The sequence below is a fragment of the Hoplias malabaricus genome, chromosome 12 (genome assembly GCF_029633855.1).
Source record: "Hoplias malabaricus isolate fHopMal1 chromosome 12, fHopMal1.hap1, whole genome shotgun sequence".
NCBI classification, from domain to species: domain Eukaryota; kingdom Metazoa; phylum Chordata; class Actinopteri; order Characiformes; family Erythrinidae; genus Hoplias; species Hoplias malabaricus.
Window position 1 is genome coordinate 30,497,322 of NC_089811.1, and position 60,948 is coordinate 30,558,269.

The window sequence follows — 60,948 nt, forward strand, 5'->3', positions numbered from 1 at the left end:
GATGTTAATCAAAATTTTATTTCATCTGGTATTTTGCTTGTTTTAGCTAAGAACAAAAACCCACATATTAAATGGATATACACATTTATGCAGCCAGGACTCAGCTGGCTTCTCTATCTGTAATTTTTATTCTTTATAATGTATGTATTTGATTCTTTGACTTTGTTGGTTGCAACCCCCAATTAATCTTGAAAAGTGTCATGATTTATCATTCACAAAAAACATGAATGCTAATTTACAGAAGCATGTAGATTTTTCTATCCACTGTACCTTCCCTACTGTGCATCTCCCTTAACTAACCTGAGGAGAAATGGCTGGGAAATAACCTTGTCAAGTGTCCAGTACCTTGAACTGAATACTGCATTAAATGATGTAGATCTAAGTTAATGGTATTATCTTGCTTAACGTTTTTGTTTACATATTACCATGTTAAAAATGATTATAGTGTGTGTTATGCAGAATATTTCTAATGGGGTTGACATTATTCATTTGCATTTTAGCTGTAAAGCCACTGTCAGTGATTTATCTCCGTTTATTAATAGAAATTTGTTTTTGAGTGTATGAATACGTCACAGCAAATTCACCAGTGTTAGTTCAACACTATCAGTGTTAAATTAACACTGAGTGTACTGATGGCTGTTAAATTCATGTTAACAGTAATAGTGTTGATTTAACACGGGTGAATTTGTTGAACACACTGTCAAATAAAACATGTTTTTTATTTTAACATTTTATTCATAATTATTATTAGTATAACTGATAAGGCCTTGATGAGGAAATAATACTTGTTTTTGAGCAACATGATGTGCCGTTGTGGGTGAAAGAGAACGAGAGAATTAGACTACAGAGTGCCTTTTATGTGCTGTATGAAAACTGGAATTTTTAGTAACATCTTTATGAAAGAGAGAGAGAGAGAGAGAGAGAGAGAGAGAGAGAGAGAGAGAGAGAGAGAGAGAGAGAGAGAGAGTGAGTGAGGGAGAGAGAGAATGAGTGTGTGTGAGAGAGTGAGAGAGTGAGTGAGTGAGAGGGAGAGAGAGAGAGAGAGAGAGAGAGAGAGAGAGAGAGAGAGAGAGAGAGAGAGAATGAGTGTGTGAGAGAGGGAGAGAGAGAGAGAGAGAGAGTGAGTGAGGGAGAGAGAGAATGAGTGTGTGTGAGAGAGTGAGAGAGTGAGTGAGTGAGAGGGAGAGAGAGAATTAGTGTGTGTGTGTGAGAGAGAGAGAGAATTAGTGTGTGTGTGTGTGTGAGAGAGAGAGAGAGAGAGAGAGAGAGAGAAATACTACAAATAGAGAGATAAAGTCCGAGTGAAATCAAACTTCCCACAAAGATGTTAAGTCTGAAATATTGAAATATTTGATGTTTTCTTGATTCTTCGTAAAATCGCTAAACGATATTTTCTTTTCTTTCGAAGATTTGTGTATTAATCAAGGTATTTCGTCTTTGTCATTATCCAAGCGCGTCTGGGGTCCGCTGGTGCTCGTGCGCCTGCGTCACTGAGAAGCTGGAGCGATCCAGAGCGCGTGCTGCCTCCGGTACAGACACCACCACCTCCTCCTCCTGCGCACACTCTACACACGAACACAGCCAGCTCTTACCCGGAGAACACACACCTGTGAGTACTGGCTCCATTAATACTTTTACTATGGGGTTATTTTACAGAGCGTTACTTTAACTAAGTTTATAAAGCAGCGTCCAGTGCGTTCCAGTGCAAGGCTCTAAACTTAGGACTAGAATACTCGGTCCCTTCAGGCTCAGAATATCGGTGAACTTGGGGAATAACACTAGTTTCTGTTTCTCGCTGCTTCTGCTTTATTTTCTTTGTAAATACTATACACGGGAACGTTGTAGGAAAGCAGTTGATGAGATCAAAGTGGCTGTTTGGTGCGGTTGCCTGATTGCACAGGATTGTCAGGGATTTAAACGCACCCTGGGTGCAGGTAAACTGAACCTAAACATCTCTCTGGGCTCTATTGCCAGAGACAGCACTCTCACTCCTTCACTGTTTGGGCAAAATAATGGCTGCGTAATTCCACATTAGACCTGTTTATTAATGTAGTAGTAGTAGTAATTGTGTTTTAACCACTTGTGCTTAGGCTTTGCAATATAGCACATATTCAACTGAGAATACATCAACACACTTAGAGAATTCCAGAGCCATTTAGGTATGCATTGCACAAATCTACATCAAACCGTACAGAAACTGCATAAGTAACATCACACATGGCATAAATTATGCATAGGAGACAGTAGTGAAACAGGAAAATGCCTTCTCTTTCTATGTTACTGAAATGGAAATTATTTAAAAATTCTTGCTCCTGACAGGTCACGTGGCTCACCATGTGACCAGCAGTAATGGGCTTCCAGCAACCTGCAACAAATATCCCTCCAGTATCACCTTCAAGACAAACATAATGAGAAACTGAAGCCCTACTTGTGGAAACTGAACAGAGTTGGCCTTTAAATCTGCCAATACCTAATGAAATCAAATATGTTAATGAAGTCAATTAAATCCAAATGATCTTATGAATAAATTAAATCTTAGAATACATTAAAGGTATGTGGTATGGCAAATCAACCTGGAACTTTCTAAACGTAACGTGCTGAGCTATAACTACATAATGTGCTGTTGTTTTTTTTTATCTATGTACAGAGTTAATACTTCTCAACGTATGATTTTTCTTTCATGTTTTAAACTGATTAGGGTGTTATGAATATTAGCCGATCTCTTCTTCATTAATTCAAATGCTATTCCTCATAATGCTTATTTCTGTAATTTTTAAAAAAAATGACTGATGTGAGCTTGATATTTGTCATAATGACAAAGTGTCTGGGGCTGTGTCAAACATGGGTTTAAGCCTACTGCAGTATGAGAGGACTGTCCTATGTAATATAGTGTTACTGTAGGCCTGTATAATATAGGTTTTGTATTATGAGTTAGAAGCTTTTTTTCAGTGCAATAATATCATTCAGTCATGACATCTTTCAGATATGTAGATTGAGCATTTGTTAGCTTGGTGACCAAGGGCACATTTACCCCGTTCAAAATATTCTAAATGATATCTAGTATTTTTACCTCAACATTATTGTTGAAAGTGTGTGTTAATGGACCTAATTTGGTTGTTTGTCTTTGTCCCATACTTAAACAGTTGAGGCCAATAACATATGGTGGGGTATATTTAGCAGCACTGATCAAATCAGTCCAACCCAGTTTTTACATCATGGGATTTACTCTGTTGACTACAAGACAGTCATAATTATTTAAAACTCTAGGTTGGTTATTGAGCAATGAAAATAGATTCCAAATGTTTAATTTCTTATATCAGATATATATACACTGAGTTACTTTATTAGGAATTCTTTCTTGTACCTATTATACACTTGTGATTGGTATATGTACCTTATAGTGTTACTTTCTACATTTATAATTATTGAATGCATAGCCCATGTTTTACAGCAAAATCAGCACCGCTACATTGTACCTCCACCATAGGACAACCATTAAGATCATATTATTTGTGTGGCAGGCCACACTCAACTTAGAAATGACATTAAAATGGCAGTGGCTTTGTGATGTGTGTGTCCAGCTGGTATGAATGTTCACAGCGGTCTGACAGGAGTTTTTAACCACAGTCAAGACCAGCTGGCCCCATTGTTGATGCACTACACAGTACTGTGTAAATGTCAGAGACCAGAATCTTGCTATTTAACCCAGACAAAATCATTAGCCATTAACAATTTTTTTCTTTTCTATATATATATTTTGCTATACTATATTCCCAAAAGTATTCACTTATCTGCCTTTGCACTCATCTGAACTTGAGTGACATCCCGTTCTTAATCCTTATGTTTTAATGTGTCTGCCTACCATTTGCTGCTATAACAGGTTCAACTCTTATGGGAAGACTTTTCATAAGGCTTAGGAGTGTGTTTATGGGAATTTTTTACCATTCTTCCAGAAGTACCATTACCATTCTTCCAAAGGTGTTCTGTTGGATTCAGATTTAGACTTTGTACAGCAATATACCAAACTCACTCATCCATATCTTTATGAACCTTGCTTTGTGCACTGGGGCACAGTCATATTGGAACAGAAAGGGGCCATCCCCAAACTATTCCAGCAAAGTTGGGAGCATGAAATTGTCCAAAATCTCTTGGTATGCTGAAGCACTAAGAGTTCTTTTCACCTTTTCACTGGAACTAATGGGCCGATCCCAACTCCTGGAATGCATCACAACACCATGATCCCCCCTCCACCAATTTACACTTGGCACAATGCAGTCAGACAAGTACCATTTTCCTGGCAAACCACCAAATTCATCCACCCAAATTCGTCCATGGAACTGGCAGACAGAGATGCGTGATTCACTCCAGAGAACATGTCTCAGCTGCTAGAGTCCAGAGTCCAGTGGTGGCGTACTTTACACTATTGCATCCAATGTTTTGCATTGCGCTTGGTGATGTAAGGTTTGGATGTAGCAGCTCTGCCATGGAAACCCTTTTCATGATGCTTTCTATGCACTGTTCTTGAGCTAATCTGAAGGCCACGTGAATTTTGGAGTTCTGTAGTGATTGACTCTGTAGAAAGTTGGTGACTTTTGTGCACTATGCGCTTCAGCATCCGCTGACCCCGCTCTGTCATTTTATGTGGCATACCAATTCGCGCCTGGGTCACTGTCATTCCCAGTCATTTGCACTTTGTTATAATACCACTGACAGTTGACTGTGGAATATTTAGTAGCGAGGAAATTTCATGACTGGAATTGTTGCACAGGTGGCATCTTTTCATGGTACCACACTGGAATTCACTGAGCTCCTGAGAGAGACCCATTTTTTCACATATTTTTGTAGAAGCAGTCTGCATGACTAGGTGCTTGGTTTTATACACTTGTGGCCATGGAAGTATTTGGAACACCTGAATCCAATGATTTGGATGAATACTTTTTGCAATATAGCATATGTCTTAGAATATTAAATATATAAATGATCCAGTTGCATAAGAGGAAGGGAATTAAGTGAAAAAACAAGACATCCAATATTTTTAAAAGGTACAATGACAGGAACCGGTAGGCCACTAAAACCATCAGATAAGAATGATTTAAAACGTTCCTCAACCCTTACTTCTGATTTGTATGAATTCATAGATGTTTGTCAGTTTTCACTGTGAAAATATTGCCCAACCAAGTGGGTGTGAAAGGATGTGTAGCTGCCAAAAAATTTATACTGAAAAGGAATGCTGTAGAAGGAAACAAGAAAATTGAAAATTGGAAACAAGAAAACCATGCACTGTCCTTCACAGAGCCTCAGCATCAATATGTGTTTGGGATTACTCAGAGAAGCAGAAAAATATCGAAAACAGATCTTTTGAGGTCTGGAGAAGTATGTGAGATTTTAAAGGAATGTGACAGTTGACACACTAAATACATATTTTTAACACTGAAATTGAGAATGCAGTGTAATTTCTGTTATATATTATATTCTGTTATATATGTTATATATATATTCTGTTATATAAAATATATTTTAGTTGTTCTTCCTGGTAGAGAAACATCAATAATTTGTGCTTAATGGAGGCTTCGACTGGAAATTAATTGATAAAAGGTGGCATCAGTTATTTGCACAGTACCATAATTGAGCCCTTGCAACAAAGAACCATATATTTGGCATTATTTTGTAATAAAAAACCTTTTATGTGTGAAATAACATTGTGTGATGCCCTCTGTTTGCAACAGAAAATTTGCTACGGTATTCATTTATTCATTGACCCTCTGTAACCACTTATCTAGTTCAGGGTTGTGGTGGATCAGGAGTCTACCTGGAATCATTGGGCGCAAGGTGGGAACACTCCCTAGAGGGTGCGCCAGTCCCTGTTATACTTATGTTACCATTTCTACCACTGCTGTGCTAAGAATGATCCTGCACATGTATGTCTGAGCAGAAGTGGTCCTGTGGTGGTCCATTTTCACTGATGGATGAAATAGAAAAAATGAAAAAATTGGAAAATCTTTTTAGCAAATAATTTAAAGACTAAGCAATGACTGAATAAAGACTTAAGATTTTAAGTGACAAACATCACTACCTTACCATAAAAACCATGCTACTCTTAAAGAACTTATCATTTCAAAAACTAAGATGTCACTTAATGCCTCACATGTTAAAAATGAGAAAATTGTCAGGGGTGCTGACACACATATCGCATGCTTCCACTGTCAATCTGGGCTATCAGGGTAACTTATGGTGCAAATGCAACCAACCTATTCAGCTGATTTTAACTTATAAATCTTACAGTTTATTCTTTTGGATTTTTTTGGGATTTCTATTTAGAACCTGTAGGCTTTTTTGTTAGATATGTTTCCAAGACTAAACAATTTTTTCAAAGGATCATAATGATGGTAGGCACACAATTAAGATAGCACAGACTAGGATAACAGAAAGCACAATCCCTGCTGCCTGCTTTGCATTACAAGCAAACAGCTCCATCTCATATCCTATTGTACCATTACAATCCCAGTCTTGCAACACACAAAACAAGAGGACACATGTTTGCATGTAAAAAGGAATTATTACATCAGAGTTATGCTGTCAGGAATATACACAAGACCCAAGCATCTCTTAGCAGTTTAATTACACTGAAAAGCAGTAAGACTCAATTCAAGTTATCTCTGATTTAATAGCTTCAATGGAAGAATATAAATGTAACTGAGGTTTTTAAAACAACACATAAAGACAGTTTTAAAACTGTGTTTGCATAGTCTGTTTATTTGTCTTCCATCTCAGATCCCAGCTGTTCTAAAAGAGCTGGGTTTAATGACACCAACCAATATCTTAAAGCAGTTGGGCATTTTGGTCAATGTCCTTTTCTTATTAATGGAATTTAGCACCAGCATCAGACAGTAAACTGAATGCCTGCTGTAATTGGTTCCTGTCCTAATTGACTGGCACATCAGATTTGCACAATTCATATTTTCCACACACTTAGCTATTCTTATCATTAGTACACAGTCTGTGCAGCATTTATGAACAGTTAGGTGCCTTATTCACATACTAACCATGGGAACCCATTCATACCTTCTGCCTGTCTTACCAATGCATTGTTACAGGTTTTAAATCTGTATATACTTCAAATGTTGATGGCTAGGTTTCATTTAGTTGAAATATTCGTATGGCATAGCTGCAAAAATCATCTATTGACACTTATTAAATATGATTCCAGTTCATTTATCTGGCAATATTTAAATGAACACAGTCACTAGTGTATAGAGGAAATCAGCAAAAATATGTATTCTGACATAATATCATAAAGATAGGGTAGGTGATTTTGTAGAAACCAGTCAGTGTGGGTGGCGTTGGAAAAAACTACCACTAAAAAGTCTCAGCTCATTCTTTCAGCTCTCCTTCTAAAGCCACCATCCCCAAATTCACACGTGAATGTATACACAGATATTAGTAAATGCAGAAAAAGCGCTTCAGGGAGAATCATTTTTATCGTACCTTTGTTGTACACACACACAACACACACACACACATATATGTCTTATATAATGTGCAGTATATAATATAAATACCATATATAAGATAAATACCACCAACCATCACTTGCTTAAACTGCAGTGCAGATTACAAACGAGATAATTAGCTGATGGTGTTACAAAGAAACAGCTATTCTGGCTACATAACTATGACAGTTAACTTTCTCACACACACACACACACACACATACACATATGATGTAATTACCTGTCTAGGCAGCAAGGAGTAATGATTGTTTATTTGAGCTCAGCCTATGTCTGGCTTCAGCTGGGATTTACTACATAGAAAGCTAGGAAGCAAGCTAATGTATTAGACAAAAAAAGCTTTAAAAGGTCATGATGTCATCATCATGGGTCAAAAGGATGTATTCCTTTTCCAGGCAGGATTGCAAACTTAGGCATCAGTCATAGTGGTGCAATGACTACCATTTTAGATAGATCCTTGAATTAATCTTGAATCCTGAACAAGACAGGAAAATGTATTTAACTCCAATATATTAATATGCAAAATATGCCCCTCCATCAAACAAACAAACAAACAAACAAACACACACACACACACACCTTTCTTTGGTAACTTCTACCTGGCAGGATGCCAGCAGCAGAGCTGTTATTTCACATAGCCAATATAAATAATTATCCTTTCAGATTTCTGCAATCACCTAGTTAAAATTGCAGCACTCAAGTAGCCAAACACTTTACAGCATTCAAATAGCCAATTGGATTGCTGGATTCTGTTTTATTAGATTTCTTTAGAGATAAAATTACATTTAATTTAAGGCACTATTATCAAGATATTTGAGAAAAACACTATACTATAAAGTCGGAGATGAGAACAATGAAAATAAGTTCATATTCTATTAAATGTATAGGCTCTATATCAGCATCAGTGACTCTTCATCTGCTCTAAAGCAAATTAACTTTGAACAACATTTTCAGCTTGATGCCTGCTGCCCAGGGGTCTCCTTTGAAAAACCGCGAGCAATTGCCTGGATTCCTTGCATCCTGGCTTTGCTTCTGGTAATTATTTACGCTTGAAGTGTTTTTTTTTTTTGTGTGTGTGTGTGTGTGTGTGAGAGAGAGAGAGAGAGAGAGAGAGAGAGAGAGAGAGAGAGAGAGAGAGAGAGAGAGAGATTGAAATTTCATTTGGTTTAATAAATCAATATAAATGCAAGAATAATGCAAATGCAACATATAGGGATATTATAGAAGTACTGAATAAAAAGAAGTCCAGGGGGTGGTAAATCTGAACAATGTATTATTGGTAGAGCAAAAATATTGAATATAATGTTTATAAATAACTTTTTTAATTTCTTAACCAATTAAAAACTTCATTAAAATATTTTACAGAGCTCTACCAAGTACAACTGTTTTGGAAATGTAAACAAAAAACTAGTTGCATATATACATACATAAATACATCTTCTTTTTCGCTTTTCCATTTCAGGGTCACGGTGAGTTGCATATATTTGAATAATTAAAATGATTATGATCTCTGTGTTAGAAAATCTATTATGGTCTTACGTGCCTAATCCAAGCTTAAATTGTTATAATTAAAGGTGATATCTACGACTGTGGAGAAATGCTGTTTTTGCTGGTTTGTTTATGTTCAGAAGTTCTGTGTCCTTTAAGGTGGAATGGTATGTTTGAGTAAAAAACAACTGTTGTCTATAAGTGGCTGAAGTTTAATTGTATTCACTGTTTGAATTACCACAGAATCTTATTTGCAACTCGAGTTGTTTTGTTTTGTCGCACCTTTGGTAAGGCAGTTAGCCTTCTCCCCAATTTGGAAATATTTTCATCAAGGGATTTAAAACAGCAAAAATAAGTCAATATTACCCACATAATGAGCAGGAATAGAGCAATATCTTGATATCAGTTCACATTTTTTAATATTTGGAGTTCTGTCTGTTGTCTAAAAAACTCCAGATACCTTACTAACACAAGGGTTTTGTAAACACATTACACTGGTTTTGAGCATGCAAACATACTGGAGAGCTATTAAATGGTAAGCAAACATCCTCAGAATTTTATAAAAAGTTTTTTTTTTATTAAAATCTTGAACGTTTAAAGCACTGGACCATTCAAGACAGGTAACCTTATTGAAGTGTTTTCAGTACCTCTTAACGTAATATCTTAAGTATATTTCCTTTACTACTGATGCCTGTTTATCTTGATTTCTAGTATTACTCTCTTAGCTTCATAGCAAAATAGAGGTGTCATATCACCAAGCCGGTACTAGCAGTGACTCTGCCTCTTCCTGTTTTATTTCTGCACTAGTTTCACACTCATTTCTTCCTCATATTTTACCATTTCCACACACCTCGTTTCTTGACTCTGTACATTTCATATATACATCGATCAGCCAAATATTAAAATGGCCTCTATTTCTCTAAATGTATTGTATACGTTATCCGCTTCACTTCCCATATAGGTGCAGAGTGTTATCCATCTGTTGCTCTGCATGCTTTGTTAGTCTCCTTTCACCTTGTCTTTCAATGGTCAGGACCACCACAAAACATGTATTTATTGAGTGGTGGATCATTCTCAGGGATGCAGTGACACTGAGTTGGTGTTGTGTTAGTGTGTGTTGTGCTGTCACTGTCCACCAGTCTAATAATAACTGCCCCGTAGTGGCCCTGACCATTGAAGAACAAGGTGAAAGTGGACAAAACAGAGCAAAATATTATCTGCGCTCTGTATTTGTAGAACTGCAAGGTGTCATTTCAGTTTCACCTCAATTTTCTGTCATACTTTTATTAGTACTCATTGTGCAAAAGGAAGTATGCATCAAGAGCATGCCTCCAGTGTTCATGTCTAATTAGAATATATTAGTATGCATAAGGTTTCCTTTAACATATTTTAATCACATTTTAGCCTACAAAATGGTACCTTCCTTTGCTCAGGAATGGTTAAGATTATAGTATATCCAAGCCAGTCAAGACATATTTCACTAATGAAAATGGTAAATTAAGTATGTACGTTGTACAAAGGAGAGTAGAGATACCACTACGATATGTGGTATTACCGTCCTAAATAAATTAATTATCCTAATTTTTGTGCTACACTCCTGTCACCTGGAACATGCCTGAACTGTTTGTTTTGAGGCTGCTCCATGGCTTTAATAGCTGGATGATAGATAGCTAGATGAGATCTTAAATTCGAATTTCCCCATTTCACAATGACCTTCCTGCCACAGATTTTGCATATTGCCTCAACTATATTGGCTGGCTCTCCCTTTTCATTTGGTTTAAAGCCAAAATGCTCCCAAACTGGTGAAGCTGCATTTGGTTTTGTGGCTAGGTTTGCTGCAGTTGTGTCAACTTTATAAAATGAAGTTCAGCTGCAGCACTTCAGATGCCAACAGCCGGGATAAATTACACTTTGAACCTTTATTTAACAATTAAAATTTTTTTTTTTTTAACATTCATTGCACACCATAAAATGTTAAACAAGAAATTCCATGCAAAAAAAGGTAAAACATTTGCTTGCCATTTGCTATTACAGTATTTTAGTTATTGCGACAACTCTAGTGAGATTAGTGTGTATGGTTGTTTATTATATCTGATGTCTGAAGAAAGATTGCAATCACCCTCCAACCCAAGCGATTTTATTCTAAAAGTATCTCAGTATTATACTGTGATTAAATGCTCCTAATTTAACACTGAATAAAAAGAACCCTAAGCCCATAAGCCCATAAGAAGTCCAGCATGGTTTCTTGGCCTCATTTGAAGAAAATGGGTACCCCACAGGCTGCTATAAAGAAAATAAGATATCCTGGGTTTACCTGTAATTTGCTTGAGGAAAGATACATATTTTTCTTGTTTGAAGTGTAATGCTATAACCTTGCCTTGGTAACAGTAACAATGTATAATATTATTACATATGTCAAAACCAGTGTATTTAAAATATTAGGCAATGTTTAATTATTATTTTTATGTTATTTTTTATATAGTCTAAATTATAATTTCCCATGGAACTAAACAAGATTAAGGCCAGGGGTGGGCTTTACCAACAGGCATTTGCCTGCTATTTTCACACATCACAGACCCTTACATTTCACTTGTATTGCAATGTGACTCCAGCATAAAGCATAGCTATTTGTTATATTTGTTATAACTATTTGTTATATATATATATATATATATATATATATATATATATATATATATATGTGTGTGTGTGTGTGTGGCACTAAAAACAAGTCTCTCAAGCAAGCGTATTCTGGAAAAAGCCCTAAAGGCCCCATAAGCACAATATCCTTTTTTTCTCTGAGATTTTCAGTATTTTAGAAAACAGTACTACTGAATGAATGAATTAATCAATTACACAATTAACTCCAGTTACTCTGTGAGATTTTGCATAGCTGAGACATCTTTTTTCACCTTTTTCTTTAGCTTACAAAAACAACAGAGCAGTGCCAATAGTCCTTATTAAACAAAAAATTATAGCATCATAAGTTGATGAGCATTTTTATTGATATTAATATTGCATTGACATTTGTTAGTTATATGAAGCCATAATTTCATCTGTATAGTTTTAAATAATAAAAACAAGTTTTATTATTAGTGCACTCTCAGAAAAACTGCCACTGTGGTGGAAACTTCAATGATACATTTAGGGAAATAAATGTACCATATTCTATAATAATTGTTTATTTTTAAGTTGTGTTGATTTCATGAACCCCATTCAATCTCCAGGACTATTTAGTTGTTTTATTTTACATGAAAGTCTACAAATATACACCTCTCCTTTTGAAGAGGAGAATGTAATGTACCTTCACGGAACACAACTGGACTTTAATATCACTGTTGTAATTTTTTAATGGTACATTTACACTGTTTGTAGTTTTAGTCAGTAATAATGTGGCTAAGTCCAAATGTGTTGTGTGTTGTTAATGGAGATTTATTTCTGGGATTTGCACTTTTTTAACCCTACAAACAAACCCCATTCCCAAAAAAGTTGTGACACTGCAAAATGTAAATAGTATCCAAACACAATGATGTGCAAATCATATAAAACCTTGAAAATAATACAAAGGCAGAGAAATTTCTGCATTTTTGACTAATAATTGAATTGAATAACATATTCCAAAAAAATTTAAGACAGGGGCATGTTTACCACTGTTACCTAATCTTTTCATTTAACAACCCTGTAAATGATTGAGAACTGAGGAGACCAATTGTTATAATTTTGAAAGTGAAATGTTTACCCATTCTTGCTTGTTTTAGGATTTCAGCTGCTCAACTGCTTGGAGTCTTAATAATAGTGTTTCTCATTTCATAATATGCCAAATGTATTTCAGTGGGTGACAGATCAGATCTAGTTTCGCACCCGGACATTTACTAAGTAGCCATGCTGTTGTAATTCAGAATGTGGATTGGCCTTGTCTAGCAGAAATAAGAAAGATGTTGTCTGGATGTTTCTACAAAACCTGTTGATATAATTCATTAACAGTTTATTATCATTAACAGTTTCTTCACAGATACACCCATGTCACATGCACTAACACAACCCATATCATACAGTTGCAGATGAATACTGGCTTTTGAACAGGCTTTTTGGATCCTTTTTATATATGGTTTCTTATACACATTTGTGGTAGTGATCATCTGTGGTTTTGGGAAGTGTTTCTGAGTCCATGCACTGCCACAGCCAACCAATACAGATTTTGAGCTTTGTTGCTTACATTCAAAGATTTATCTGGATTCCCTGAAGCATTTAATAATAGTATGTGCCATACAAGGTGAAATCTCAGAGTTCTTAACTATTTTATAAGAAACATTGTCCTTGAACTGTTGCACAATTTGTTCAGGCAGTTTTTCACAGAAGTGAACATTGCCTGATCTTTACTTTTGAGATGCTTTACTTGTTTGAGATGCTCTTTTTAAACCCAATCATATCACTGACTTGTTACCAATAAACCTAATGGGTTCCTTGTAGTTTTACACCACTTTATCATTCATTTGTTGCCTCATCCCAATTTTTTGGAATGTGCTGCTGAAATCAAATTCAGAATGAGCAAATATTTTTCAAAATATCAAAAAAGCTTCTGTTATAACATCTGGAATACTGTCTTTGTACTGTTTCAATTAAATATAGGGATTAAATGATTTGCACATTATTGCATTTTATTTTTATTCACATTAGGCAAAGCATCCGAGTTTTTTATGGAAATGGGGTTTGAATATTGTAATTTTAAAAGCAAATGCTTCCTGAAAAAGTATTAGAGAACATGCTGTGTTATCCTGGGTAATTATTGATTACCAGGCCCTAAGATGGTAGATAAGAGTTGTGATACAGTGTTCACAAATGAAGATCATTGGCCAGATGTATGTTATGAGTTAGTCTAACCCTTTTATTTGCACATTGACAGATGTTTCCTGGGTTGGAGTATTAATGATAAACTGATTTAATATTTTATCCCTTACATGAGCCTCTCTTCATTACAGACAAAAAGTCATCACTATGACAACCATTCCCATCAAACCAGTGGAATTGCAGGGATGAAGGTGGTGGGCTTTAGAGCAATAAGGGTTTATCACAGATGCTCCCACCTTTTACCCTTTTACCATTTAGATCTATCCCTGAATAAAGCAGCTCTCAGCTTCATACAGACTTCATTGGACATGTGAATATATTTTGCAACCACAAATCATTTATAAACAAGATCTGCTTCAAGATGCTCAACGTTTTATTAAAATAAAAGCAGAGACAAGATATTGGTAAAGGACTATAATGTCAATCCTAATCCTGTCTATTCTGCAACTGTCAGTACAATTTGCTTGTATCTCCATTTTTTTTTTTATGTGTATAATTTTTATATAATGTTTTCATTTTTTTATACTGTCTTCTAGATGAGGAATTTAATGATAATATGAATTGAAAGTTGAACCAATAGAAATGCTCCAAACAACTTTGAACAAATTCTTATTGCATTGTAAGTTAATAAGTCCTGAAAGTTACTACTATTGTTTTGTTTGAATAGCAGCAATATGATTATTGATAACAATAGTGTCTTAATGGCTTTAAATTCCAATGTATTTAAATAACACCATCTTGGCTTAGAGACACAACACAGATGCAAATTTCTTCCTAATTTTCTGAAAAGGACAGTATTCTTCAAGGACTAAGTAATCTCAGGATCAAGTGGCATGGGTTCATCAGTACTAATTGCTTTTAAGGAAACCCTCAGATTTCTCTTTAGGACTGGACTTTAGACATTATGTTAGAGAATGGAGGATCCATTTTCACTTGGTCTCTTGTTGAAGCTCCTCTCTGCAACTCTCAACATGACAGCTTCAACTCAGGAACCAGATTTAGGGACAGCAGCCACAATCACAACACATCCACAAGGAAATGATTCATTAGTAGCATCCCTCTGCTGGAATTGACATGCCAGGCAAAAATGATGGCCAAATATACTTTTCAGATACAGTGAGCACTGTGAACCCCTGTAGTTTGAAATGGAGGGAACACTGGGTGGTGTTCTGCTGGCAGAGACTGATTAGGTGAGACCTACCCCTAAATTGACTGCCCGAAGGTACAAGTGCTCAAATTCCAAACACCAGAACTGGGAGAGAAGCTGTTTCTGCAGTGTGATGGAGGAGAATGCCACTGCACAGAAGATTTACAATTTTCCAAGCATTAAGGTGTGAGGTTTCATCTGGCAAAGAAATAAGACTGCCTGGATTTATTCCTGGAGGGAATACAGTATATTTTCCAAAGTTTGTTGACACTTGCATTTCTTCTGAAATCAAGGGTATCCATTTGGAATTTGTCAACATTTGCTGCAGTAACAGCTAATAGTTTTCTAGGAAGGGTTCACACTAGATGTTGGAACATTGCTGTGAGGATTTGATATCATTCTTTTACAAGGTCAGGTAGTGAAGATTGACAATTAATTCTAGATCACAAACATCATTCTAACTCATCCAGTGGTCTTGGATGGAGTTCCATCTCTCCAGAGAATGCAGTTCAATATAATTGCAGTATACTTGCAATGCTTAATACACTTCTAGCTGACACTGGGCATTATATATATGAGGATCATGTGTGACTTCTCCAAAACAATGTATTTCATGCAATAATTCACTGCATTTTCCTGAATTCTACACAGCCATTTCACTTTAAAGTAGCCAAATGTATTAATTTTATGGACATTTGAATACTTTTAGACATATAGTGTGATGTGACACATATTAACTATATATTAATTTGTACATGCATAAGTTATTGCGTTCTCCCCGTGTCTGCGTGGGTTTCCTCCGGGTGCTCCAGTTTCCTCCCACTGTCCAAAAACACACGTTGGTAGGTGGATTGGCGACTCAAAAGTGTCCGTAGGTGTGAGTGTGTGTGTTGCCCTGTGAAGGACTGGCGACCCCTCCTGGGTGTATTCCTGCCTTGCGCCCAATGATTCCAGGTAGGCTCTGGACCCACCGTGACCCTGAACTGGAAAAGGGTTACAGATAATGAATGGATGGATGGATAAGTTATTGCATTTTTATGTATGTAGATAAAAGATGTAGATTAAATATGTAGATACCAACATTCTGGAAGGATCATATGTGAGTTATGAGTTGTATGAGGTACTGGGAACACTGAATGCTAATCAGGTCTGGCTAGTACTTTGCTGTGTCCTTGTCAATTGGGAGCGTGAGCTATTAAGCCAAGCTTGATGGTGGACTTTTCATGGCAACTAGAAAAACATGCAGTTCCTCTGTTTTGCTTGAATGGCTTACATTAACTGAGTGATGACTTAGTCAAAGAGTGTGTTATGGGGGACAGAATGAGCAGAAAGTGACAGTGTTTCACAGCTGTAAAGCTCATTGGGTCCAGTTGGACGATTGTGTTGTGTGCATGATGGAGCTACATACATAATGGTTCTGTACTGATGATTTGCCACACACAGGCATGAAAAACTCTCACTCAGAGTATTGGAAAATGGAACAGTTCAAAACACATTTTCACAGCCAGTGTCAGCCTATCAAGAAAAAAAAAAAAAAAAAAAAAAAAAAAGAGTGTGGATTTTTTTTTAGATTCTAACAGAGTTGACAGTGGCACTTTTATCACACAAACTGTGCTTAAGAGAACAGGCCAAGGCAGATGTCTAGATGTCTTAACCACAGCAATTGTGCCTTAAAAGACTCAAATTATGTTCTGTAATTTCTGCAGTAGTTTTTATTATCACACTGTAATATTCCTTTCCTAAGCAGCCCTGCAGACCTAATCTGACCTTCGTCTCCACAGCATTAACAACCTGTCACTTCATGATCTACACTCCTCAGATGCTGACCTTTGGGCAATTGAAGGCATGTATCACCATGGTTGATTCCCATCAACACAAAGACACAGTGATGTATTGTTCCAGTGACGCAACTGCACAGGACCAGGCAAATGAATGAACGCCACTTCCACAGGTAATCTTCTCCTGTAAAATTCCTAAAAAAATAAGTCGGCATTAAGAAAAAATAAGAATCTGCGTGATTTAATCAAACAACAAACTGTCTGAAATCTTGTGTATTACATTAACTGAACAAATTAATATTGTAGACCAGTCACTTCCCAGTGAGAGAAAGTAAAAGAAATTATGTCATGTAGTGCACGTCTTGCAGTAATTAAAAGCACCAGTGCATACATCTGTGGAAAATATATTGACGGCTTTTGTGAGACCAGGATTTCTTATATTAATAAAGCTGTAGTTCATTTACAGTTTCACATACAGTTTGACAATCTTCTTGTCAGAAGTTAGCTGCTTGTGTTTTTCACTGGAACTACTAATACAACTTTAAATGATTAGCCTTAATTTAATTTTGTGGAAAACACTTTATTGAAGAGCAGGATCCCATTATTAACACTAGAGATTAAGGCATTCTAGTTAATTGACATTTTGTATATATTTAGGCTTACTAAAGCATGCATCAGTTGTCATATCACTGGATGAAGTGAAATACAAATGTAACCTTAATAACTAGTGTTGCTATGTAAAATGAAATATAGCCTCATGAATGTTGCCTTTCAGCTCACCCTGAAGTCTGAGCATTTTTTTTTTTTTTTTGGCATTAGCATCTTAGCTTCTGGGAAATGTTCACCCAAACACCTAGATGCCAAATGCATCTTTGCTGACTGCCAATGGGTTAGACCTAAAAAAAATTTGAATAGTGACCAAGACACAAAGAATCTGTATCTGTAATTTTTTGTGCACTTACTTGTTTAGTTACTGAGATTTACATATTGCTACAAAGTAAAACACAAAATATTCTATATGCTTTAAAGTTTCTTAGAGCACATTTTATGATTTGCATTTTCAGCAATAAAAGTGGAACTTATTTCACTTAGAAAACTCAGTCTTGCCAATCAATAGTGTGCCTCAATGTTAATGCTTTTACAAATGTTTTTACCCTTGACTTGTGCTCTACATTCTATGGCAGGCATGGATTCAAACTGCACAGATGGTGTTGGCCCTGCAGATGGACTAGGTAAAAGCTCTCCAGGAATGATCATCCTCTCCCTCACTCTGTCTGTGCTGGCTGTGCTGACTACTGCCATCAACTCTTTGGTCATCACTGCCATCATCGTCACACGCAAGCTGCACCACCCAGCCAATTACCTTATCTGTTCTCTGGCAGTGACGGACCTGCTGGTGGCCATTTTGGTCATGCCGTTCAGCATTGTGTACATTGTGAAGGAGACCTGGGTCATGGGTCAGGTTATGTGCAACATCTGGCTGAGTGTGGACATCACCTGCTGCACATGCTCTATCCTGCACTTGGCTGCCATCGCTGTGGACCGATATCGAGCTATCACGGACGCTGTGGAATACTCCAGGAAGAGGACGTCAGTGAGGGCAGCGATCATGATCACTGTGGTGTGGCTGCTCTCCATCCTCATCTCATTGCCTCCACTGCTCTGGAGGCAACACAGAGACAACTTAGATGACCAGTGCCTCATAAAGCACGATCACATTGCTTTCACACTTTACTCCACCTTCGGGGCCTTCTACATCCCTCTCATACTGATCCTTATCCTTTACTACAAGATATACCGGGCAGCTAAAATTCTTTACCACAAAAGAGGGACCAGTCGGCTCAACAAGACCGAAATGAACGGACACATGATCCCCAAATGCTCTGACAGGGAACAGCAAAGCCCAGATGCACTCAGTCCCCCAGAGAAATCTTTGTCTGAGCCCTCCACAGAGGGTGACCGGGTACGCATCACTGCCAAGAGCCCAACTGTCCGATCTCGCAAAGAAAAGTCCATGAGAAAACAGCGGATATCAGGCTCACGGGAGAGAAAGGCAGCAACAACTCTGGGCCTCATTCTTGGTGCATTTGTCATCTGTTGGCTGCCCTTCTTCATCCAGGAAGTCATAGTCAACATTTGCTCCGGATGTAGCCCCTCCAGCGAGTTAGCCAACTTTCTGACCTGGCTTGGATACCTTAACTCCCTCATCAACCCCCTCATTTACACTATCTTTAATGAGGACTTCAAGAAAGCCTTTCAAAAGCTGGTAAAGTGCCAGAATTATGTCTGATATGCAAAGTGGAATATTGTAGGACACCACCTGGAATGCATTAATTGGAAAACATGAATATAAGAGAGTGCAAGTGCAAAGAAAACAGACTAGATGATTTAGGACGATATAATGCTTGAAGATGCCAAAACCACTACCTCTGTATAAAGGTATGTGTGTGTGTGGACAGCTTACAGCATAATTAATATTGAGATGCTCCTAATATCAATAATATACGGTAGTAACAAAACTTGTAAAGCTGGTGTATGAAAACACTTCATCTAATTGGGTAATGTACAATTGTACATTCTGAATATGTCTGTATTTTCACATCTTTATTTTAGTGAAGGATGCCTAGAAAATAAACATGCTATAGTCTTTTTTTCATTCAAAGCAATTTTTTACACAATTGGCTTACATCCCAGTGAGGACCTTGATGACACCACTGGGATTATAGTGTTTAATTATCTTACAGCATACTGTTGAGCTTTGCATCTCTTTTACAACCTGAATTCCAATGAAGTTGGGACGTTGTGTAAAACATAAATTAATACAGAATACGGTGATTTGCAAATCCTTTTCAATCCTATACTCAACTGAATACACTACAAAGAAAAGGTATTTAATGTTCAAACAGATAAACTTTGCAAATATTCCATCATTTTGAATTTGAGGCCTACAACACATTCCTAAAGAGTTGGGACAGGGGCAACAAAAGACTGGGAAAGTTGAGGAATGCTCAAAAAACACATATTTGGAATATGCCACAGGTGAAAAGGTTAATTGGAAACAGGTGAGTGTCATGACTAGGTATAAAGGGATCATCCCTGAAAGATGGGGTGAGGTTCACCACTTTGTGAACAACTGCATGAGCAAATTGTCCAACAGTTCAAGAACAATGTTTCTCAACGTACAATTGCAAGGAATTTACGGATTTCATCATCTACAGTCCATAATATCATCAAAAGATTCAGAGAATCTGGAGAAATCTCTGCAAGTAAGCGACAAGGCCGAAAACCAACATTGAATGCCTATGACCTCCGATCTCTCAGGCGTGAAAAGCCATATATCAACAACACCCAAAAACGCAGCTGGCTTCTCTGGGCCCAAGCTCATCTGAGATGGACTGACACAAAGTGGAAAAGTGTCCTATGGTCTGACATGTCTACATTTCAAATTGTTTTTGGAAATCATGGACGTTGTGTCCTCCAGGCCAAAGAGGAAAAGGACTGTCTGGGTTGTTATCAGTGCAAAGTTCAAAAGCCAGCATCATTGATGGTAGTTGGGTTTTTTTCAGCATTATAAAAAATGATATAATGGTACATACAGGTTTTGGAGCAACATATGCTGCCATCCAAGCAACTTCTTTTTCAGGCATGTCCCTTATTATTTCAGCAACACAATGCCAAGCCACATTCTGCACATTTTACAACAGCATGGCTTTGTAGTAAAAGAGTGCGTGTACTAGACACTGCCTGCAGTCCACACCTGTCTCCCACTAAAAATGTGTGGTGCATTTTGGAGTGCAAAATACAATGACGGAGACCCCAGACTGTTGAGCAACTGAAGTTGTACATCAAGCAAGAATGGGAGAGAATTCCACCTACAAAGCTTCAACAATTGTCCTCAGTTCCCAAACGCTTATTGAGTGTTGTTAAAAGAAAAGGTGATGTAACGCAGTGGTAAACATGCCCCTGTCCCAACTCTTTTGGAATGTGTTGCAGGCTTCAAATTCAAAATGAGTGAATATTTGCAAAAAGCTATAAAGTTTATCCATTTGAACATTAAATATCTTGTCTTTGTAGTGTATTCAAGTTAATACAGGTTGAAAAGGATTTGCAAATCATCGTATTCTGTTTTTATTTGTTTCACACAACGTCCCAACTTGATTGGAATTGGGGTTGCAATGTTGTTATTATTATATTCATTCATTTTCTTTTCCGCTTCTCCATTTCAGGGTCGCGGTTGTTATTAATATATAATTTGTTAATAATTCAGGAGAATGGACCAAGATAAATGCTTCCAAAGAAAATGATCTGTTTTTAATATTCTAATTATCTCACTGGGACCTGAATGGTATACAACAAAAAAATGTCTAATCCCAATAACCAGCCATTTTTTCATTTACGACAGAATGCATTTGCAGTGAGATTGCACAAAAATACAGGTCTTTAAATTAAGTCAAGTTCAACAGTGCCACCATCTGTGTATAAAGGGAACTGCAGTACAAGTCAAGTTCAACACATGTCCACAGACAGACACCTCTTGAAATGAGTGACTCCAGCTCTATTAAGTGAAAGGTTGTGCCCAGAGTTTGTATAGTCACCATAAACATCACGGACTGGGATGCTCAGAAACAGCTGTACATGAGCCTAAAATCCCGGGGCACAGACAAGGATCAACCAGAAGGGTATGATGAATCCACACAATAACTTTGTGATGAGAAACTGTGGTGTCTGAGATTGAGAAATAATCCAACATCCATGCATGCCCTCAACAATGTTCTTGTGGCTGAATGCATTCAAATCCTCACAGAAATGTTCCAGGATTTATGCTGTTAATTTCAGAAAAAAAAATCAGTGTGTCCACAATTTCTTGGCCATAATGCACACTTTAACATCTTTTAAAAAACATGACAAATCATCTGTCCATAACAGTTGGAATTTTAAGAATATTTGATGAGACATGAACAAAGACAAATAATATTGACACAGTGACATGTATCTACAGATCAGAGCCAAAAACAATGTGCAGGTATGCTTTATTAAATTTGCATATTCTTCATGTATTCATCACATAATATTGCTCAAGAATCAGTTTAGTTCCATGCAACACACCAAGTGCTGTACCGGGAATTGCCATGATTTAATTCTCTATAATAATTTAAAAATAATAAGAGGTGAGTTTGTTATGGATCTCACTATTTCACTAGCATTTCAAACTGCACCCAGTATATTAAAACTATAAAAGATTATGTGAGTATTTCAGTTTTAAAATGTACCAAATTCATTACTGTATTTTCCTGAATTAAATAGGAGGGGGAGTTGACGGATGAGGTGATGAATTTAATGTCATGCTGGGGTGAAAAAAGGCACTGGCCGATATAGAGTCAGTAAATTATTTCATGCTCTGTGTCTGGCTTTTGCATACTGCATGCAAAACATCTCTCAATACATGCCTATTAATGCTCAAGATTATGAAATGATGATGTCCATGAGTATAAAAGCTCAAAAGAAAGTAATGTAGACAAATCACATAATAAAATATTATATAAGCCTTGACATCCACATTTTAATTGAAAAACAGGGCATGGGCTTCTTTCACCTCTGAGGCACTGCAGCCCACATAAAGCTAGCAATGATGAGTCAGTGAAAGGCTCCTGTTGTTTATATACTTTTACCCACAATAAACTATCTGAGTGGGTAAAAATACTGTAGTCTGATATACAAAATGTACATTTATTTTCACAGCAATAGTAAATTGTGTATTTATTTTCAATTAATAAGGTAATATTTAATAAATTAAATAAATAAGATGTACAATAAGAATAAATATAATCAATTATTTTCCCTACTCACTTTAACACAATTAAAGAATATTTTACCATAAAGAAGTGCAAATTCTAGCATGATTACTTGGAAAACTAGTGGTAGAAAAACTTTTTAGAAATATTCGTGGCTATGGCTACAACTTCAGCTTGCACTTTGGGATGTGGAACAACTACCAGAAGAGATATAGATGCATAGTTGACTTCTTGGATGGAAGGTGAGTCTCTGGTGTTCATCCAAAAAAAGATGGCTGCAGTCTTAGCTGAGAATATCCTCGCTCTGGTGTAGTTACTAAAGACATTATAAACTGACCAGAGCTCAGTGTCCTAAAGCATATGACGATGATATTTGCTTAGTCTGTGCTGTTGGTGGACCAGTCATAAGGCATGTAACTCACTGTAACATTTCCTGCAGACAGAAGGCTTTTCAGAATTGACTTCTTCTGTGACGTACCCATGTGGTCCATAACCCAGTTCAAAAGCTAGAAGTAAGATACAATTTATTAAATGAGAACTTCTACAGATTTATATTAGCATGTATGTGTGTACTGTTATAGCAGAGGTTAAAAGAAAAGAACAAACTGAATCATGCTTTTGAAAAAGCATACCTTTTCATCAGTGCCACCGAAGTCTGCCTTATACCATTTAAAGATCTGACTGAGTTTCACCTCTCCTTTCTTTGGATCCAATATGCAGCCATCGTCATTCTCCAGAAAAGCCTCAGCTGCAGTGCGCAACTGACTGTCAATACCCTGTGGATAAGCATTCAGTTTCAAAGATACAAATACTCATAATTTTTTTAAAAAACAACTCAGGTTTCATTTTACATTTCCAACTCACAGACATAAGTAGGCTGTTCACCTGTGGGTTGTAAGCTTTAATTGGAGGGCAGCCCTTCCCACCAAAATTCAGTGCAAAATGAATTAGAGGCTCTGCATTAGGAAGAGCAACCTAATCAGGTAACAGAAAACAAAAGATATGAGCCACATGCAGGCACGACACTTAAAGCAGTGGTTACTCCTGGAGATCTACCTTGCTGCAGTGTTTAATTCCAGCTTCAAGCTTTGTCTAATGCACCTTTAAAGAGGGATTTTCCTGTGTTCCTTTAGTAAAGGCTGTTACTTACAAAGAGAGTCAAAACAAATCAGAAACCTTTCAATACCTAAATGGTTCTCTGCATGGCATGGTGCTCTTCTCTGTGATCGACAACCAGTTGCATAAAAATAAATAAATAAATAAATAAATAACTTTTATAAAAGGTATTCAGCAATAAATAACTGTTAATATCACCTAAGAAACACAGCTCTGCTCCTAAAGAACTTCACAATGAAGCAATATTAAAGGCAAAAATAAAAGGGATGTTAGTCTGATAGAATTTTTTTTTCACATCTACAAAAAAATTAAATGCCCATCTGCCTGACGTCACTTTTATTTTTGCCTTTAGTAGGTTTATAAATAAACGCATCTTCCTGAATATTGATTCCTTGTAAAGTTTTGGCTAGGTGACTCATGATACTAGATTCTTGACTGCACAAATTTCTCATTTATTTTGCATTGTGCCCTGTGAAGGACTGGCGTCCCCTTCAGGGTGTATTCCCGCCTTGCGCCCAATGATTCCAGGTAGGCTCTGGACCCCCCGCGACCCTAAATTGGATTAGCGGTTACAGATAATGGATGGATGGATTTTGCATTGTATGAAATAAAAAAATTTAACTAGTGTTAAAACTGTATCGCAATGGAAAGAATGTAAGACAACTACACAAGGTCACCTGAAGTCGAGGGTCATTCTTTGAGAAGGGCTTCAGGAGTTGTGCGGCCCCTTTTCTGTTACCTCGCAACACTCCATTATGAATATCTTGCAATGTGAACACCTCGCCTCCAATGAGGTAGCTCACATAGTTGAAAAACTGTAAAATGAGAATTGTTTTTATTCATGTATTTTCAGGATGAAACTTCCAGAAACTGCAAATGAGAATGTAGATAAACCTTTAAGAAGTGTAACACTTAAGCAAGCAAACATTTTGAGCAAGGTTAAAACTACTTAAACTCCAGCATTCACAGCTGGCATCGTTCTTACCCGATATCTCTGCCACATGTTTTTAGGAAAACCAAGACGCAGGTTCCCATGTATAACCAGGGCGTTGTAGACATTAATGAAGAAGGCAAGTTTTTCCTCACGGCTCAGAGACTGAAGTTCCATACGCTGCAGCTGTACAGTCAGCTCACAATAATGTTTGAAGCAGGGACTTTGAGACATGGACTTATAGTCCACTGACTGCAAAAGGAGCAGTGGAAAAAAGGCAGTAATACCATATTTTAACACAAACTACTGATACCCAAACCTACTCAATTTTAATTTTAAGTCTGAATCAATGTTACCAACTAGTTGTGTAGACAAATGATTTTACAATAAAAAAAGAAGAATTACTATACAGAACAGATTAATTTAGATAGTACCTTGCCATCAGAAGAAAGGAAATCTGAGTACAGTTTCAGGATCAAATTCCTCAGGGCCTCAGAGAGTTCAGAAGCTGTGTGGACCAACATAAGTGAGCATCATAAGTCTTAAAATAATGTTAATAAATATTGTACAATTTTTGTAACTCATGCCACATCACTGCATGTAAACAGAATATGTAACCAGCTTAAATACATATACTGTATTTAAAAAACAGGCTATTATTGCGACATCTTATAATATATTCATTTACCAGCAGTGATACAAATATAAAAGATGCACATCCTGGAATAGAATAAATCAATAAACCTCAAGCTTTAAAATAGTACAAACACATGCCTCTATAGGAACATCCACAGTCAAATAGGTTGAGTTTGGTGTGTCTGTACAGTTGGAAATTGAAAAGATTTAAAAGGCAGTGGAAGTCAGGAAACTGAGCAGTGAGAAAAAAGGTTAAGTTATTATTAATAGAGCTACACAATATGGACAAATGTATTGGGACACCTACACGAAATTTTATGACATCCCATTCTAAATCCTTTCTAGGCATTAATATGGAGTTGCTACCCACTTTGTAGCTATAACCACTTCCACTCCTCTGGGAAGGCTTCTTGTGACGTGTGTATGTGTGTGTGTGTGTGTGTGTAGGAAGATTTACCCATTCATCTAGAACAGCATTTGTGATGTCAGAGGCTCAAATGACTCAAAATCTCCATTCTAGTTCATCACAGAGGTGTTTGATGGGGTTGAGATCAGGGCTCTGTGTGGACCATTCAAATTCTCCAACACTAAGCTCAGCCAACCATGCCTATATGGACTTAGCTTTGTGCACTTGGTGACACGGTCATGCTGGAACAGAATAAGGCCTTCCCAAAACTGTTCCCACAAAGTTGGAAGCACACACAATCCTCCACAATGTCTTGATATGACAAAACATAAAAAATTAAGATTTCCTTTCACTGCAATGAAGAAGCATAGGCCAAACCCTGAAAGACAATCCCATAGCACTCTCCCTCCTGCAGCAAATTTTACAGTTGGAACAATGTAGTCAGACTGGTAGCATTCTCCTGGCATTCCCCAGCCCAGACTCATCCATCAGAGTTCCAAAGAGAGAACTTCTGTGTCACTCCACAAAACACATTTCCATCTGGGGTTGGCATCACCCCATTTGATGCCTGTCATTGTGCTTGGTGATGTAAGGCTTGCATACAGTTGCTCAGCCACAGACACCTATGCCAGGCAGCTCCTGGCGTACAGTTTCTGTGCTGATATTAATACAGGTTTGGAACTCTGCAGTTACTGAGTCAGATTTTTACACACTTTGCACCTCAGCATCACTCGGTGGCTGAGTTGCTGTGGTTCCTAAACACTTCCATTTCTAAATAATACTTACTCAGAGTTGATCATGGAATATCTAGGAGGGAAGAAATGTCACAAACTGATTTGCTGCAATGATGGCATCCTATTTAGAGCAATACACTCTATTCCAGCAAGCATTTTAAAACAACCCATTCTTCCATACATATTTGTAAAGGCAGACTGCATGGTCAAGTGCATGATTTTATACACCTGTGACAATGGGACTGAATGAAACACCTGAAGTAAATTATTAGAAGGTGTGTCCCAATACTTTTGTCCATACAGCATATTTTCTTCTACACTAGCTACTGTTGATGTTAAGACATAACCTTCATAAGGCTGTATGCTGCCAGTTCTCCAAAGCTGTGTGTGGATCATGCTCCAGCAAGCTACTTTTGTACACTTTTGTAACTTCTGCCTGTCCCAGCAGTAAATATTCTCTGACCATTAGAATCTGTTTAGTTTTTACTGTCTACAAATGCAAAACAGCAGTTACAGCATTGTAATGCCAAAACCAATCCAACACACTTTGTAGTAATCTAGGGATAAATTAGATCATGAAATGTACATTTTTATTATAATTAAAATACAAAAACAAATATATGCCAAACGGACAGCTTGTTTATATGATCCTGTGAGCTGATGGAACTTACCCATACCCCTCTGCAAATCAGCCCACTTCTCTTCAGCGCCTCTACAGTGTCCGTAAAAGCAACCCGTTCACACTTAAACTCTGTTTGTGGGGTAGACAGAGCCAGAGTTGTACTCATGACAATCTAATAGCCCAGTTCAAAAAAATTAACCAAACTAAAGCAAATACATATGGAAAGTGTTAGACTGACACAGGAAAGTATTAGATATACATTAACAGAACTGTGCAAATGTCAACCACAACATTTTCACTGAAAACAGGCTTTAAGTTTTTGTAACTGCTTCATCTGGTTCAGTGTCATGATGTTCAGTGTCAAGGGCCTACATGAAATCAGTGAACACAAGGCAGGAACACACCCTTGGTCATCAGTCCATCAGAAGGCATTATCCTTACACAAGCACTGACACATTCAAACCTCTGGACACTCTGAATAGCCATTTCACCTAACAATGTGTGTTTTTAAACTACGGGAGGAAACTTGATAGGATACCCATGCAGATAGGGGGAGAACACACCAACTCCTCACAAATCAAAGTCTTGACCAAAGGCAAGGTTTGAACCTTTCAGGTTATATTTCCAGATATATTTCTTTGAAGATAAAATAATTACAGTAATATTCAAACATCAATTAGTTAAAAAATAACAATTAAAAAAAATTGCTGCACCACTAAACCTAGCTTTATCAATTAAACAGTACCTAGAAAAATCATGCTCTACTCTTGCTTCATATGTTACAAATGTTACTGTCTATCCTTCCATTGTGAGAGGACATCTCTACATGCGTCGTAAAATCCACAAAATAAAAAATGGTAAAGGAATTGCTTCTGTTCTCACAACAGACAGGCCAACCCAGAGCCCTGTCCCCACCATCAATAGACCTGGCATTACTCAGAAAATGAGCAGAAAAAGTCTGAAATTAGTCTGTGAAATAATGTTCCAGTTGATTTTCTGAAACATTTAGAGTATATCAAATGAATCTAAAAAAGAAATTAAGCTGCAATAAATAAAAAGAGAAAACACCCCAAGAAATTAAAATCTGATATTATTTTGGTCTGATGATGTTTAGTGATGATGTTTATTATTTCTAATGCTAAAACATTTACATTTTATAGTAATGGTTGCTTTGAATCTATATTACATGGTTGAAGAGTGGTTTACATGTTTTGCACAGTAATGTATATGTTATATATGTTGTAATGCAAAGATAAATATATTGATTAGTCACATTTTTAGAAACAATTTTTAGTGACAGTATACTGTCAGGTTTTGGACTGATTCCAAAACTGGTAAAAGTGTTTATCTTGTGCTAGGCATTACTCTTAATGATAAATATAGATTGTGTTCTTGAAGAAACAGCTTATGTCTGGTAATAGAACGAGACACATGAAAGCAACACATGCATTTGGACAATTCTGTCCAGCTCCTCTGCAAGACTGCCAGGAACAATGCATTTCCTCATTCATGCTTCTTGTACAAAGCACAAAACAAAATGCAACGGAAAGGAATAGTAGGATTCATTTTGAGGATAACGGGCAACAGGCAGTTTGCATGTGACATACTAACCTCCCACTACGCTCTCTTCAGCCTCAGAGCCGCTTCCTGTAGGTAATGCTGAAGGATCCATTGGCATATGCTCTTCCTTCATCATTCACACCAGCCTCAAAAGCCTAAGGGAAATAAGTAAGAAAGACGGTACCTCAGTGTTCGCACCTCATTGCTTTCTGTTATTAAAAGTCAAACTATACATGGGGCAACTTAATTATTTACACATGGTTAATGAATGTCTGGGACAATGTCCTGCTACCAGTGAAAACCTTCAACTGAGCTCTGAGATCACCATCAGGACTCACATCACACTCTGAGAGACCCAAAGCCCCAACAGTAGCCTTGGTCTGCAAGCAGTGTGAGCAAACAGACACTGAGGACTAAGTCACTCATCGCCTAATACAACTTTGAAAGGTATCAATCAAATCACTTACAAAAGACAGCAGAGAATGTCAGTTATTCAGTAGTCAGATATTACCAAAAATACCTCCTCATCCATGACATGAATGTTTCAGTTATGTCAGTCATAATATAAAAGATAATCATAATAATATTCATTTAAACAAACACAATTTCAGGTACAAACCTTTAATAATAATGTCTAACATTCAACGGGAAATTTTACAATTTCTTAACAATTTTTTAAAGATATAAATTGTTTAGACATGGCCTATCTTCATCCTTCACAATACTGGATTAATGTACGTCTAGACCTTTAACGTACATGATTGTCTAATGACATGCATTAACTATTTTTTACAGTCACTGGTCTCAGCTAAATATTTAACGACTGTTTTATGCCTTGAACAAGGCCGAATCTCAAATGGCTTCCAGCTACCTCTGTAGTCTACATTACAGGTCATGCTTCTAAGACGTCTGCTCCCTTTCGCAGGGCTTAATTTTAGCTAAAGAATCTCACAGCTAATCACTGAATATAAATGTCTATTTCTTCGATATACAATGGGAGTAAAAGTCGTTATTTCTTGACCTAACTAATACACTACATAGGGAGTATGATCGAGTCATTTGAGATTCCCTCTATGTCCCTCATGTATGGCTATACAGCAGCACTAAAAACAGCAACCGTTACCTACCCGTCAGTCCGCAACCCGCTTTGTGTTTATCCTCCCCATCACTACAGACGATAAGCCATCGTGACACTGACCCCGCTTGTTTTGTTACAAACTTATCATGCTTGGTACCATGTAGCTACATACCGCAACGTGCCGCATATTAGCTAACGTTTCACTGGTAAATATTCTGTCATCGCTCAAATATTAAACACATCGCGGAGCAGAAACGACCGAAATACTGCATTCATTGAAACGTTTGTGTGACTCATTTTGTTTTGTTAGACGTCATTTCACCAGTGAAAACTGTAGGAGTTATATTTCTTCCATTTCAATAGCAGTTGTGTCCTGTTTCGTCCTTGTTTACTTCCCCTTGTTTCCTTCACTTGGGCCAGTGCATTAGCTGCCCAGGGTTGCCAGATTGGTCGTAAATTTTATTTTGTCACTTTGCAAATCTTTAGTAGGCCACAACAGAACAAAATGAATGCTTTAATCTACTGTATTTCTTGCATTAAGAATAACAGTGCATGCCAAAAGCTGAAGGCATCAGTGTTTTGTTTTATTTTATTTTTTTAAATTCAACTTTATAAAAAGGTATTGTCAAACTTTATAATTCAAATTGAGTAGTTTTTACTGACAATTGTAAATGAATGTAAGTCTGTTTTCAGTAATTCATTTTCTGTAGCAATATTTTTCTTTGTAGGATTACACTGTAGGTCTGGGGCCTCCCTGGAATCATTGGGTGAATGGCAGGGAATTATTCTGGATGAGGCACCAGTTCATCACAGGGCATCATATAAATTCTGAAATTATTCACTACCGTCCTGAATTCAGTTCCCTATAATAGTGCAGTACAGAGAGTAACATAAGGAATAGTGAATAGGGAGCCCTGTTTCCCATTGAAAAGTAATGTTATATGATCTGAATTTTGTCCAACTTCAGTTTTACATACTCATTCCTACCAACTTTGAATGTTAGATTTAAAACAAACCAACCAACAAACAAACAAACATGGAACATTTTGTCCAGGTTTTCAATGATTAGATGGTTGGCTGGGCAGATGGTTCCTTTAGGCTGGCACATTTAGAGACCTGCTGTAAATATTTTTTGAATGAAATTTGAATTTGAGTAAGGTTAACATGTGCATATATATATATATATATATATATATATATATATATCAGTGGCGGATGCTGGTCTTTCAAGGAGGGGAAGCTCAATTTTGGCCTACATCATAAAATGTGTCGGTTTATTTATACGTAAATTCTACAAGAAAATGATCTGTGACCCTGTCGTACCAACAAGGCGTCTTTTCCAGGGACTTGACTAGTGTCCTCTCAATGGCCAGCAGAGCTAGGCTGCTTAAACGGCCTTGGCCCAACACACGTTAGTAGGTGGCTTGGCAACTCAAAAGTGTCCGTAGGTGTGTGTGTGTGAGTGAATGTGCGAGCGTTGCCCTGTGAAGGACTGGCGCCCCCTCCAGGGTGTATTCCCGCCTTGCGTCCAATGATTCCAGGTAGGCTCTGGACCCACCGCGACCCTGAATTGGATAAGCGGTTACAGATAATGAATGAATGAATATTTTATATATATATATATATATATATATATATATATATATATTTGTGTATATATATATAAATATATATATATACACAAATAGTTGTAACAAATATAACAAATAGTTATGCTTGAGTAACAAATCTACGCACTACCTTTTCATTTTTTTCGTTTTTTATTAACAAGCATACAAGCATACTCTCAAGCATTTTTAGGGTTTGATTTGGTGGTTATTTGTCTGAAAATTGTAGAGTAAACTTGGCAACCCTAACATCTCTCTCTCTCTCTCTCTCTCTCTCTCTCTCTCTCTCTCCTTCCTGCATATTCACCACCTCATCTTCTGGGGGAGCTCTCGGTTATACACAACTCTCCGCTCCTCTTCTTCACACTCTGTCATCTTGTCTGGGTTATTTCTGTTACAGCGGAGTGTAGATCGTGCTCTCTGTGAAATGGCTAAGCGTGTGGCAGTGGTTTTGGCCGGTTGCGGTGTGTTCGACGGCAGCGAGATCCACGAGGCTTCCGCGGCGCTTGTGCATTTAAGCCGCAGTGGAGCGAGTGTAAGTTCATTCAGTTAAGCCCAAAGCACAGAACAGCAGATAAAGTTAACTTATATTGAATTAAAGTGTTTGTGGACACATGCACCTGATGGATGATTATTTTGATTACTCCAAATCAACACAAAGATAGTGACTCAGTAGCGGTAATAACATGGAATGACTTCGGCATCTTACGTTCGGGTGACAGTGACGTCGAGATCTTATGTACGTAAACATTAGGACAAGAGCGTGTAGGTGAAGCGATTTCAGCAGGAAAGCCCCAAGTCATGACGTTATCAGTTGTGTCATTTCAAATATAAATGGTCTTAAATTATGACATTTTAATCGAATTTATACTATGTGTATTAAAAAAGAATGCTTCACCAATTTCACGTACAAATTATAGTACACCCCCTGAATGTGGCAATCATTTAATACCAAGGCATTCTAGTTTGCCATTTTAAAATAAAGGCCCTTTGTCTTGTCACATTTCTGTATTTTTAGCTCCGAATGTAGCTAATTATTAAAAGGACAATTTTAAAGAACCACCTTAACAGAGAGAAAAAAAAATATTTTTTAAAAATTTTTTATTTATTATTATTTTTTTTTATGGAGGTCAGAAGGTTTGTTCATTCTAGATGCTATTAATGCATCATCACTTTCAAGTACCTGACATGCAGTGATGTAAATTGTGCCAATGCGATGTACCACCTACCTTGCCAGTAGGTACGGGTACCTTTAAATGACTTTAATTTCTTGTTTTGTTTTGTTTTTTGTGCGGACACAGACATTTATTGTGATATTAGCATGGAAGCAGCTTGTAGTTCAGTGGTCCCTAAACACAGTGACATTGGGCGATGTGGTAATATGGGATGCTATGTTTGTAACATGCCACTTGTTTGGCTTTAAGGGCTGTTTACTATCACGTAAGGCACTTAAGTTTAGCTAGGCGCCTAAACATCCAAGTGCTAGTTAAACATAGGCTACTGGCAGATGTCCCACAATGGAATATATGCCAATGTAATAAAAACAAATGTTAATTACATCGACATATGCCACTCACAAAAAAAAAAAAAAAAAAAAAATCAATGCCATTGTCATATACTACTGTCACCCGTACGTATGATGCCTATGTCAATGGCATATGCCACTGTCACCCGTACAAGCTGTCGATGCCACTGGCATATACAAGCATCACCCAAACGTAAGATGCGGATGCCATTTCACGTTATTACTGCCTCTCTTCCGGAGTGTGCAGTACTGTTTCACAGCCTCTGTGTGAATCCCTCCAGGTAGCGATCGGCTTTGGCTGTGGTGACCTTAAGCTCATGTGCAGCTGCTTCACGTGGCCCTGTTAAAATTGTGTATTAGTATATATTATATCAGTATAAATATCTATCTTGTACAATAACTGTTAAATTATGATAATATACTGTTGTTTATATTGTATACTGGAGCTGGCCATTTTAAAGATAGTTTTCTATTGTATTACACTGAACAATCACCAATCACTGGAATAGGAACACCTACATAGTGTCTACACTCATTGTCCATTTTATTGGCTCCAATGGAGCACTTTGGAACCCCACAGAGCAGGTATGGTTTGGGTGGTAGAACATTCCCAACACTGCAGTGACACTGATGTGGTGGTGCGGTGTGCTATATTGTGTTGTGCTCTTATGAGTGGATCAGACACAGCAGATCATCTGTAAGTGTCCCTCAGTGTCACTGCAGGACTGAAAATAGTCCACCAATCAGAAATATCCAGCCAACAGCGTCCCGTGGGCGGTGTCTTGTGTCACTGATGAAGGATTAGAGGATGACCAACACAATTGTGCAGCAACAGATGAGCTACTGTCTGTGATTTACATCTACATGGGCTAACACAGTGTTTATTAACTGGGGCAGCACTGCTCTTTCTAAACCACTTGTACCAGCACAGCACACACTAACATAGCACCAGGTCATTGTCACTGCAAGCACTGAGAATGATCTACCACCCAAATCACACCTGGTCTGTGGTGGTCCTTTGGGCATCTTGACTAAAAAGCAGGATGAAATGAGTATAAGAAAAGATGGAAACAGATGGACTATAGTTTGTAATTGTAGAATTACAAAGTGCTCTTGTATGGTTAGTGGAGCTGATAAAATGGACAGTGAGATACAAGGTAGTTGTTCCTAATCCATCATTTAATGTTTGTCTGCATTTTTTATTATTCTTCAGGTCAAGATATTTGCACCCGACATTGATCAGATGCATGTTGTAGATCACGTGAAAGGAGCTCCTACAGAGGAAAAGAGGAATGTGCTTGTGGAAAGTGCTAGACTTGCCCGAGGTGACATCCAAGACCTGTCCCAACTCAATGTGAAAGAATTTGATGCAATTATCTTTCCAGGTTAGAACATGCACCTGATACGTATTTATTTTGTTTTTCCTTTTCACCTTAATAGCAATTATCCAGTTCATGTTATGAAACTTCCAAAAGGCCTTAAACCTGTGTATAGTTGATTTAAGTAATGTTCAGACAAAATATTGTTACTTGTGTAAGTGAAATATGAAAAAAATATATTTAGTTCATTATGTAAAATACCTGAAGTACAGTATTGATCATTATGAAGGTAAACACAAAATAAATAATGTATTTAATGACAAATATTTAGATGCAAAAACTAAAAAACTACTATGTTTCATATGTTATTGTTTTAATTGTTGTCAGGTGGCTTTGGAGTTGCTAAGAACCTGTGCAACTGGGCAGTGCAAGGTAAAGACTGCTCTGTTAATGAGCAAGTTCAGACAGTTCTGAAGGCCTTCCATAATGAGAAGAAGCCCATCGGCTTATGCTGCATCTCCCCAGTTCTGGCAGCTAAAGTTTTCCCAGGTTGTGAAGTAACTGTTGGCCATGACAAGGACAAAAGGTAAGTGGACATGTCGTAGGAGTATCTTAGCAAATGTATACAAAAGTCAATAAACTACTAAGTGAAATTCTCAGCATGAACACATATTTGCACGACTCACTTTGTATAATGTCAGTAATAGAAAAATACATTTAAACTCTTTGGGTGCCTTACATATACATATATGTAACTCTTTGCTCTACATGGATTTGTAGAAAAATATACATTTGGACCAAAAACTTTTTCAAAACTACAGTAAGTCAATTTATCAGGCATTAGGCAACATATCTGGATGTGAGTCATACAATCACTTTTAGTTAGGGAGCCTTAATAGGGATGTTTATGATTGTGGGGAAATGCTGTTCTTTGTGGTTTGTTTACATTCGGAAGGTCTGCGTCTTTTAAGATGGAATTGTAAATTGTAATTGGAAAAAAACGACTGTTGTTTGTAGATGGCTAAAGTTTAACTTGAAAATGAAATTTAACATGGCTGAAGTTTAACGTTAAATTCACAGTTTGAACTACCAGAGAACTTATTTGTAACCTGAGTTGTTTAGTTTTGTTGTATTTTCTGTGTTTACTTTCATGCAGTTAGCCACCTCCTAAATTTGGAGGAAAAAAAAGTCAATATTACCCACCTATGTATTAGGAATAGAGCAATATCCTCATCTGAGTTTGTGCTTTTCAAATTTTGAAGTTCTCTCCGTTGTCTAAGAAAATTCATATGCCTTTTCTGTGCCATGAGCAGAGAGAGAAAAGGCCTAGTATTATGGATTGAGATACTGTTATTTTTTTGTACCCATTACCTGACACTGGGGCTGTGTAAACACGTTAGACCTATTTTGAGCACGTAAACAGACTGGAGAGCTAGAAATCCTCAGAAACATCCTCAGAATTTTATAAGAAGTTTTTTACTTTTATATTTTAGTAAATTTCTTTGCAAATTTATGACCAATTTGTGAAATTTCTCATTACATATGCAAAACCAAGTAACATATCATACTGTTTCTGTTTAGATACTGATTCCAGATAATGTATTAATTAAAACATGGTTAGAATGTTATAAAAATGAACACAAGAAATAAAGTGATTTGAGCTAAAGTTATAATAATTTTCTTCCCGAAACCAGATTTATATTGCTATAATAACCCAGATTTATGATGTGTATGAAAAAAGATGCTCCAGATAAAGCTGATACTAAGCTGATGAGCTAGGACAGGTTTGTTAAAGGAGAGGCCACTGAAATCACGGTGAGTCCCAGGTGTAAATCTCTAAACTGCTATTCTACAGTATATAAATCATTGAAAGCCTGACCAGAGATTTTTCTTTACACAAACAACTTATTTTTAACATAGTGGAACCTTCACACCAAGTCTGACATTTTTGTGTGTGTGTGTGTGTGTGTGTGTCGTCTCAACACCTCAATCGTCCTGAAATGACGCTGGAAGGAATTGATTGAGTAGAAGTGATGATGAATTTATAATTTTACTTTAAGCACTGCAGATAAACCCCAATTTCACCCCAATCTACAGAATAACACAGGGAGCTCAGCTGTGTTTTCATAGGTCGTTGGGGGATTACTTCTGCATGTTGATCCTCTTATTAAAAGTGATTATATTTTCTTTAACCGCCACATTGCATGTTCTTTAAGCTTTTGCATTCTGTTTAGGTGCTGTCATCCTGCACATTTGTTTGGTCTGCAACCATCTGCTCTGATTGGTCAGCCTGACTTTAACGCATCCGTAAAAAGCAGAAAATCTGACACAGCATAGCAGTCCATCAGTTTCTGCCTCTGTGTGAAAGACAACATTAATATATGTGTGTTTGTTCATAATTTTCGTCCATAGTTATCAGACTTGGGTGTGAATAAGCCCGAAGAAGAAAGGAGGCAGAAATGATAATGAGGAAGGATGCTATGACATATTGCTTGTTTTTTGATTCCAGGTTTCCAGATGTCCCAGAAACTGCTGAAGCCATCACTCAGCTTGGTTGCAAGCATGTCTGTAAAAATGTTAATGAAACCCATGTGGACGAGAAAAATAAGATTGTCACAACCTGTGCCTTCATGTGCAAGGCACCGCTCCATGAAATATTTGATGGAATTGGTGTGATGATTCAAGATGTTCTCAAACTTGCTTGAATGCCTTCTAACATCACAATTCCCTCAAGTGCCTCTGTTTAAAAATTACACAAAGGCTCACCTGCACTATTAGAAAGCTGTAGATTTGTTATGGTTTTTTTTGTTATTGGCAAACTGTAATTTCTTTAATAAATTTCACGTGATCTTCTAACATGAGACACCCAGTTTGATCATCAGTTCCTCCTCCTGTCTACACAGAGTCAGTGTTATTGGACTTCCCTTCTCTCCCAGTTCCTAAAGGGCATTACCGCAGAGCCATGTGTTACGACACACTTAAGTGACAAAATACTGTGTATTTTATGAAAACGTTCTGGCATTTCCTAATTTTATATGTTTAGGATTTATTTATTTAGCATGCACCTCTTCAAAATAAATTGTATACAATTTCAATAACCATATCTTGTTTTAGGTGTAAACATAAAACCTAAATCATACATTTGGTTTATTTGGTTAAAATAGCAAAATTTCTATGTTTAAAAAATGAATCGTAATCTATACATTATACAGAAGATTTAACCAGAATGTAGCAGAATGTAAGTTATACATGTCTCTGATAGTATGGAAGAATAAACATCTAGTATTTACATAATTGAGAATATATTCCCTAAAATGTTACACTTTAAACATTAAAGTTATAAATTTACAAAATTCATCTACATTTATACAACCACAATGTAAACATACAATGTTCAGAAAGTCAGATCTTTCTAAATGAGCTTAAGTAAACCTAATGTTACATGAACACTCAAGCTGAGGCTGAATAACAGGCATCAGCTCTCTCTGTGTCTTGATGTAACTGCATGTATGATCCAAGCACAGAACAGTCAGGGATAGCCTCCAGGCTGTCAATGATCTGGACAATCCCATCCACTGCATCAGCAGTCAGGACGGTTGCTGCATTAGCCTTAAACTTCTTTACCAAATGTTCCTGACTGAGCGGCTTCCTCCAGTGGCCATAAAAAGTGTTACAACGAGCTGTGTAGGTTTCTCCCTGCTCCATCTCCACCATGATTTCACAATACATTTTATCAAAGCTGGCCTGGTTGTCTTGTGGGTTTTCCAGGTTGACTTTGAAGAGCAACTCTTTCAGAGCTTTTCTGTGCATTAGTTTACTGCTAAATGAGTCCACACTGACCTGACCATCCATCAGTGCAGTGCAACAGTTGAACTGGAAAGAGTGCCTGGCCTGGTGCTCTGTGACTGGAAGGGAACAGTCTATGTATCTGGATGAAGGGACTCTCAGTGTGATCTTTTTGATTTGGTTAAGATTTACATTTGGATCATTTGCCAGTATTTTTGCCCTTGCTTTGATTGATGCATCTGCCACCCAATGCATGCCAAGATGGGCAGGAAAACGTTTAAATGCAATATCTTGATCCTCCAGCACCCACCTGTAGTCAGAAATTGGGGAGATTTCTTCTAAATTACGTGGAATATAATCCTGATAAAACACTCTAAAGCCTGACTCCAGGTCTAGAATCTGCTTGTTGCCCTCAAGACCAAGTAGGGCAAGCTGAGCAGCTTCTAGCCCCCATCTACCAGCATTACCCAAGTGGAGTGGCTTGGTCTGCGTAGCAGCGTTTGCCATAGGAGCACCTGCAGATGAACAGGCAATAGCCAGGGCATCCATACACTGAGCTGGAGACAGGCCCAGGAGCTTAGCTGTAGCTGCTGCACTGCCCATAACTCCAACCACCGTAGGTGGATGAAATCTGAAAAAGAACAATAAAACACTCAGCATTTTGACAACAAATGTGGTTTTAAACATTTCTTGTCAGAAATAACCAGAAATAAAGTTACAACCTATTATTTTCAAGGGAAAATTTATTCCTCTCACTCTTGACCTTTCTGCGAAGCATTTTTGCCCTGACCCCTGTTCCACACCTGTTCAGTTGCTGAGCTTCTCAGTCTAGATCCACTTCATTTTATTTGTATAGGATGCTTTATAGGTTTTTTAGTTCCATCATTTAACTGATGTTCATATTTAAAAACTTTAATTTCAGTTCTCCTAATCCTAACATTAACCTCCACCCAAAACCTAATCCCAGCCCTCACCCTAGTTCTAAAACTAATCCCATTACTTATTCTAACAGTAACATAAGTAATTACCTCTTAGGGATGTTATGAGCCTCTTTTGAAAATCTCATAAGCCTTCCTTGAACTTCAAGTCCCACATTGAAGGCCAAGAGCAGGTCCAAGCCTGAAGGTTTTGAAGGCAGAGACTCCGCTAGAGCCAGCAGAGCAGGCAGGATAGCTCCAGAGGGATGAGTGGCAGGGTGCCAGGTGTCATCAAAATCCATAGAGTGCACCTGAGAGTACGATTAAAATCATATTTTTTGTTATTTGTTAATGTAAAACAGAAAAGTTTACTGACCGTACAAGTTATTAAAGAATATTAAACCTCACATAGCGTTCAAATGTAGCAAACAGACACATTAATAAATTCTACAAAATGACTTCTCAAATGAGGCTAAAGCTAATTTATAATTTAATAAGTGCACAATCTTTAGAATCTACCACATTTCTAAAAGCCTGATCGGATTTTTTTAAAAATAAATTACATGGGTATAATGTAAAAAGCTGCCATTAGGATCTTTGCAACAGTTTCTGTAAAAGAGCATTTTGAGTAATAACCTACCCCAACTCCATTGACGAATGCCGCATAAACAGGTGGTAGGAATAACCCTGGTCTACCCCACACACTGCTGTTCTGCTGAGCTTTGAACTTCTAAAAGTAAAAATCAAAAAAGACCATGAACACATTTCTGTTTTGAGCTTTTCATTCAATGGTCTCTAACTTAAGTCTCTGAATCATACCTTACTGTGCTCCAAGGCCACATTAAAGACTGGGGTTCTGGTTCCAAGCAATCCCACCCCAAGTGTGTCTAGCATCATTCGCTTGCTTCTTCTGATAACTCCATCGGTCAGATGACTTGTATTCAGAGATGAGATCACTGCTCCAAAACTCTCTGTAACAGTCTGTAAACAACCAAGTAGATAATATTAACCATGATGCATGAGGATTAAAATAGAATATAAAAATCCCATAATGCATTAACTGCTCTACAAACACTATTTCACACTATGTAAAATGGGTAAATAATGAATTAATATAAAAACTTTCATATGGTCATCAGTACCTTGCGTAGCATGATGTGGACGTATAATCTTAAAGTAGGTCTGAGAACAAGGACAGGTCTGTCTTATATACACGCCTGTTATCAGAACTGGCCCACTGACTTTCCAGTGTGAACAAACCAGTGGGGAAAAAGCACTTGCATCAGAGAAGTACAAAATTTCACAATGCCACACAAACCACAAGGCCATATAGACCAGTCACATGAGATATATATATATATATATATTTCAAAAGTGGCATAAAAAATCAAACAAGAAACATAATTCACACATTTTTATTGATTATATTGTTTTCAAAGTTTCCCCATGTGGCATAATTAGTAGAAAGCAAAGACTGGTTAAATTAACAACATATTGAAGAACCTAATCACATGTCACATTTTGCAATATGCAGTGTCCACAGATCACTGTCTGGCCCGTGTGAGAATGGGTTTTGGAATTTTGGCAGAAGCTCTTTTTATGAAAATGAAACAAAACACATTGTTAAAGGGAGTGGCAAAGTAACCTAATGTCCAACACTTCTGCAATTTTCAAAAGTTCTCAGAACAGACAACATGGGCTGCAGGGAGGATATGGAAACTACAGCTTTAAATGTTTAGTAAAAGCGAAAATCACTGGTTTTTTAGGTTGCTGAGTGTGAGCGTTTTTTGTTGATTCACACAAAGCAAACTAAAAATTAGCAGTGTTCAATGATTCAATAAAATATAATTAATATAATTTCTGTTTGCTCTGTGTACTCCCTTATGAATAATAGCATTATCTATTCAAGTCAATTACCATTAATCATGTTTGTCCTATTTGCTCATACTGGTCCTAAACCAGAGATTGTATCCTCTTGCTCTCATACATGAGTCTTTTATTTCTCCGTGGTCCTCCTGTGAACTCTGCCTAAGGCTGTTTTGATTTTTTAAATGATTGATCAGCCTTGTCCACTGATAAAGACATTCATTTTGGCAGAGCAGTCAATACCCATTGTACATTGTAAATGAGGGGCACCCTCAATGTATTCTGAGTTTAAAAAAAAGGTCACTTGAATTGAGAATTGTATGTGGGTTTGATTCCCTGTGAGGGTAAGCACACCATTCTCCACCAATCAGTCTTTGGACAAGACTCTAATGCTACATTCATCCACATCTGTGACATGATTGGAATTGTCCCTTGCCTCTGATTAATGTCATATATATAAACGTATACCACCTAAAATGGTACAGCAGTTAATTTGTAGAGGGTTACTAAAAGAAAGGAAATGAATTGTTGACAGATATATGTGTAAAAATAGGAAATAATGGCATTAAAAATGTGGTGTTGATAACATTTTGTTTACATTTTCAAAATTATCTTCTCTAAAAGGAACATTTTTGCTAGTCCTGTTGGAGGAATAACATACAACAAGCAAATAAACAAACAAACAAAAACCTGACAGAATCTATCTAACTATCTAACTCTAAACTTTTATTGTTTTTTTGTAAATATGCAGAATTTATTGTCACTGTGGTCAGTACGCACAACCCGACAGATCTGGTCCATACAATGATTTACAAAATGTTTAACAAGAAAAACATTGTTTTTACACCTTAAACTCTCCTCTCTCCTCAATCTCCTTCCTTTTTTGTGTGTGATGACCCGTTGAACTTTAAGCAAGTACATTTTAATTTAGTTCAGTGACTCAAAAACATACGCAACAAAATTCCCAGTGCTGAATTTCATTTTGTGCTATTATTTCTGTCCCACTGAACTTCACTGTACATTTTTCTGCAACTTTGGGAATTTGGATGTGGAAAACATAGGACACCAACAGATTAGGCAACTATTCATCAAAGACCATTCATGCATGTATAAATCCTGACCTATCGTAACCTCCAAACTTCATGAATTTCCCTTACACAACAGCATAGCGCTGGATGATGTATGGTATGTAATATGGCAAAATGTGATTTGGCTTTTATCTTGGTGATATTTTTGATCGACTGTGATCATTTTATCAATTGTATTTAAAAATAGGTTTTCATGAAAAGAAATCCCGACTGTATTACAAACTGGCAGTAAATTATGTGTGTCATATTCTATCTGTTATTGTATAAATAGAACAGTTGTACAGTTTTAATAAAGAAATCAGTAGCGTACTTCCTCAAAAGGAAATGAATGTGTCTGGTGCACAGATTAGCCAAATATCGTTAGGAATCAGGACTTAATTTTCTTTATTAAAAGAAACCTATATTAATATTTATTTAAATATGTGATATCTATCTGTCATTTACAAGTTCTTATGGTAAGTCTGATATTTCATTGGTACAATTAAATTTTAGCATATTTTGTGTTTTTAGGGTAATCATTTATATAAAATGTATTCAATTAATTCATTTACGCAACAAAAATTATTAACATTTATTAAAACTTTGTACCTTAGAATGTAATAAATCTGCTGGTTTCTTTTAGTATGATTGCTTTTCACTTTTAACAATCTTAAATTATAATAATTAATAATAATGCTATTTTTATTCTATTGTTATATAATAATAATGTGATATTTGATGGACAGTGTTAAACAATAAAGTTTACTGTTAATAATTTTGCAGCTATTCAGCGGAGACAAGAAAGAATATAGTCAGCACAATGAGCTATCTTTAAAATGCCCTTAGTGTGGTCACGGTCACGCGTGGTGAAAGGGAAATAAGTCTGGTGTTCGCGGAAAGAAGGGGTGACATTCAGTTTCATAACTCTGGCACAGCTGAGGTACAAAACTAATTAATCAACACCAGGTGGCGGTATTGTCCTTTATTTCATGTGTGACCACTTCTGAAAGGATTTTATTTTAAATAAATAAATAAATGCACTGAGTTTTTGAACATTGTGTGCTCTCTGTCTCAGAGCTAAACTTTCACCAGTGCCCCCTCAAATAAAGTTTTTACACTGTTTCTGTAAGTTAGGCTTATTCATTCAATTATTCATTCATTGTGTGTAACCGCTTATTCAGTTCAGGGTTGCGGTGGGTCCGGAGCCTACCCGGAATTAATGGGCGCAAGGCGGGAACACACATTATTCTATCATATTTTATGGCAAGTGTGAAACATTTCCTTGAGAATTTGATTGCATTCAGCCAGGTAAAAAAAGAACAGTGAGCTTCCCAGTGAACAAGGAACGTCCCTGGACGTTCAAAATAGGTCTAAAAGTAGTCGGTCCGTCAAAGACATATTTTAAACGTCAATGGACGTCCAAAATCCATCTTAATAAGTTAGTTAAGTGGTGACCAATCGATAACGTCAGTGGACGTCGAAAATGCGTTTTATACAAGTAATTTATTTCGGGACCAATTAATAACGTCAATGGACGTCCAAAATACGTCTAATAATCGTTTCAATGTCTGTGTTTGGACGTCTTTTCAACTTTCATTTTCAACCTTAAGAGAACGTTGATTAGACGGCAGTCATTACGTTATTTCAACGTTGATTCAACGGCTAAATGTTTACTGGGTTGTATTGGTATCGGATTATTAGTTCTGGATCACAAATTCCAGTCCTCTATAGGTATTGTATGGTACTGTTCCACTGGTACTGTACGTTTGAACAGCAATGGCTGTGTCTAAAAATATTTGGACCTACATATAATCTACATCAGTGGTTTTCTGTGATGATCTTACGTATTTCATTTCTGAGTTGTGAGGCATTTTACCCTAAAAATAGTGTCAGTGTGGGACCTGGGGTCGTCTGCGGGTCAGTAAAGTGTTAAACTGTGTCTATGAACACTTTCCATCAAGGCGGATGTATTATACTCCTCCACTCTGTGTATTTAACCCCTTCCCCCTCCCCCTTCTATATGTGTGTGTGCGTTGAAGGGAGAGAGAAAGGGAGATAGGAAGCCCCACAGTGTCTGAGATCTTTCCCGTTCTGAGTGTGTGTGGAGGGTGTGTGTGAGTGCGCGTCATGGCTTTGGCGGAACCGGAGCGCGGAGTGTCCGGTCCCGGTGCCGCGGAAAGCGGAGCTCCGTTCTCGGAGATCATCGAGCTTAATGTGGGCGGTCAGGTGTACGTGACCCGGCTCCGGACCCTAGTCTCGGTGCCGGACTCTCTGCTATGGTCCATGTTCAGTAAGAAAAACCCGCGCGAGCTGGCGCGCGACAGTAAAGGACGCTTCTTTCTAGACCGAGATGGCTTCTTGTTCCGATACATCCTGGACTACCTCCGAGACCTCCAGCTGGTTCTGCCGGAATACTTTCCCGAGAAGAGCCGCCTGCAGCGTGAGGCGGATTACTTCCAGCTCCGGGAGCTCTCCAAGCGCCTCAGCCCCAGAGTGAGTCCAGGGGAGCTCTTATCTTTCTACACTTACACATAGAGTTTTAGAAGTGCTCACACTCCTGGTTCAGCTGTTTACATTGTAAGTGGAAAAAACAAAGCTATAGGCTACATATTATACATATTAATGCCCTTTTAGTTTTTATTGGTGTTATAGAAAATTACTAATATATAAAATGTGTTATTTTGTCACAAACTACATTTTTTTTAATTACGCAAAACTAACAGGCTAGCAACACGTTGAATTAATAATAGTAATAATAATAATAATAAGAAGAAGAAGTTCAATTTAAATAGCGCCTTTCACAAACCCAAGTACACTTTACAGAGGGTAATAAATAAATAAAATAAAATAACAAGGATAAAGAGAAGAGAAGAGGAACGTTTTAAGCTGAGATTTAAAGGAAGACATTGATGAGCAGAGACAGAGAGATTGAGGCAAAGTGTTCCAAAGACTGGAAGCAGCACTAAAGGATCTGCCACCCATGGTTGGGTGTCTGGTTTAACGGACAGTAAGAAGTCCAGTGTTGGTAGATATAATGTTTGCGAGAGGGACGGTAAGGGCGAATCAGATCAGAAAGGTAAACAGCAGCCAAGTAAAGCTTTACATTTTATATTTTATCTGAGGATTTGTGCTAAAATGTGCAGAATTTAGTTAATTATGTGATTTTAGACCATAAATGAGCAATCATCTGCACCCAGAAGCTTGTTTACCACTGCATTTGTGTTTTGCACTTTTCAACAGTATGAACTCTGTTTCTAAATAGACATTCACAGTACAGGTGTGATACCAAACACCTTACTGACAGGCCACTTAATGAAAGACAAAAGGCGACAATGGAATACAAAAACAGCAGTGGCAATTGATACTGAAACAAAGTCCCTTACCAGGATGACTGTGGAGCATGCTGGGAGAAACCTTTGGATGGCCCTTGTCCCTTAACTCCTCACCATTGCTTGAGGATTATAACAGATGCCACATAGTCCCTCAACTCCAAAAAACAAACTTTGTGGCTCAAAAGTGTATCCACAGCAAAGTCCCTTAAAGGTTATAGGGTGCACGAGAGACAGCACAGTCCTCTCTCCAGAGATATTGCCCCAAGCCCTCAGCTCTTCAGCAACTATAGAGCATCACTGATGTCAGTTCCAGGCACCACCAATCCTGCAACACTCTCCTCTCCTTGTGTCTGCAGTCCTACTCTGCCGCTGGTTATAATGTTGTTGTCTGCTTCACTGCAGTCACAGGGGTGTGCCACCCACAGCTTGTGCTTACCAGTCAAAGAATGCTTCTGGGTATAAGGAGGATGGCCCTCATCATCAGTATAACATCAACTGATGCAGTCATCTTCCTGGATAGGCACTAGTCAGAACTTCTGCTGATATAACTGAACTCTGACACACACTTGCAACTGCTGCTTACCCTTCTTGGCCTCTGTTCCGCTGGTGACTGATTTCGGTTGAACACTGGTCAGCTCTCATTCTTCCTGTAGGGAAAATGAAGTGTTAGCTTCAGCTTGTTGCATGGTTCAATCGCTTGTTGCATCCAAGCGATTCTACTGTCAGATATTGACTAGTGGCACAGTCATCACTGAAACTCATGATGAACTCACAAACCCCACTATCTTCAACCCACTACTTGGCCTGGATCTCATGGCCACCTTTGTATTTCTCTGCCTGCTGCTGCTGCCACTTTTAGTACTTTCTTCATTTGTCATTGAATGCTCTTTTTGGTCCGATATTGAGTGCCACTTTTCTTCATCAGTGAGTTCATTGAGTCTTTACTCCACCACTGAAATCAGACCTCTGGGCTGCCCTCACCATATTATGCTCACTTTTGAGCACTGTCTTTAACTTGCTGGTGGGTCCGTGGCTGACTGACTTCATGAGACTGTGGGCAGGCACAATGCTTGGTCCCCTTATTTGCTCTTTGATGCTGTAAACCTTTAGGTAGTTTAATCTCCTCTGTTCTCTTAGCAAGAGTCAACTTCTCACCTGTGTAGCATTCGTGTTGTGGACAATATAGTGTCCTAAGGCAGAATACTTTTTTCATGGGATTGACAATTTGATCAGTTTTCTACAACCAGATGTTGGCCCCACACAGTGCACACAAAATGCAACACGGCAAAAAACACCAATCCCTAAATTTACCAATAAACACTGCAACAAAGGGAACACAGCATGGTCAAAGCTATATGAACATCAAACAAAGCATGGGACTGTGAAGCCTATATAACAGTATTTACCAGCGGTGAACATTCACGCTCCCACAAATTTGGGTAAAACACAGAATTTATGAAACATGGGGGCCATGTAAAATGTATACTATTTATTACAGTTTTAAAAATTCTTCAGCTGTAAGTTCTTCAACATGAAGCCTAAATGCTTTTAATATGTTAGATTTTTTGTTTTACCTTAAACAGTGTAGTACACATTTAAAAAGGTTTCTATTATTATTATTATTAGAGACGCCTGTTATTTCATTAGCTTGCAAGAATAGTTGTTTGTATTATAGTAAGACTGAAATTAAATCCTCTTCATTTAGATTTTTTTCACAATGACTTATATTTGATATAACTGGATTTCAGATTTAAAACATTTAAACTGCTATGTCTTTTTAATATAAATATTAATTATATAACTTGAAAACTCTGTTAACAGAGTGCTTTTGCCCAGTGTAAAGAGAGTTCCATCAGCGAGGACCTATGCCACAGTGACTGGGATGAGTCAACAGTGGGGAACAACGGACCGGGGGGCACTCTACTCGCACCTTCACCTTCTGCATCCCCCTCTCCATCACCCTCCCAGGAGAACAAGAAGTCTGGCTACATCACAGTGGGATACAGGGGCTCATACACCATTGGACGGGATATTCAGTCTGACGCTAAGTTCAGGCGTGTGGCGAGGATCACAGTATGTGGAAAGACATCTCTGGCCAAAGAGGTGTTTGGAGACACCCTCAATGAGAGTAGAGACCCAGACAGGCCTCCAGAGAGGTACACATCCCGCTACTATCTTAAGTACAATTTCCTCGAGCAGGCATTTGACAAACTGACCGAGTTTGGTTTCCGCATGGTTGCATGTAGTTCAACTGGTACCTGTGCGTACTCTAGCAATGAGCCGAGTGAGGACAAAATATGGACAAGTTACACAGAGTATGTGTTCTGCCGAGACTGAGGTGTTTCCACACTAGTGTAATTCTAGTGTAGGGGACATCGATATTAGACTAGCTCATTCATTTAATCTGCAGATGTACTGTTTTAGCCACACAGCTTTACTTAAAGAGGAATTCCAACAGTTTTCCAAACCACTCCAAGTGATTTGGTGTACAGTTTAGATTAACTTAAAGACTCCTCTGTTTTCTTCACAGTGGAAGTCATAGGTATTCTAAATTTAATTGTAACATTTGTTATATGTTACCAGTGCACCACATGTCTGAGATGATGATCTTAGTTTAACAGCAATTAATATTAAAATATGGGTTTTTTTTTTTGGTGCATGTGACTCTTACATAATTGGATTTTAAAAAAAGCCTAAGGTTTGTAGCAGAACTATTGTGAAACAGCGTTGCAGCCTTCAGACTATAGCCTATATAATAACCATAATTATGTAATAGCTTTGTGTGAGGGAACTTTTAGAGACTTTATATGCTTTGGATTACTGAATCCAATCACCACAGTTGTGAACAGTTCAGACTCTGTTTCTCTAAAATGGTGTATGTCACATCAACACACTCTGAATAATTTTTATTTATAGCAATTAATACATTATTAATTATTATAATTTTGAGTGCAATTCCTCTTTAAATTGAAAAGCTAGAAATGGTCATCTTTGTGCATTAGGATTTTTTTCTGTCTCTCGAATTTTAATAGGGCAAAGGCTCATTGATTTTGGTCTGGAAGAGCTAAACATTGCTTAGTCTAATGAAACTCTTCAAGAATGTGAACATAAGCAGCAGAGCCAGTGTGACCTTCTGATTTTGATACTTCATTATGCATGTGCTGTCAGGAAAGGACTAGAGTGTTTATTGAAAACAAAATAAATATCTAAGACTTAAATGAGTGTTCATGATGGTACTTGGTAGGGGAAAAAGAGCTAAATAAATAAATAAAACCAACATGCCTCTTGGGCGATGATGCACTGAAGTAACAAAAGCTTGTGGGGAAATTACTTACAGGGGGGTCATGCAAAAATATTTTTGTGCTTTGGGATGTTCTCTGTCTGATATTGATCAGACAGGTAGTGATACTTTATTTTTTCTAACTTGTATGTTTTTTTTTGATCCCATTTATTAATGTTTCTTATTTAACTGGTGAAAAATACAATGTACAGTAAACAAGTTTTATTCATGTATAAATATTTTCTGGCATCAAATTGAAATTAAGATTTATGATAATCTGTAATGATTTCAATGTACAACATTTCTCTATCTCATGTAAGCTTCTTTTAACTGTTGTGTGTGCTTTGTGTTTGAAATAATTCAATAAATTAGCAAAGAAATCGTTTAAAAATATAGCTTATTCTTCTGTCATTTGTGTCTGTCAGAATACCTTTGTCATATTTCTTAAGTTCCTCAGGTCAGCGTGTTCTTGAAATAATTATAAGTGAATATGTAGAATATAATTAAAGCCAATTATTTCTGTCAATGTTTTTTCTTTGTTTTCTAAAACAAAAAAATGAATAGATTTGTTAAATATGTTACCAAAATTGGAAACGAATCACAAAAGTCTCCTTCATGTTCAATATGGAAGTATTTAAAGGCATCACACTGAGCTTCCAGACAGAAATTTCCACCCACTCTGATGGAATATTGCCAGTGCGCATAAATATGGTAACTGGGTCAGTGATACAATGGTAACTTCAAAGAATCACAGTTTGATTTCTATGAGCCTTTCTTTCTTTTTTTTTTTTTTTGTAATACAAATTTGGTCTGTGATGTTTTGATGCAAATGTTGTTGCTGCACTCAAAAAAGGATGTCATTATAATTTCAAGTGTAATCAACAAAAGGTTCCAGCTGCAGAGAGAAAGGAAGGGATTGCTGGAAGGACGAAAAAGCTCATGTCCTAAGAGACATTGACCCTTCGTTTTTTTCTTTGTCTGTATTAGAATACCGGAATATGCATGATACTGATCACAGTGATGTATATATATCCTAGGTTTTTACATTTAGTTTTTTTCCTCCTAAAAACAGTTTCCTTTGGATATGCTAATGCCTTAAAAATCTGTTAGCATGCAAATTCATACTAATTCCATTCCTGCTTGTTGTGCCAGTTTCCCTAAGCACTTTATAATGATCTTAGATCAAAGTTGTCTGGTAACTTCTGGTAACTTATTTGCACATCAGAACACTTTCATCAAACTTGACTGGCTGACAAAAACTTGCTTATTCTAATTAAAGTCTGGGATAAAAATGAGCTTTCATATATCTTACCCAGCTGGGGATGTGTCTTTATACATTGCACATTCATTGTGGAACTCGCCCCTTAAAGGAGCTCTATGTAAGATTTGGTGTTTTTGTTTCTGGTCTACAGCACTGTCCGGTGGTGTGTGTGTGTGTGTGTGTGTGTGTGTGTGTTTCCTACTCCCCTCCAAAGTTACAGTTTCTGCAGTGCTGAGCTCAAAGTACAGTGGCTCTGTTCTCCCTATTTCAGGTCAGTTAATTACCACAATGATTGCAAGGTAAAAAAAAAATACCTTCTGAATCTGAGACAAAAGCTTCTTTCACTGCTTAATGTGAAACTCTATTGAAATTTTAATGTGAACTTTGAAGATCTAATCCATTGATTTTAACTTTAGATGAAACAGAAATCCTGCATGTGCTCTTTGCAGGCCACTGGAATTCCTTCAAACAGAACTCAGTAAACCAGGTCTTTATTGACCTTCCTTTGAGCACAAGGTCATGGTCATTCTGAAACAAGTAAGAGCCTTCTCAAGTGTTCTAGTCCAAACCCTGAAAAAAAAAAGAAAAACAGAAAATACTGTGGCACTATTTACAGTCATGTGAAAAGGTTAGGACATAAGTAAGTTACTTATAGACGTAAATTGTAAAGGTAATGAACAAAAATGTAAATTTCTTGTGAGGAAAAAGTTAGGACCCCCTATGCTCTAATAGATGGTATGTACTCCTTTGGCTGAAAAAACCTCAATTAAATGTTTCCTGTAACCATCTACCAGTCTCCAACATCAACCGGGGGAGAGAGAGTTTCTCATTCCTCCATTTAGAATTATTTCAGCTGTGTGATGTTTCTTGAATATAAAGATCACCCCACAGCATCTCAGTAGGATTATGATCCTGGCTGATGATCCTGATTTGACCATTCCAGAGCTCTACATTTCTTATTTCAAGCCATTCCTTGTGAATTTACTGGACTGTTTTGGCTGATGGTCATGTTGCATGGTCCATGTTCAGCTTCAGCTTTTGGTCACATAGTCTCACATTTTCCTCAAGCACCCTCTGATACAGTGAAGAATTCATGGTAGATTCTATGATGGAGGGCTTGACAGGCCCACAGTTCAGATGGGGTTCTTGTGCTCAAATGGTGTGTTGATCTTCTGTTACTGTGCCCAGATAATTCAGCATTGGATTTGTCTGTCCAGTTTGTGTATGAAACGTTTCTTGAAGTTCTATGTAAGCTCTAGAAAAACAAAATCCCGGACGTTTTCAAAATCCAATTTTTCAAGTCTAAAAAGGAGGACATGTCCGTAAAAGAGGACGTCTGGTGACAAATTTGAATATCTGTACTGCCACTAATATATTTTTCATAGCAATTTTCCTGGCAAGGTATAATTTGACCAAAAATACTTATTTATCGAGCGGCATTATATAAAAAATAGTTAAAACAACGAAAAGCAGCGACTTTAAGCTTTAATTTGGTACCTTGACCTCGGACTTGTAGTACTTGAGATATATGTGTTTTTTGCCTTCCAGCGTCTAAAATGAAAAATCAGCTAAATAAGAGGTTAAGGTTCTTTGGGTTTTATTTTTCAGTTGGGAAGTAACGTAGCAAACAATAATAAAAACTTACTGTTTTGGGGGGATTTTAAGGAAAGTCTAGTCTCAATTCATGTAGAGTATGAATTGTAGTGTTTCTCCCAGTCCATCCATCAGTCTCTCAATTCCACCCAGTAATTATTCTCAGGTTTCAGTGTAGCCTCATGCATTAGGATTAAAAGTTCTTCCTGAAGCTTTTTCAGCTTTACTCCCATTCCTCAAGACCTTGCTGACATCCTCCTTCCACTGACATCCATCACCAGACAATGTCTAGCAATGGAACAGAATCCTAGTTACTAACGTCAGTGTGGCTCCAGGAGTTCCAAAGATTGTACATCCATATTTGACAGTCACTCAGAGTTTGTGAGGATACATACTGCATCACACAACTGAAACCTTTTCAACCACTCCTTCTGTAACAGTGGTATACTAGCAAAAATGGACAGTAACTTTTTGAAATACTGTTCAATGGCTAATAGGTATCTCTATGCAGAGACTAAACTGGAACTAATGAACAGTGCTGCATTAACACCTAAATGTGACCATTACTTTGTAGTAAACATGAAGAAGGCATAAATAGAAATTAGTTGCCCAGTGGATACACTATATTGCCAAAAGTATTCACTCTCACATCCAAATCATTGGATTCAGGTGTTCCAATCATTTCCATGGCCACACATTTATAAACCCAAGCACATAGTCATGCAGACTGCTTCTACAAACATTTGTGAAAGAATGGGTCACTATCAGGAGCTCAGTGTATTCCAGCATGGTACTGTGATAGGATGCTACCTGAGCATTTCCAGTTATGAAATTTCCTCACTACTAAGTATTCCACAGTCAACTCAGTGGCTTAGTAATAAAGTGGAAGAAACTGGGAACAACAGCAACTCAGCCATGAACTGGAAGGCCACATAAAATGATAGAGCAGGGTCAGCGGATGCTGAGGCACATAGTGGGCAGAGGTTGCCAACATTTTTCAGAGTCAATCACTACAGAACCCTAAAATTCATGTGGCCTTCAGATTAGCTCAGGAACCGTACATAGAGAGTATCATGGGTTTCCATGGCCAAGCAGCTGCATCCAGGCCTTACATCACGAAGTGCAATGTGAAGCGCCGGATGCAGTGATGTAAAGCATGCTGCCACTGCACTCTAGAGCAGTGGAAACATTCTCTGGAATGACGAATCATGCTTCTCTGGCAATCCGCTGGACGTGTCTGGGTTTTGCGCCTTGCAACACGTTCAGAAAACAAATGCAAACTCAGAAACACAAAGCAAGTTCAGAAAACTAATGCGAGTTCAGAGACACGATACAGGCTCGGTTTTCTAAATGTGTTTTTAAAATGAAGCCCAGGTGTTATCGGCTCCTAAACATTGGACGTGCATTTCATTGGTTGTCACTTTTATTAAGCCAGCAAGCATTCAAGGTTAGCTGTCCATGGTTTAGTGCTGCAGCCAACGGAATCACAGTCCCTGTTAAAGGGGGTTGTTTTGTGGCAGCCCAGACAACAGCAGGTCTGAAACACCGGGAACTTGCTTTTAGTTAGAACTAGTTAGCACTGGGTTTGGAGAAACTACAGTTCATTTCTCCCTCAATACATCAGTGATGACAATAAAGCTGACTGACTTTTAGAATCAAATTAATTCTTAAGATAATTTCATATAAGATTACCATTCTTACATTCATGAGGGGAGTGCAAGGCATTGGTTCACTATAGCCTACTGAGTAATAATTGGTACTCCTTGGTACTTAACAGTAGTGATTTATGTGTCAATGCAGCATTATTCATGAGTTCCTACTGACTCCCTGCATAGTTATCTTTCATAGTCGTCATCATAGTTAGCTTTCTTCGTCTGAGCTCTGTAGTAGAAATTCCTTGTATGTTTCTTCAGTCCTCTGTTTGACTGCCTCCAGCTTATTCTGAAACAAAATTTCTCTGTTTGCTGTGACAAAAAGCCACAAACCGAGAATTGGGAACACAATCCCGTACTCTGTCTCCATTGTTACTCTGTTGTTGCTTTGAAAATGACGTAGTGCCTGTGTTTCAGGTGGTACTGTGGCAATGGAAAAGCGACCAGGGACCAGGTTTTAGAACCGTGACGTGCCGTACACTTTGTTTCTTATTGTAGTTATGTTTAGCAATATTTTAGCCCTTGCAGTCTAAAAATGAATGTGGTAAAACAGAAACCTATCTGATAAATCAGTTTGTACATGCACTCCAGGAACACACCCTGTAGGGGTCGCCCTCACCTACCAGCGTGTGTTTTTGGGCCGTGGGAGGAAACCCACACGGACACAGGGAGAACACACCAAACTCCTCATAGACAGTCATTCAGAGCGGGACTCGAACCCACAACCTCCAGGTCCCTGGAGCTGTGTGGCTGCGCCACGATGCCTCCCAATAATGCCTCCATTATTAGCAAAATGTTCATTTAGATTTTACCTTCGGTTTTTCAATTGTAATGATATAAGTTTCCACATGGTTATACTGCCATTGGGCTCTTTATTCCCAACTCATTCTCCTCACATTACAAAGGAGAGTCACCCCTTCGTAGTCTGGTAGACCTCTCACAGATTAATCTGGTTTTAAGCACCATGGGAAGATGCATTCAATAAAACAACAGGCCTGAATATAATGAAGGCTGGAATCAGCTTAGTGTGTTACATTATTAAAAACTGCATTTGACATTATAAAGCCATGAATACAATTAATATGGTTGGTCCACTCTGCATAACTCTGCCTATTTTATCTTGAACAGGCCTAAACTCTCAACTTTAATCATCCACCCTCAAAATACAATGCACACACACACATACATACACATCATATTATGAGAGCAGATATTTGACATAATTTTTTGTTTTTCACAAAAGCAATAACCCTACAATCGGTTGTTTAGGAGCACTGTCTGTAAAAAAATTATTTCAGACAGAAAGAAAATTAGTAGAGCAGTGCAGATCTGTTTGTATGGGATTATTGCACATTTTTATGTTAGTGTAGAAATTGCATGACTGTGCCCATGGTCCCATATTCCACTCCAGCTCTAAACCATGAAACAAGGGTTTGATATTATGCTGTTCAGGGAACAAGCACTAAATATGGCCAAATGATATAGGAACAGTATGAATTACAAATTACACAACAGACTGTGTCAGTTCTAGGACAGCAATATAACTGGCTATTAAAGGAGCAGTATTTTATATTAACTACCAAAAATAGCAAATAACATCTATGAAAGTGAATGATTATTGTTTGTACATTTTTAAATATAAAGAGCAATTCATATTAGAAGAAGAATAAAATTACTTTGTAGCCTGTAAACAAATTAGTTTATACTGTATTGAGTGCGTGCCCCACACGAGGCTGCCAGGTTTATAACATTTTTCTTATGGAGTCGGTGGCCACGGTTTTGTAATATGATGAAAAATGACTGGAAGTGACTAACTGCTTTTGTAATGTGATACAACTCCATTACAGTTCTGGTACTTGCAACTTTTTATCCATTCTTTCTAAATCAGTTTGACGAATTCTATACAGTTGTCATCTCTAATAAGAATGAGTATAAAATAACACACAGGAACAGGTCCAGTGGTGTTATTATAATTAGCTGAGGCAATATAGCTAAGGCAAGATCCAACTTCAGTTCATTTTTATAGTATAGCCAGATGTCCTTTTCTGCTCCCACTGTGTTATTTACAGGTTACATCTTGAGTAGATAAGTAGGACACTGTGAGAGCTTCCCTATTCAGCACAGCTGTTTTATTCAGGCACCAATCTCTCTTTCTTTCTTTCTTTCTTACTTTCTTTCTTTTAATAATAAAATTACATTTCAATACTGACGCTGGATTCAATGATTTGGAAAATCACTTCACAAACATGAACAAAAAAAAAAGAGATTATTTTTTTCAGTTCAGATGAAGCAAGTCTCACAGATATAAACACAACTGTAAGCAAGACTCAGACAAACATATTTAGGGTTATAATACTACTATTTCTATTACAATGACATAAATTCTGAAGCTCTGTTGGGCCATTCTGCTTGGCAGCAGCAATAAGAAGCAGCCCACACTGGAAATCACACTGAAAAGCCAAAGAGTATACTGTAGCCCCCATAGCTTCAGGCAAAGCTAAGATTACATGTTTGGATGAGTAAGACTAGACCCATGAAATAGTTCCAAGCTCACAAGGCGATATTGAGAAGCAACTCATCTGTGGAAGTGAAGAATAATTTTACAGCAATCATTTTTAGCGTACAGTAACTTTCATGTCTTTAGGCCAAGCTTAGATTACATGTTGGGATGAGCAAGTGTAGACTCTAGGAGAATCATTTTCCAAGATAAGGACTCCAGCCATAATAATATTGCATGATTAACTCAATGCAGAGTAAGATGCATTTTGTGTGAAAATTGAAAAATGAAAATATAGCAATTGGATTCAAGTTGTAAGTTATATTCAAGTTATATATAACTCAATATACACAAATATTCAGAACTGATAGATATACCGTATGTTCAAAGTTTATGGGTCCTTAAAATATTTCTTATGAAATCAAAGATATTCATAGAGATTGTTACCTGTTTACTGCATTTACAACCTCTCATAGACTTTGTGTGCAATTTAATGTGTGTGTTAATTTAATTCCTCTGCCATCAGTTGGTGTACCTACAAGCCGGATTAACTAATATTTAATATATATAGATAGATATATTTCCCTAGTGTTTTAAGACTGAAACATTCACCAGTTTATGTAATCTTTTTGCGGACTGAGGTGATTCGTTCATTGGCAAGACAAGACATGTCATTAAACCCTTAATTCCCCTTCGGAATAGCATACAATAGAAAACATTTGGAGGAAAAGGGAACAAACCTGAATTAAGCTAAGGTGAATTAAATTGAATTCTAACCATTATTAACACAAAGAGGGTTTCCTGACCATTTAAAGCCCATGTTCCCTACAAAGTACTCAATTTCTGCCCTTTTGTGTCATGAAGAGAAATCAATGGATATTTTCGACATTTCTTGTAGCTGAGCCAATTGGTTCAATAAAGATGAAAGCCATGGTGGACATTTCTTTTCAAGATTATTTCTTTCAGAGGTGGATAATGCCCTCGGATATACTGCAGACTTTTTCTGTGTGCTGCATCCATATGTCCAGCACTTTTCAGACCAATCAACTCACACCTCCTAGGATGTGATTGTCGCTTTCACAGATTACAGGCTTTAATCAAAAGCATGAACAAAGACCCGCTCCTTTTTTGACTCAAAGCCTGACAATGGATGGAGATAAACAGCAGGCCTGTCAAGAGCAGATTTACTGGAGGTTTAAAAGCAGTGCTCAGCAGGAATCATGTGCATCTTTTAAAACAAGTTTGATCAATCAGAATCAGTTGACAGACCATCAATAGTTCACATAAGAGAGCACATCTGTGTAAAAATACTGTGTTTTAATTAAAATACAGGTGCATATACAGTACTGTGCAGAAGTCTTAAGTACCTAAGGTAATTATGTATATTTAAACTAATGACTTATATATATAATCACAGTAAATACTATTTATATAAACAAATAAGAAATGTAAGATTTTTTTTTCTATAAAATAGTAAGTGTGAGTGAGTTTGAAGAAAAATTTTTTGTATAAATTCTTCTTGATTGTATGAATTTATTAAATCAACAGCACACATTATTTAAAATCATTATTTATTACCTGGTAAAACTATGAATCGGATGATAACCTCAAATAATATTGACCATGAGGAGAGATTTGGAAAAAAGTTAAACCAACACATTCACACACAGAATATCACACTCACTGGAATAATGTTATTTGGTTTTAACCTAATGTTGGGCGTAATCTCAGTTTCTGGTTCCTAAAACATTTGCACAGTACTGTATTCTTATATATCGTATAAAATGTTTTTATTTGCTGCATTTAAAGTAGAGTATGATTTCTCTTGTTTGTATATTCAAACATATGCGGTTATGTATCCCTAAACATCTAACTGCAATCCCCAGTATTTATGTTTCCTTATTCAGTTTATGGTTTTATGTTATTTGGATTAATTTTGGAAAGAAAGACTATGATCACAGAGATGTCTTTTATCTAAAAGCTTGGCAGCACTGGTGGTCTTTCTTCTGTTTACCTTCAGTGTCAAATTCTGTGCCTTATTCTGTACTCTAAACAAGAATTTTATCACTCTTCAGAGTGCAGGGCCACAAATGCTGTTCCTCCAGCATGTTATTCACTGCTTTTGGGATGATAGACTAGTTCTGTCTCACAGCAGACACTGAACTTGATTATAACTGAAAAGAATTTCAAAGCAAATATTTGTTTTTCATAACAGAAACCTCCTGCCTCAGGTCACCTTAAAATGAGGCACAGTGAATAAGATACAGGCCACACAGCAGGAAGACACAGATCTTAATAAATTCCCAATGAACACACCTTAAACTATCTGATTTGTTCCTTGTTTTCATGCTTCTAAACAAATGCTTGTTTGTATGAGTGCAGAAGTCAATTGAATTTGGAGGTAGATTGAAGCTGATTTGAAGATAATTACCGGTTCCCATTTCCTTCAAGGAAGGTCTTCCTTTAAGAAATACAAATGATATAAATTCCGTGTGTTTCAAATAATTCTTAATTCTTAATTCAATAAAACTTAATTCTATCACTTGTGTGCTTAAATATGACAGTCATGATCATGTTTTCTGCTTATCAACATACACATCATCAAATTAAAATATTACAAACGAGGTGTCACTGATTAATTCTGAGTTATCAGTATATTCTGGCACCTGGCGAGTATCCTGAGTATACATAGACCCTTCATAGGAAATCATATAACTTCTTTACATGTCCGTGTGGCATTAGACCCTATTTACTGGGGCACATGCCGCAGTAAAATATCGCTGTGCCCCACTAAATTAACTGTAGTAAAAAATAAATTTTATCCTGGATTGCTGAGTAGAACAGGAACTGCTATGCAAATACACTACAGGCACTACATTTCCCATGCCACAGCTTCTTTACAAAAATTAGCGCAGCTAACATATTTCATTCAGAGCCAGTTTAGCTCGAGTTTGCACGGATATTTGTATAAATATTCATAAATATTTAAAGAAAGATCAGCTACATAACAAGGTAATATTGCTTAAAGACAGAGATATTAGATTTTGGTTGTATACACTTACCCTGTAATCTACAAAAATACACAATGCACAATAAGCAAACAAACAGATATGTCCTGCCCACAGAATATAAATTTAATGAAATACCACCCAAAATAACATGAGCATATCATAAAGGCTGTTGTTTATGAATTGGCCAATTCTAAAAAAAAATAAAAATATTAAATTGGGAGCTTCAGAAGTTCAGTTGCACATTTTTATTGTAGCCCATTTTTATGTCAGATGAAAATTCTGGATATAGTTTTAGCAAATGGTTTTTATTTTTTCTACCAGTGCACATAAACAGAATGAATGCAATCAATAAAACATTGTTAATTTGTGTCTAATTTCTCATTCATGACACCTACTTTAGTGTTAAAGGACTTAAACTAGCCTGTTTAGTGTTCAAACAGCTTTTTACTAGATGCATGTTTGCAATTTGTGGGGTGCAGCAGTGAAGTACAAAATGTAATCTAGGAACGTCCTTTCCATGTGGTGTGTTGTATGTGCTAGAAGCTGTATTGTGGGTAAGAAAAGGAGTCATTATCATGAGTGAGAGTCTACCTTTTAAAACTCCAAAAATGAATTCAGACAGCCAGGGTTTCTTCTATCTTAAAACATCATGAACAAATGTCAGAGCAGGTCTTGGAGCTTCAGACAATCAGTGGATTGTTAAGAGGAGACAGGTGAGAACTAACTGGAAATTTATAGATCTATGCGTAGTGAATGAATACAGTATAAAGTTTATTAAGGTGTTGGTGCACATTTTCGGGTTTTAGGGGAATTTAGATGACTAGGGATGAGATTATAGGGGTTTAGTAAATGAATGAAGGGGACTCAGCAGTGGGGATTTTTATTTACGTATGAGATTTAGATGGATATATTGGTAGCCCTCCAAAAAAAGAGAGTCAAGCAGGTATTCAGTCTGTTCTCAGATATCCACTGAGATGCACAGCTTGTAGGATAGTTTCAATTTTATAAAGAATGATTTGCATGTTGGAGCATGAAATATTGATCATTTTCTGGGGGTAGGTAACTCTAAATTGCTTTGAAATGCAAAGGTGAATCATCTATTACATGAAACAGGCAGTGAAGGGCATGATTTTTTTTATTTATTAAACCAAGACTGACTACATTTAACCCCTGTTTGGTGATTATAGTTTATTTCCATTAATCACACACATTAAGAAATTGTTTTTTATGTAATAATTTTAACTGATTTTAGTTACTTGCTTTAAGTGTAAAGTTGTCTGTTTATTTTGATTGCTCATTATAAAGAATGTATGTAGAAATATCAGGGAAGTGTGTAATCACAATATTCAAGCCTTAAGATCCAGAGATAACAGACATACTTAATTATTACTTGGTTTAATACTAATGAGGCTTATTTGTGTGCATCAGTTTTGCCCTATTTAGATGGGTCAGGAGAATTGAAGATAGAACGATTTTTGTGTTAGTATCCCAGAAGGGGGTAAAGATTTAATTACTGCACACACACTCTCTACACACACCTCCCAGTGTAGGACTACCAACTGCCGCTTCCTTCCTCATCCCAACCTTATCTTTCCTCTGCAGCTTGGGGACACACTCTGCTCCACCATATGTGGCCTGCAAATGGCAGTGTAAGTGGAGTGTCCCTGAAACAGTTCATGCAGAGATATTCATCTGACTGGGCCATCAGGCTGTGTGATAGCAATGAGATTGCCCATCATGCCGCAGGTCACAATCAATTGTGATTATGCCCTGTCCTCTTCCTTTGAAAAACTAGTGGGGCGTCAACTCAATAAGCAGTGGGAGCATTTTGCTTACGTGCAGTCTCTCCAGATGCTGGGGTCTATTGATCTTGGTCATTTAAAATGATAGCGTTAAATACCAGAAAATTGAAAAAGTTACAGGCAGTCTCCAGTATGTAAGAAACAGAAGGCAGGAACTCTGCAACCCAACATGCATTTGTTCATGGCAAATATGAACAACATGGTCAGGATCTTATTGATGTAATTTGTAATTTTGAAGACACTAGCTTACATAAGTAGTAGTTATAAAGCTACCCAAAAAAATCTATTCAGTTCACTACTCACCTTATTTAAACTTCTTTTTCCAGTTCAAAATAGGGGGCAACAAAATCAAAATTGCTAGTTCAGGAGAGCATGAAATTGAATTGAGTGTAAAATAAATGAGTAACGAATTTGTGGTGATAAACAGTAGATTAATTAAAACCATGAGGCATGACATAATCAGAATATTGCTTTTACCCCTGACTAATTTAGCACAGAAAAATCTAGTGTGTACACAAAGAGTAAAGGTTTCATAATATATACCACCAGAATAATAAGGTTTACAGATAGTAAATACAATATAGCTACTGGCGACTCTGTCCCAAAATCTGACCCTGAAAGCAATTTGATTCTCTCATCATTCTAACATAGTTTAGAATGAATTCTGTAAATTGATGCATTGCGGATCCTCCAGGAAAAAAATAACGTGAACTGATTGCAGTCCAAAAACACACTGAATGACAATGGAACATTCAGAATTTGAGAATGTGTTTCTACCTCGGAGGACTT

At 37.3% G+C, this 60,948-nt stretch overlaps 5 protein-coding genes across 8 annotated transcripts; 3 read left to right on the forward strand and 2 right to left on the reverse strand.

Annotated features, from left to right (window-relative positions):
* Window positions 1-1,381: 1,381 nt before the first annotated feature.
* Window positions 1,382-19,276, forward strand: htr1fa (5-hydroxytryptamine (serotonin) receptor 1Fa). Of its 2 annotated transcripts, none has more exons than XM_066640975.1 (3): window positions 1,382-1,609; window positions 16,811-16,942; window positions 17,954-19,276. In XM_066640975.1, exons 2-3 carry the CDS (start codon window positions 16,924-16,926, stop codon window positions 19,057-19,059), a joined length of 1,125 nt encoding a protein of 374 aa, XP_066497072.1. In that variant the 5' UTR covers window positions 1,382-1,609; window positions 16,811-16,923; the 3' UTR covers window positions 19,060-19,276. The 2 variants fall into 2 exon arrangements, with proteins under 2 accessions (XP_066497072.1, XP_066497073.1); XM_066640976.1 differs by lacking the exon at window positions 1,382-1,609 and adding an exon at window positions 1,846-1,934.
* Window positions 19,277-20,947: 1,671 nt separating this feature from the next.
* On the reverse strand, window positions 20,948-30,028 carry zgc:152951 (uncharacterized protein LOC569013 homolog). 3 transcript variants are annotated; one of them, XM_066640978.1, is made up of 9 exons: window positions 29,694-30,028; window positions 28,618-28,721; window positions 25,043-25,116; window positions 24,663-24,860; window positions 24,355-24,492; window positions 23,426-23,536; window positions 23,194-23,337; window positions 22,984-23,067; window positions 20,948-21,592 (listed from the first exon to the last, which is right to left on the reverse strand). In XM_066640978.1, the coding sequence occupies exons 2-9, from the start codon at window positions 28,700-28,702 to the stop codon at window positions 21,560-21,562; spliced, it is 867 nt and encodes a 288-aa protein (XP_066497075.1). In that variant the 5' UTR covers window positions 28,703-28,721; window positions 29,694-30,028; the 3' UTR covers window positions 20,948-21,559. The 3 variants fall into 3 exon arrangements, with proteins under 3 accessions (XP_066497075.1, XP_066497076.1, XP_066497074.1); XM_066640979.1 differs by lacking the exon at window positions 20,948-21,592 and having other exon boundaries at window positions 21,627-23,067; window positions 23,447-23,536; XM_066640977.1 differs by lacking the exon at window positions 20,948-21,592 and having other exon boundaries at window positions 21,627-23,067.
* Window positions 30,029-31,552: 1,524 nt separating this feature from the next.
* Window positions 31,553-37,032, forward strand: zgc:162944 (uncharacterized protein LOC569993 homolog). Its single transcript, XM_066686672.1, has 4 exons — window positions 31,553-31,786; window positions 33,990-34,161; window positions 34,483-34,681; window positions 36,605-37,032. The coding sequence occupies exons 1-4, from the start codon at window positions 31,679-31,681 to the stop codon at window positions 36,798-36,800; spliced, it is 675 nt and encodes a 224-aa protein (XP_066542769.1). The 5' UTR covers window positions 31,553-31,678; the 3' UTR covers window positions 36,801-37,032.
* A 322-nt stretch (window positions 37,033-37,354) lies between these two features.
* Window positions 37,355-40,016, reverse strand: acod1 (aconitate decarboxylase 1). Its single transcript, XM_066686713.1, has 5 exons — window positions 39,941-40,016; window positions 39,618-39,779; window positions 39,439-39,528; window positions 38,910-39,109; window positions 37,355-38,512 (listed from the first exon to the last, which is right to left on the reverse strand). The coding sequence occupies exons 1-5, from the start codon at window positions 39,950-39,952 to the stop codon at window positions 37,546-37,548; spliced, it is 1,431 nt and encodes a 476-aa protein (XP_066542810.1). The 5' UTR covers window positions 39,953-40,016; the 3' UTR covers window positions 37,355-37,545.
* A 3,766-nt stretch (window positions 40,017-43,782) lies between these two features.
* Window positions 43,783-48,669, forward strand: kctd12.1 (potassium channel tetramerisation domain containing 12.1). The gene is made up of 2 exons (XM_066686712.1): window positions 43,783-44,224; window positions 46,885-48,669. The coding sequence occupies exons 1-2, from the start codon at window positions 43,859-43,861 to the stop codon at window positions 47,398-47,400; spliced, it is 882 nt and encodes a 293-aa protein (XP_066542809.1). The 5' UTR covers window positions 43,783-43,858; the 3' UTR covers window positions 47,401-48,669.
* Window positions 48,670-60,948: the final 12,279 nt, after the last annotated feature.

Bases quoted from the DNA above. Each gene is read 5' to 3' on its own strand.
- acod1 (XM_066686713.1), bottom strand. The intron at 39,529-39,617 runs GTATGATTCAGA...TTTTACTTTTAG, and splicing joins TGGCCTTGGAGCACAGTAAG to AAGTTCAAAGCTCAGCAGAA. The intron at 39,110-39,438 runs GTAGGTTATTAC...TCGTACTCTCAG, and splicing joins CATTCGTCAATGGAGTTGGG to GTGCACTCTATGGATTTTGA.
- zgc:162944 (XM_066686672.1), top strand. From the start codon at position 31,679: ATGGCTAAGCGTGTGGCAGTGGTTTTGGCCGGTTGCGGTGTGTTCGAC. The intron at 31,787-33,989 runs GTAAGTTCATTC...ATTATTCTTCAG, and splicing joins TAAGCCGCAGTGGAGCGAGT to GTCAAGATATTTGCACCCGA. The intron at 34,682-36,604 runs GTAAGTGGACAT...TTTTGATTCCAG, and splicing joins GGCCATGACAAGGACAAAAG to GTTTCCAGATGTCCCAGAAA.
- kctd12.1 (XM_066686712.1), top strand. From the start codon at position 43,859: ATGGCTTTGGCGGAACCGGAGCGCGGAGTGTCCGGTCCCGGTGCCGCG. The intron at 44,225-46,884 runs GTGAGTCCAGGG...CTCTGTTAACAG, and splicing joins CCAAGCGCCTCAGCCCCAGA to AGTGCTTTTGCCCAGTGTAA.
- zgc:152951 (XM_066640977.1), bottom strand. From the start codon at position 28,702: ATGATGAAGGAAGAGCATATGCCAATGGATCCTTCAGCATTACCTACA. The intron at 23,338-23,425 runs GTGAGTTGGAAA...GCTTATCCACAG, and splicing joins TGAACAGCCTACTTATGTCT to GGTATTGACAGTCAGTTGCG. The intron at 23,068-23,193 runs GTATGCTTTTTC...TCTTACTTCTAG, and splicing joins TCGGTGGCACTGATGAAAAG to CTTTTGAACTGGGTTATGGA.